The sequence below is a fragment of the Solea solea genome, chromosome 3, assembly GCF_958295425.1.
Source record: "Solea solea chromosome 3, fSolSol10.1, whole genome shotgun sequence".
Lineage (NCBI taxonomy): Eukaryota > Metazoa > Chordata > Actinopteri > Pleuronectiformes > Soleidae > Solea > Solea solea.
Genome location: NC_081136.1, coordinates 18888996 through 18961084, shown reverse-complemented (window position 1 = coordinate 18961084; position 72089 = coordinate 18888996). Strand labels below are relative to the sequence as shown.

Genomic DNA, 72089 nt, shown 5'->3' with positions numbered 1-72089 from the left:
GTTAAGTCCACTTACTTCCTCTCTTTAACACAAAGAGCTCTGAAGTTTTGGATTTTGAACTCATCTGCGTGAGTTTTAAAAAGTAAAATTTACTGTTATTAATTGTGTTGACTATTTGAAACTTTTATCAGATCAATATGTGTTGATTGAACTTGCGTTTCAAAGTTATCTGATGGGGGGGCGGGGCGCTGGGGAAAAAGCGGGAATGGGCCAATGGGAGCTACAAAATTAATATTTGTGAGGACTTTTGAGTTTAATTGTCTTCTTTAATTCATGGCAAGGCTGAAGCATGAACAGAATAATTTAAACACTGCAGATATATCGAGTTCCAATCGAAATACAGACACTTTGTAGTAAATGATCAAGGACTACTTCGACATGCGGAAAGAGACCTGACAACAGCCTGCAAACTGAGGCGGAGCAACACGACCGAAGTGACAAGTGGTGAACGTGTATGATTTTGTTGCATGTTTGAGCCACTACAGAATAGTTTATGCACGCTGAAATAATAAATCATAATTAAATACAGGTAGCTTTTTTGTTTACTCTTAATCTATTAGGCTGTAGCTTTGTGGCAGTTTTCTTTATTGTAATTCTGCACCATAAATGATAGTTTGACTATCATTATAATATATACAAGCTCTATATAGTACAACTATAAACTTTACAGGCTGTGTTCACAGACACCTGTCTTTCTGGGTTGTGTGTGCAATCATTAATAATATAAAATCAATCAATGAATATATATGTATACACAGAGAAGTGTGCGTGTGTGTGTGTGTGTGTGTGTGTGTGTGTGTGTGTCTGTGGTGACCATTGAGCCAAATAATTACACTAATTTCTTTTAACTATCAAATAGGGTTAGAATACACAACTAGAGGTATGGTGGTCTGCATGAGAAGGGTGGCCTGGAATGGCATCAAATTCACGGCCTGAATTTTTGTCCCAGTCCACCACTGCCTAAAGAGTCAAAATGACATGATCTTTATATGATGGTATTTATATAATTTGGGCACCCACGGGCAAAAATATAAATCGGCACCTATGGCTCCTGTAATAGACTGAATTATTTTAAAATAGACAAACTCCTCCAGAGAGGTACGAGGACCTTTTCAAACACCTGTTAAAAAGGTCCGGACCACACCCTCCCCTGTCAACCCGCTGCCCCTCCCATATGTTTTACACAAACAGATAAAGCTTGCAATTTGATGAATTAACTGAAAATGAACGTCATTTATAGATATAAATATAGTTTTTACTAACGTTAAGTTTCTGAGAACAGTTGAATTATTACTTTGGTTGACAGAGGAGCAGGCTGATGACAGAGGAGAGGATCTGTCATGGTACAAGGGTAGAGCAGATTGTAAAATATATTTATTTTAATGTTGAGTCAGAGAGGTAGGAAAGGAAGGATAGGACATTAAATGCTTAACTAATCATTATCAACAGGGGTTTAGAGCCTACTTAACTCATGTTAGCTAGTTGTTGGCACTACTGATGAATTGGATGATATTGATTTGTGTTTTTGTTTTATATTCAGTTTATAATGTAATATTCAACATCACAATTTACAGTCTTCAAAATTAACAGCAACACTACTTGAATATTTTAACCACCATAAAGGTTATTCTTGCAGGGTTGTTAATAATACTGCATAAGTGTTAGCTAAACGTAATCCAAATAACTGAAAATAACATGTGGAATATTGGTTTATAGTTGTTGTTTTTTTTGTTTTTTTTTTAATATAGTTAATAGATAACTGTTCTTAACCACTTGCTTGCTTAAATAAATGTTATGTTAATTTAATTTTACATTTTTCTGTTCACAGAATTCAAGCACGTCTAGTTCATGTGGAAATGTAAGTTTTGTGCCTTCTCCTCCAGTGGCCAAGGAAAAATAATACAGCATTATGAAGAGCATCATGGACATCACCGGAGGTGTTCAGGCCTTGTCTGTATTTATCAAGACAGTTTGAACACATTTCAAACCCAAACTGAACTCATTTCACTGCTCATTTCAAGATGGTGAATACGTCAAAGAAAACAAACTTTTTGCTGAAGTATTAGGCATAGCTCTTGGCTTATACATTGATGATTTTGAAATCTGTAATCCATTGGGAACTACAAAAAAAGAAACATAAGTTGTGTGGTATATATTGGGTGATAGCTAACTTACCCGTAAGACTTACAGCAAAGTTTTGGAGCCTCTGATTAGAGACCTTCAGCATTTAGAGATGACTGGTGTATTTGTAAATACACTTGGGTCTTGTGTCAAAGGTACTGTTTTGTATGTGTCGGCAGACAACTTAGGTGCACACTCCCTTGCTGGATACCAAGAGTATCCAACAAGGGAGGGGTGGAGTGGCTCAGTGACATCATAGTCGCAATTGTACTGATTGTACTGGCTGATTGTACTCATACCCATTGTAAGTCGCTTTGGATAAAAGTGTCTGCTAAATGACATGTTATGTAATGTAATGTAAAAGAGTCTTTAAACGTGGAGAAATTTAACTTTATCTAATCTTAAAGATATTCAGCATCATGATGTCAGAAGCGGGGCATTTACTTTGAGAACACCAGAATGGTTTGATGAAGCCGTTAATGTTCTTAACACAACTAATGCCTCATGTGTTCATGGTTTGAAGAGAGACTGTCCTTTAAGCAGACTTGCCCACTTTCATCCTGCAAAAGGTTTTCCACCTGAAATTCTGCCCGATGTAGTGGAGGGAATTGTACCTGTGGAACTATGCATATGTCTTTCAGATCTTATTGCTAAAAAGTATTTCACATTGAATGACCTTAATGATAGAATAGCATCATTTCCTTTTCAGTTTTCTGACAAAACTAACAGGCCTCAGACAATACAAACAAACTTTTCAAAAAAAGGAACAATTGGTGGCAACGGACACGAGAACTTGGCACTTCTGAGATTTCTTCCACTGTTGGAGGAGGTGTTATCAAGCTCCTCATTCACAACAGAATCCCTGTGCTACCTACAAGGTCTGGAAGGTCTGGACTCTGTTTCACTCACCTCCATTGTTTACTTGAATCGGACAAAATATTCTAAAGGCATGGTACTCTCAGTTGGACAGACGTGTGGACTGCCAGATTTTGGGAGAGTATTGGAGATCTGTGTAGTGGATGGTTATATATCATTCATTATGGAACTATTCACAGTGACCTTCCAGGAGCATCTCACTAGTTACCAGCTCGCCAGAAGGGATCCTGTAACAATTGTGGTCATTGATCCCGACCGTCTGAATGACTACATTCCTCTTGCTGCATACCCTTGAAGAAAAGCTGATCGTCACTCCAAGGACATTCATGTCACATTAAGGTAATATTTGATTGGGGTGGTTTGTCATAAATTTAAACAAACTCTTTATCTTTGGACCACATAACATGATATAAACTGCACTTTAAAGGTTATGACACTCAGCCCCAAAATGTATCAACAAACAATTATTTGCTTTATAAAGATGTAGTGTAGAAATGGCTACCTGATCTCTGAATTCACTCTCCCTATCTGTTGTAATCTCTCTGCTGTTTTACCTCCATTTACAGCTTCTTTAAGATTCATACTGTTTAATTAAGTGTTTTCGTTTTTGTTCACTGTGTTTCAGTTCTTGGCGAAAGTCATCGTCTCACCTCAGGAAATAAGACGTGTCACCCTACAGAATGTTCCCCCTTTAGTTGATGAGCTATGTGTAGTACTGCGCAACACTCTGGGCCTTCATGGGAAGTTCCTTTTACAGTTTAAAGATCCAGACTTTGGGAATGAGCTCTGCAATTTGACAGACATCAAGGACCGTCCAACTGAACGAGCCACACTAAAAGTTCTGTTCACGTTTTCTGAACCAGTTTCTGACTCGACATTAGATACTGCAAGCCTTAGATCCCAGAATAGTGCAAGCCCTGATCCCCCTAGTAGTGGTGATTCTTCAGAATGGCCTGATCCCTTTGTTATTCCAGATTTCTCCCATGACGTTAAGTTTCAGCTGAGGGTAGCAAATAATGCCTATGCCAAGGATGGAGCCATGATGGTCATCTCAAAGAGTGTGAAGAGTGAAATACTGGACAGACTGGCTGATAGCATAACCAAAATCACTTGCTATCTAAGTAAAGACAATTTAGAAGGCGTAGCCAAAGCTCTTGTTGCAAAGCACCCTTGTCTCAGGGAGCCGGGTTCAGGAGAGATCCACTACTTACCAGAGCCACCTGATGGACAAACTACTGTTAAATCAGAGAAGGATCGTGAGACCATGCTTTGGGAGCCAGATTTGCAACTCCTCGATGAATTGATGACTGCAACATTCTCCCAGCGAAGACAAGAGATCATTGGGGACGAGCCACTCATTTCTGCAGTCATGGACAGATGGCCTGCATTGTTTAGTGAGAGACAGGTAATCCTTTGCCAACCGAGTACAGCATAGAAATCCTGTATTTTGTTGTTTTAGGTAGTCAAACTATGCACTTAATGTTGCAATCATATTTGTGTTTTTTGTGTGTCTTGAAAATGTAATCTTAACCAATATGTAATAAAATATCCAGACTTATATTGTTTGTATAATATATATTGTTTAAATAATGCAATGCTAACTTATCACATTAGGCTACTTTTTAAAATAGCTTAGCATAGTATATCAATATATCAGTAAAGTAGCTACAGCCTAGATTATTTTTATTATTATTTACCACGTGTTACATGCTAGTTAAGAGGTGTGTCCCGAAGTTTCTGTCCATGTTCATGTAGCTGTTTTATGCATAGTCTATAATAATCATTATTTCATTTCAAATGCAATGTATATAACATTCTTATTCGTACTTAAAATCAGAATATACTACATTTTTGAGAAATAGAGAAAATTTCAATGCAGTACATTTCTCTCAGTGTAGCTCCACCTAGTGGCAAAAATAACTGTTGGTTTGTTTTATTATTTGGGCTTAACAATGAACATGCAGAAAGGCAATGACAACACTCACTAATAACTAACTAACTAACTAATTTCAAAGACATTTGTAGCCTTTATCTATTAGAATAGCAGTGATGTTTAAGTCAGTCAGTTAAGATGTGTGTTTTTGTCTTTATGTTTTCAGGCTCATGGTGAAACCCTTGACGTGATAATGAGAGGAATGCAAGTTAGACTGTTGATTGGACACAAAGGCCCTCTGCATGATGCATTTCCTTTAGATGCATCATAACATTCATATGAACATAATTAAAATAGCATTATTGTTTCACTGCAATTTATGTGAAATTCTCCATATTTTATCATTTGGCAGCCCTAGTAGTAATGTTAGAAACCTTTTTCAGATGTAAATTTACACCAGGATTGATGCGGTCACAAAAATCTGTCAGTTTTGGGGTATGGGAAAGGCTTCAAAAATGTGATTAATTTGGGGGAATAATAATAATAATAATAATAATAATAATAATAATAATCCTTCCAGTTTCAAGAGGGTTCTTGCAACCTTGTTGCTCGAACCCTAATAAATCAATAACAAACAGAAGAGGAGTTAGACATTCTAACTTAATAAAGATTAATACGAACAATAAAATAGAGTCAAATAATACCACTTTAAAATGTGGACTATTAAATATAAGGTCTCTCTCCTCAAAATCTGTTTTAATAAATGATCTAATTTCTGACAATTGTATTGATTTATTCTGTGTAACTGAAACTTGGTTACATGAAAAAGATTACGTTAGTCTAAATGAGTCAACTCCACCCACTCATGCTAATACCCATATTGCTCAGGCCGAGAAGGAGGTGTAGCAGCCATTTTTAATACTAGATTATTAATCAATCCCAAACCCAAACTAGAATATTCATCGTTTGAAAGCCTTATTCTTAATCTATCTCATCCTAGTTGGAAATCACAGAAACCAATTATGATAGTCACAGTTTATCGTCCACCTGCACCTTATTCAGAGTTCCTATCAGAGTTCTCTGAGTTCTTATCTGAGTTAGTGCTTAAGACAGATAAGATCATAATTGTAGGGGATTTCAACATCCATAGATGTTGACCGTGATAGTCTCGCTGTTGGAATCAATAGGTTTTATTCAACACGTTAATAAACCAACTCATTGCCTTAATCACACCCTCAACCTTGTTTTAACTTATGGTATTGATATTGATAACTTAAACATAGTTCCTCAAAACCCTCTCCTTACTGATCATTATTTACTCACATTTAATTGTACAATAATGAACTACAATAACATAAATAAGAAATACAGCTACAGCCGGTGCCTGTCTGATAATAATATTAATACATTCAAAGAGACAGTGCAACCTTTATTTAACTCGGTGCCATATGTCAGTACATCTCAAGGTACCTTTTGTGATTATACTCCCGCCCTCATAGATAACCTTGTTGATAGTACAGCAGCCTCACTGCGTACTACATTAGATTGTGTTGCCCCTCTGAAAAAGAAAGTGGTGAATCAGATGAGACGAGCACCATGGTTTAACTCCAATGCTCGTGCTCTTAAACAGACGTTACGTAGATTAGAAAGAAAATGGCGTTCCAATAACCTAGAGGAATTTCATATAGCCTGGAAAGATGGTTTTGTAGCTTACAAAAAAGCCCTACACAAAGCTAGAGCTGCCTATTATTCTTCTCTAATTGAAGAAAATAAGAATAATCATAGATTTCTTTTCAGCACTGTAGCCAGGCTGACACAGAGCCACAGCTCCACTGAACCATCTATTCCTTTAACACTGAGCAGTGATGACTTTATGAACTTTTTGTGAATAAAATCACATCAATTAGAAAACAAATTGATCATCTCCTCCCTCATATTGGGACTGACTCATCTTTTAGCACAAGAGCTTTAGAAGCACCAGGTGCACAGTTAGACAGTTTCTCCCCTATAGATCTCCCTGAGTTAACATCATTAGTTTTATCATCTAAGCCATCAACCTGTCAGTTAGATCCTATCCCCACCAAACTGTTTAAAGACGTGTTCTCTTTAATTAACAGCTCTATATTAACTCAAATTAATCTATTCTTATTAACTGGATATGTGCCCCAAACGTTTAAAATAGCAGTTATTAAACCCCCTCTCAAAAAAGCGACACTTGACCCAAATATTTTAGCTAACTACCGACCTATATCTAATCTTCCCTTTGTTTCTATATCTTAGAAAAGGCAGTTGCTAATCAATTATGTGAATATTTGCGCATTAATGGCCTGTTTGAAGATTTTCAGTCAGGTTTTAGATTAAACCATAGCACAGAAACAGCACTAGTTAAAGTTAGTAATTCAGATAATGGTCTAGTTTCTTTACTTGTCCTGTTAGATCTTAGTGCTGCATTTGACACCATTGATCATAATATTCTACTGCAGAGATTGGAGCAGACCCTTGGTATCACAGGTGCTGCCCTCTGCTGGTTTAAATCATACTTATCTGATAGATTCCAGTTTGTTCATGTTAATGATAAAGCCTCACTACAAACTAAAGTTAATTGTGGAGTTCCACAAGGCTCAGTGCTTGGGCCTATACTTTTTACCTTATATATGCTTCCTCTAGGGAACATTATTAGAAAGCACAACATACACTTTCATTGTTATGCAGATGACACACAGCTATATTTATCAATGAGGCCGGATGAAATAAATCAGGTTGTTCAACTCGAGGAATGTCTCAGAGACATTAAGTCCTGGATGACCTGTAACTTTCTACTTTTAAACTCAGTTTCATTATACAAAAGAAGTCATTATACTCGGCCCTTAACACCTCAGAGAAAAACTTTCTGATCACATTGTCACTTTAGATGACATCACCCTGGCTTCCAGTTCCACTGTGAGGAACCTTGGAGTTACTTTTGACCAGGAAATGTCATTTGATTCACACATAAAACTAATTTCCAGAACAGCCTTCTTCCACCTGCAGAACATTATGAAAATTAGAAACATTCTGTCTTTACAGGATGCTGAAAAACTAGTTCATGCTTTTATTACATCTAGATTAGATTACTGTAACTCCTTATTATCAGGATGTTCCAACAAGTCTGTTAGAACCCTTCAGTTAATTCAAAATGCTGCAGCACGAGTTCTGACAGGAACTAGAAAGAGAGACCATATAACTCCAGTGTTAGCTTCTCTACACTGGCTCCCCGTACAGTTTAGAATTAAATTTAAAATCCTCCTCCTCACGTACAAAGCACTTAATGGTCAGGCCCCTTCATTCCTTAAAGACCTAGTCTTACCCTAATCACCCTAATAGACCACTTAGGTCACAAAATACAGGTTTACTTGTGGTTCCCAGAGTCTGTAAGAGTAGAATGGGAGGCAGAGCCTTTAGTTACCAGGCTCCTCTGAGACTGTCCTCCAATAAAACGTACATATAGGTCGTATGCAGGAATTACGACCTATGTTTACATTTTCAAAACATGCGCCCCTAGCGGTTGTATCAGAGGTTGCGCTAGACTTTTTCGTTGTCTGTCATTTTGACTGACAGGGTCATAAAAATCCCGTCATAATCAATTTTTACCGGTCACTTTAAATGATAATAATGACATATTCAATTGCATTGTTCATATTGCAGTGGAATATGAACAGTTCACCTGTGGCCTAAACGCACAGTCTCACACCTTCCTCCTGGTCCACATGGACTTAAATCGCATGCCTGCTTGCGCGTAGTTGCGCGTGGTAGGAAATCCCGCAACATGCGCTCCTTCTGCACCAGTGGATCAGCTGCACCGGTCACAGACGCGCTCCAAAGCCTCCTGTCCATAGCTCTTTAACACGCTGTCAGCACGACAAGGATAGCGAGATGCATTGAGTACGGTGTCCAGGTCAGAAATTATGCTCAGATTCTCCGATGGGAATCTTTATTTTGTCGCACAACATTTTTCTATCCGCCCTCCTCAGCCAGAACTCCCGCTCCCACTGAACTCGCCTAACCTCCTTACTGCCGCTTCCTCGCTCCGCTGAGGCCAAGGGCTGAGTTTGTCCTTCATCTGCATCTGCATCTATTCCTCTTTTTTCACCTCTTTTATCAACATAGTTTTTGGGCTTTTTAAAGAAACTTCTGACACTCAACTGCCGTGACATTTTTCTTCTTTTCTACTTTCAACTTACTGTAATATGCTCTTCACCACCAAGTGGTCAGGGGTGTGAATTGCAATCTGTCAAAATGACGGATGGCTCTCAGATTTTTCCGTCACCGTTTTAAAAAAAACAGTCAATGACGGAAAATATTCGGTTAACGCGACCCCTGGGTTGTATACATAACAGCAACCACTTCCGCCTTAGACGCCGTATCTAGTGGCTTCGCCGATGTCGGCACCGGCAGTCGGCTCAGTAGCGAGAGCGCTGCACCGGAGCACGGTCGACAATGGTTCGGTCCCTAACTACACCACCTTTTTAATATTTTTTTTATTTTTACTACCTAACCCTGTCTTTTTGCCCTAACCCTACCCTCAGTAACATCTGTGCATATTCGAGTTGGAAAATACTACCTTTAAGTCGCATTCAGGGGTTTGAAAAAAAAACGACCCACAGTCACGTTTTCAGAAAACGACCTATATGTACGTTTTCAGGGGTTGAAAAAACGACCTATATGTACGTTTCAGTTGGAGGACAGGTTGCTCCTCTCCTGTGGAACCAGCTCCCAATGATAGTTAGGGAGGTGGACACTCTCTCTGTATTTAAAGTTAGACTTTCCTTTTGATAAAGCTTATAGTTAGAGCTGGTTCAGGGAAACATGGACCAGCTCTTAGTTATGCTGCTATAGACCTAGACTGCTGGGGGATTTTCCTGTGGTGCACGCACATTCACTCTCTCACACTCAGGGTATGAATATGACTTTTTATAAGTCATTAACCTTGTCTCTTTCTCTCCCTAGTTTGTGTCTTTCCTTCCTTCCCTCTCTCTCTCTCTGTATTCTCATCATGCAGGTTGCGGGACCAAGATCCAGTTTTCAAGGCTACCCATATCATCACCATTATTATTGTGCTAGAATTAAAAAGTCGATATCATTAACTGTATAAACTTGTAACCTGATACAGTTGTTGTGTATCTGCTCCTGGTCTCTCTCTCTCTTCTGTCTCTACCTCATCTCCCTCTTGTCCTTTCTCTCCCCCCTTTCTGTCCCCCACCTCTCCGCTGTCCCCCATTTTTCCTTTCACCCCAACCGGTCGAGGCAGATGACTGCACATCTCTGAGCCTGGTTCTGTCAGAGATTTCTTCCTGTTAAGAGGGAGTTTTTTCTCTCCACTGATGCCTAGTGCTTGCTCATTGTGTGAACTGTTGGGGTTCTCTGCTCTCCTTGATGTTGTCTATGTACAGTGCCTTGAGATAATGTATGTTATGATTTGGCGCTATACAAATAAAATTGAATTGAATTGAATGCAGGGGACAGCATATCAATCATCTATCTCCTATCAATCGGAGGCCCTAACCCTTGTTACATCAAAAGAATGATGATCTCTTTAAATTGCCTCTATGTATGAAATGTGCTATAGGGCAGACATGGTGTGTGTCCCTCACAGTTATGTCTCAACAGAAGCAATCTCAGTAGCCGGAGGAGGACTGGCCACCAGGTCAAAATCAAATATAAGAACATTCTTAGCAATGGTAATTGCTCCATAATGTAATGTGAAATGTATCAGTCAAAATAGATGCGCAGCTATGAATATATACCTATCTTGCAGCCACCAGAAAGCAGACTGCATCTATGGCTACTGGTGGAGGACCGCCTCAGGAGGAGCTTACACCAGCTGAGATCCTGGCCCTTGGGATAAATAAGGGGCCCAAGATAGTTGGGATCGAGGGGGGGAACTCCTCCAACCCTGTGGCCCCAGAGATCCGGGCCCCCATATGTTGAAGGTATTGTCAATCACTGCCCCTATGCTGGTGACAGCCCCTCATTAGGGATAACTAACTAGGCACCTGTGTGTCTGATAGTGACAGGGGATCAAATTATTCTCCTTGACCCACCACAATTACACATTGAGGATGCAGCAGGGACCCAAGTCGACCCAGTAGGTCCTAACCCATTGAAACATTGCACTACACGCAGTCAGCCCCCTCCCTCTCCCCCATTAACTGCTGTTTCTCTATTTGCAGGGAGAAGGCCCAAGCCAACAGCCACGTGATGATGATGATGATGATGATGATGACTATGACGATGATGAAACACTCACCGGTCGAGACTGCTCAGAGCTCCAAGATGTAGATGATCCAAGATGATATAATCATTAATGTACTGGTTGTGTTTAAAATGTTAAGATCGTACCTTAATAATGTACCACACACCCTCCTGCAGGAACCTAGGCCTTCCCCAGCTGGCAAGAGGACTACATCTGCTGGACGAAGTGAAGTGAGTAGCCGTTCCCTTTTACCCACCATAAACTGCATAGTTGGTTGCACTGACACATTAAGTCATAGGACATCCGTGCAAATTATAAGCGGTATCTCCTTCATGCAACGGAGTATAAGAGGCTACAGATTAAGAAGATAAAACTTGAGATCAGGAAGATGGAAAAGGATGTAAGTATGAATCCAAATGCACAGCAAAAGGTCATTGTTCTTACTGTATTTAATGTTCCACAGCCTGACCTGCGTGACCCACCAACATAGCATTCAAATGTTTCAACATGTCTACTATGTCCTGTCTCAATTATGTGGAAAAATATTAATGTCATTTAGTGACATTAACACTTGTGGCTCTATTTAGCACCCAACACACTTCCGTTCATGCCTAAATAGCAAATGCCAACCACCCACACCAACCAAATGCTGGTGTTGGTTTTGATTGATATCACCTGCAGTAAATTGTAGAAAAAAGAAAAATTCTAAAAATGGATTTAAGAATGTAGCTCTTCAAATTAACCAAAATGTGCATCCCTATAGAGGTCCCTCACGGCCCTCCCATCCATGTCCTCTGGCATGGGATTGGGGTCCTCCCATCTCTCCTCCAGTGTGAAGTCCAGGAGCCTCTCCCTGCGGACGGTTGCGATATTATGGAGGATGGCACAGGCCACCGTGATATCGCAGGCACGTTCTGGAGCAACCCTCAGGTATTTCAGACACTGGAACCTGTAGGTATTAGAGCAAAAAGACATTTGAAACTGTAGGGTTGTCTGGGCAGTATTGTAGTTTGAAGGCTATTATCTGAATATGAGGCTGAACCTGGACTTTAGTTGGCCAAAAACCATCTCAATTCGTGCCCTGGTGGAATTGAGGGCACCGTTAAGGAAGACAGGGATAGCCCCTGTCTCCAAGGAGGATACCTTCAAACTCCCCTGCAGGGTGAGAAAGGAATGGATGTCATGTACGTGACATGACACATTGAAAGATAATGAATGCTAATTTTGAGATATTCTCTTTGAGCAAGCCTCTGTGCCACTGAGCTTGCCCCGAAGATTCTGGCATCATGTACCCCCCCAGGTCATTTTACCTTGATGTTTGTGATTAAATAATTGGCATCACAGATCATCTGTCAGCATGTAGGGTAACAATCAGTTATGCTTGAAACTACTGTTGGGACCATCGTGGCTTCAGTAGTAGGCTACATACCTGTACATTCAGACTGTGGTGATTTCTCCAGTCCACATAATCTTTTTCCACTGGTCCGGATGGGGCCACAATTCTCACATGGCTGCAATCAATCAATGTGGAAAAATGAAGGTACAACATCATCAACCTGTGGGCCACTTTCCACTTTCCATCAAATGCATTTGAATGTCACAAACCTGCAATGGCATAGAATGTCTCCACAGAACCACAGTGCAATACAGACTGACTGCACAGTGATCAGAGACTGGCTGCGGCGAGTGACCCTCATAATGTGTGGTTCAAGCAAACTGCATAAATACACAATGCTTTGCCTGCTGAACCGGTACCTCTCCCACAGGTACACATCTGTGTGGGTCAACGGGTTGGTCCTTTTTAACATGAATTGGCAATTTAAAAAAAAATATATATCAGTCAGTCACTTTGTCTTAACTCAAGCAGGTACAGTAGGCACTGAAACTAATTTCAGTAATATATTTCAATATGTAGCTTATATTGTTTATGTGCAGTATATGGGATGCGATTTACATCAACATGAATAAACATAGAGTTAAAGTAAATTAAAAATAAATTAATGGGTAGAGCTGGGGGTAAAGTAACACCTTAAATCCAACCTAACCCTGACCTTAAACACATCATCTTAAAATCAAAACTGAAAGGACTGACATAAATGTATAGAATCCCTGGATGTCCCACCAAACACACACACAGACACTTACCCCCCCCAGATTAAATTACTTTAATTATATCCATTTCTACATCTATAGCCACCCCCCACGCACGCACACACACACACACCCCTCAGCCATCTATCTCTCCCTCTCGTACAGTGTCTGTCTCAGCAAAATTGCAAAGTTGCTCTAAGAGAATTAAGGACTCACTGCACCAACACTGGCTGTATATTACATAATCAATAATGGTTTGTCCTAAAAGAGCAGACACTATTCCCTGTCAACCACACTGCTGCACACACTGCATCTATCTATCTACCTATCTACCTATCTATCTATCTATCTATCTATCCATCCATCGGCCCTGTCAGGCTTGGATGACAAGCCTGACAAGCCTTCTATTTGACAAGCCAGAAAACACAGTGAATGTAGCTAAATGTTTAGATAGCCTTTCGTCTTTCCCAGCAAAAGCATATAATAGCTCAACATAGTTTCCATGGTTAGCAGTGCCTGCGCTCTCCTCATTGCCACGAAATGCTAGCTGTTGCTTAGTGAGGAAACAGCTAGAAAGTAGGTCTTTTAAAATTTGTCTGTTCTCTTTGCGTTGTGTAGGCTAACGTTGAGTCTCCGCTCCATTTGAAAAGAACGGGTAATGTTCTTTCCTGTAATCTGAAGCAAACCTTTCAGCTCCGGTGTTGGTCTTCCTTCGGTTATTACCTCTTGCTTTGATTGAAAATCCAGATTTGCGAATCTTTTCAGCTTGGAAATGTAATCGTCCAGTCGATTTAGCGGATTAATATGAATAAAAGATATCCACGTTCAAGAACGAAGAAGATAGCACAAGAATCTACAGGCTCACAGCGCCCTCTGCCTTAAGTTAGGCATACTGTTTGCCTCACCGTGTGACTTTTTACTGCTGTTTTAAAACTAACCTGCGAGCCTAAACATGTGAGAGAAATATATCTCATACATAATCCATATTTTGGATATACAGAGGGACAGCGACACATTATTTGCATCACATACAGGCACTGTTTGTGAGGTATGACCATAGGACAGTGGTCGTCAACCCGTCGATCGCGATCGACTGGTAGATCTTTGAAACATTCCCTGTAGATCCCGAATATAATAGAAAAATAATTACACAAATACATTATGACTGATTAATGTTCAGTTTTGCAAGCGCCTCTTTCTCTCTGTCTTACAAAGGCGAGAACGGACATGGATTTTTTTTATGCGTCTTGATTTCAACCTACAATAGCTGCAACGAACGGCTTCCAGGTAAACAAACTAACGTAAAGTGTGACTTACCGGTAGGCTACGGAAGCCGTTCGTGACAGCGCTTGTAGGTTGAAATCAAGACGAACACATTATTTATTAATTCGTTACGACGAGCAAACGATCTTTGATATATTGAGATAAAGAGATAATAAGTCGTTATCACGATATAACAGTGCATAAAAAAGAACAGGCGGCATTAATTTGACCAGTAACTCCTGGGACATTAATTCTCGCAAAATGACAATATACGGCACTAGCAGGTGACGGCAATGTTGTCAGCTGGCATGGCGGAGGCTCCGAGAAAGAAGTCAAAAACGTATCTTTCCATGAGGAATGGGAGGAGGAATTTATTTTCACCATGGTGAAAGACAAGTGTGTTTGTATGCTGTGCCACCAAACTCTAGCGCTGTCTAAAAGAGGAAATCTTGAGCGGCACCACAACACCAACCACGACAAATTCAAAGACAGTTTCCCCACTAAGAGCGCAATCCGCGCTAGGAAAATTGCTGAGCTGAAAGCAGGGTTGAAGGCGCAGCAGTCGCTTTTCACAAAACCTGCTGCTCAAAATAAGGCTGCGACTGAAGCTTCATTCCGTATTAGTCACCTTTTGGCTAAACACAAGAAGCCTTTTACAGATGGCGATTTATTCAAGGAGGCAATGGCTATCACTGCAGAGACGGTTTTCAACGGCTTCAAAAACAAAGACGACATCAAAACCGCGCTCCGCAGTGTCCAGCTTGGCCCCAATACAGTGGCGAGGAGGGTCGAGGAAATGTCAGGGGACTTGGATCGACAAGTGCTAAAAGACTTGTCACGCTGTGAATATTTTTCACTACAGTTCGATGAATCCCTGGATGTAATGGACACAGCTCAGCTTGTTGTATTTGTCAGGATGGCGTTCCCGGACTCTACAACAAAAGAGGATCTCCTCTTTTGCACTTAAAGGAGAGGACGAGAGGTGAGGATATTTACATTTAAATGTTTAAAAAATATGTCCGCGATAAGGACATCCAGATTCAGAAACTGGTGGCAATTACCACTGATGGGGCCCCAGCGATGCGTGGTGTGCGCGCTGGATTTATTGCACTGTGCCGTAATGACCATGATTTTCCTGACTTCGTGAATTGCCACTGTGTCATTCACCAAGCAGGCCTTGGCGGGGAAGGTCGTGAACTTTTCTCATGTTATGACTGGTGGTCAAACTGATCAACTCGATTAGAGCAAAAGCGCTTCAGCACCGCTTATTCAAGGCGTTATTGGATGAGCTCGATGGGAGGCTGACACACTTTCCCAACTTGGAGAAAATGTCACAGGCCATCGGTGACAAGGACGCTTTTCACCCTGAACAGTACTGTGTTCACCTGGACAAGGAGGCAGCAGAGTTTAGTCGGCGTTTTGGTGAATTAGACATCATGGAAGACGTTGCTGCATTCATCTTAAACCCATTCCTGACCATTGATGTGGAACAAGTAGCAGCCAAATTTCAGCAGGTATTTGCTCTGCCTAGTGGGGTTGACATGGAGATGGTTGATATGCAAAATGACATTGAGCTGAAAGTAAGATCAGGGGACAGTAACTTCTGGGGAATTGTCAGCAGGGAGAAGTTTCCCCTCCTCACCTCATGTGCACTAAGAGTGAGTGCCTACTTTGGATCCACTTACCTCTGTGAAAAGGCGTTTTCACAGATGAAAATAATGAAATCAAAGTACAGGAGCCGCCTTACTGACAAACACCTCACAGACTGTCTCAGACTAGCTGTCAGTAGCTATGAGCCAAACTACAAAGCACTCACACACAGTATGCAGTCACAGCCATCTCACTAACCTGGGTGAGTAACATGCCAGTTTTGACACCTGGCAATGTGAAAAGTATAAAGATGATGCATAAGATGGTACATAACTGCACTGAGCTTATTTACACTGACTGAGAATTTTGTTAAAACACAATTACAGTTCTATTTTAATACATTTTATTTGTATGTATTTTCTAAAATGCTGATGTTATGTAACTTGCATGAAGCCTGAGTGGATAAGCATAGCACTGCATGTGATCTGCTCACTGCTAGTGTGTTTTGTGTGTATGTGCCTTCTATGAACAAAATAATTACCTCATACAAAACGAAACAGGCCACACCTTAATTTTTTGTGTTCGACATAAAGCTGTACTTGGCCTAACTGCATTGATAATTTTGTTAGCATTACAGTTCTATTTTCTAAAATGCAATGATTGAAGCTTCAGTGGATAAGCATAACACTTGATATGATCTGCTTGTGTACCATAAACAAATACTGTACTCATATCAGTGGAAAATTCCACACATTCCACATTACTTTTCTTATTGTGTTGAAATTAAATTGAAATTGAATTAACATAGAACTGAAGTTGATGTGAAGCTTTGGCCAGTTTGATAGGCTAGTTACAGTGTTTTCTTTGTTGCATTAATTTGAACATTGGACCAAAGCATTTTATGTAATTCAAATACAATTAGCTTGAATAAAAGGCGTAGAGTTGGAAGTACAATCTGGGCTGTCTTTTTCTTTCAACGCTTCAATAGGTAGATCTTGCCTCTCACCAAGGTGGAGGTCAGGGATCTTGGGCTTAAAAAGGTTGGAGACCACTGCCATAGGATAACACTATTCACCGAATGGCACAGCAAGGTGCTGCCTCACGACGCGTCTCCTCCCTGTATTTGAACGGGACAGAAATTTTGACATTCTTAATTGAAAATATTTTTTTATTACTGGATTCTTACAGAAAAGGGATTTGTAATACATACCAGGCGACAAATATTAATCTTTTCAAGGTTGACAGGTGAGGCTCTGCCTCCCTGAATGCACGTCATTGCTTGAGAATGGATACTTGTTACTGAGAGAGGTTTTGTCATGGATGTATTATAAGCACTGGATACATTCATTCCTATGGAGTTGCTCACACAGCGCATATGTCAAAAAAAGTTGTGCAGACTCATGATCATATTGCTGAGCTTGCCAGACCATGTGACCAACACGCAATGCATTCTGGGGGGTAAAGGATAAATCCTGGTAGTCCAGTTGTTTACTTCTTTGTTTAGCTGCTGGAACAATAACAACGTGTTAAAAGTAGATTTATAACTCCAGATTATCTCACTCTTATTCATATTTTCATCACATTTATCAGTAACTTTATGAACAGTGAGTGCAGGTCTCACACCGTCATCTGCCCCGTCTTCACGACGTCAGACGGACAGACAGACATCGGGGAAATTAAAGCTCCAACATCCACACACAGCACTGTTAAAGTTAGAGTCACACTTTACAGGAGACCGGAAAGAGAAACACCCCAGGTACCAAACACCATAAAATATGATATAAGATATAAATGAACTATGCTATATATATATATATATATACGTTGGGAGGAGCAACCTGTTACTGAGGCTTCTGTGGCTCCTCTGGCTGCTGATGACAGTGTGCAGAGGGTGGCTGGCATTGTCCTGGATGCTCAGCAGTTTGTTTTTCTCTCTGCCACTGTCACCAGAGGGTCCAGCCTCATTCCGACCACTGAGCCGGCCCGTCTGATGAGTTTTTCCAGTCTGTGGAAGTCTGCCTTAGTTGTGCTCCCGCCCCAGCACTCCACAGCCTAGGAGAGAACACTGGCGACCACAAACTGGTAGAACATCCACAGGAGCTTCTTGCAGATGTTAAACGATCGTAGCCTCCTCAGAACGGCTCTGAGCCTTCTTGTACAGTTGCCTTGTGTTGCTTGTCCAGTCCAGCTTGTTGTCCAGCCACAGCCCAAGATATTTGTAGGTCTGCACAACCTCCACCTCCTCTGCTCCTATTAGAACTGGTCTCGGACCGGGTCTGTCCCTCCTGAAGTTGATGACCAGGTCCTTGGCTGTGTCGTCTGCGAACTTCTGGATGTGACACGTTTCAGAGTTGTAGCAGAAGTCTGCAGTGTACAGAGTGAAGAGGATGGGAGACAACACAGTCTCCTGAGGAGCTCCGATGTTGCTGACCACAGTGTCAGACGTAATGTCCTTCAGCCTGACATACTGTGGTCTGCCTGTGAGGTAGCTGGAAATCCAAGCAACCAGGGGTCCACAGGCATTCTGGTGAGTTTTTCACTGGATGGTGTTGAAGACACTCGAAAAGTCCAAAAAGAGGATCCTGACTGTGCCACTTCCCTTGTCCAGATGCAAGTGGGCTCGGTGTAGGAGGTAGAGAATGGCATCCTCCACACCGACCTCTGCCCGAAACTGTAGGGTGTCCTCAGCGTGCTGTACCTGAGGCCTGAGGAGGTTTAGGAAGAGCCGTCTTCTAGAGGGTGGGCACTCTCCCGAGTTGTAGGCTCAGGTTGAAGACCCGTTGGAGTGGCTCCCCGAGTTCAGCAGCACAGGTCTTGAGGAGCCATGGACACACCTGGTCTGGTCCTGCTGCCTTCCGGGGCCGGAGCTTCCTCAGTTCTCCCCTCACCTGATCAGCTGTGAAGCAGGGAGGTGGCTGAGTGGAGGGGAGGGGGCGAGGATGTCTGGTGTGAGAAAGAGGTGGGGGTGGGAGGGCAGGTTGGGGAAAGGCTGTGGTCGCAGGAGGGGAGGAGGAGGAGAGGAGGGTTCTGCTGTGCTGCCAGGGTGGGGATGTGCTGGAAGGGGGAGGGGAGCAGGCTTCAGTGAGGGCCACAGTGAGGGTGGGAGATGGGATGGAGTGGCTGAATCTATTGAAGAAGGTATTCAGATTGTTTGCCCTCTCCACTCCTCCCCCCTCTGTGCTGGATCTGGCTTTGTGGCCTGTGATGGTTTTGACACCTTCCCAGACCTCCCTCATGTTGTTATCCCTCAGTTTTTGCTCCACTTTCCCCCTGTAGGAATCCTTTGCCTCCCTCAGGCAGAGTTTCACCTCATGCTGTGCTGCTTTCATCTCCTCTCTGTCATTAGTCCTGAATGCCTTCTTCTTGTTGAGGACAGCCTTGACTTCCTGTGTTACCCATAGTTTGTTGTTAGGATAACACCGAACAGTCTTGGTGGGGGCGACCACGTCTGCACAGAAGTTGAGATAGTCTGTGAAACAGTGAGTCATCCCCTCAATGTCCTCAACATGCTCACCCAGCAGCACATCCCAGTCCGTGGTATCGAAACAGTCTCTCAGGGCCTCCTCAGCTTCAGGAGTCCATCTCCTGATGGAGCGAGTGGTGACAGCCTGCCTTTTGACCAGGGGGGTGTACTGGGGCTGTATGTACACCAGGTTGTGGTCTGACTTTCCCAGTGGGGGGAGGGCGGTGACTCTGTATGCTTCCTTAACGTTGGTATACAGTAAGTCCATCATCCTGTTCTTCCTGGTGGGGCAGTTGACAACCTGGTGAAAAGCAGCCAGGGTAGAGTCCAGGGTGACATTATTGAAGTCTCCAGACATAATTATGAAGGCTTCAGGATGTTGCAGTCGTGCTGTAAGAATCTCCTCTCAAGCAGCGTCTGCTTTAGCCTGCGCCTTGACCTCCGGTGGAATGTAAACACACAGAGCGATCACGTGACTGAACTCCCTCGGCAGATAGTATGGCCGCAGGCTAACGACAAACAGCTCCAGATTCGGGTCACACAAAGCCACCTTCACGGTGACATGGCAGGGGTTACACCAACAGTTGTTGACATAAATGATGAGCCCTCCATCTCTGCATTTGCCGCATGCCTCTGTGTCTCTGTCGGCTCTCACCGCAGTAAATCCCCGCAGGTCCATGTTAGCATCCAGTATGCTATCGGTTAGCCATGTCTCCATCGGGATGAACAAACTGCACTCACGGTAGATCCGCTGGTTCTCCAAAGCGGCCAGCTCTTCCATCTTATTCGGCAGCGAGTTGACATTCCCCATAATCACGGAGATGATGGTGATGGTTTGAAGCGCCTCCAGTTCTCCGCTAGCCTAGCCTTTAGCTTGGCCCCAGCCTTACAGCCCCGGGAGCTCCTCCACAGCTCCGCTGGGATGTTGTGCCTCAGTCCGTGTCTTGTCCTCCTGAGAGCTAGTAACTTCTCTCGAAAATAAGTGAGAGAGCTGGCTTCTATGTGTGTTTTAAAGTTCAGTGTATCCATGGGATATATGTTAAATCCTTCACAAAGATGTAAAAAAATATTTAAGAAAGTAGAAAAGAGGAAAAAGGGTAGAAACGAAGAAAGTGCTGCGGAGCGACTGGAAATGCTGCCGTCTCCTACAGCGCAACTATCTACTATGTCAGTATGAATCCACACAGTAGCTCGTTAATACATCGATAATAAGTTTGAAAATAAATCCTCATGAGCGACGAATAAATAACTAAAACCTGTTTAGTCATTTAGAATTCAAAAATGTGGTTTGTGTATTCAGTGTATTTTGTGTATTTATAGTTTGGCAGTGACGTTGTTGGCGGTGATAAGCGGACACTCAGTGCTTACACTGAGCAGCGTTACCTCAACCTGCCCTGATGAAATGATCCGCTGGCTCAGTCATCTCTGTCATTAGATACTTGGTGGGATCGATAGATTTGTTGTTGACACGTTATTTTGTTTTTAATGTAAACGTTTGAAAGTTTGTACTTGCTTGTGACCTACACGAACTATGACGCAAACTGGAAACATCCTCAGTGATGTTACCTGGAGTCCTTGAGTGTTTAGAGTCTTTAAAACAACATACACTCCTAAGCACCTAATGGCGCTTGCATTCATAAATTCCACTGCAGCTGGTGTTCGCTATAGCCCTCAAGACTTGGTCATAAGGCCAGCAGTAGGGCCCGTCACCCAGGGCTTTTAGACAGCAGGACAAAATGTGCTCCAGGGTCCCTCTCTTCAGGCTGGTGAGTCCACCTTCCCCCAGCAGAACAAGTTGGATGGGCTTGGTACAACATCATAGATAGCCTAGATTAAGAAATGAATACTATGGGGTTCGGCCTTCCACAACTCAATCCATGAGTATTTCTGCTCTACGGCTTGCTCCCATCTCATCCAGTCTCCCTGCTGCCGCTTCCCAACCATTCTGCTGGATCGCTCCTCCTTCACTGATGCTCGCACCTCTTCCTGAACCAGTGCTCTCTTGTCCTTCCCCTTCGCTTTTTCATAGCGAGGTGTCATGCTGCTACCTAGGCCCACCCTGCCCCGAGTAACTCCCCATCTTTATGGACCCAGCAGACGGTGGTATGATGGAAGCCATCACCCTGCGGCAGGAGGAGCACGTCGCCCAGAACGGCGCTCATCTGGAGGGCATGGGTCGCAAAATAGAGCAGATGGCAGTCCACCTCAGCGTCACCATGTTGCGCTCGCTGAACGAACAGCTCTACGCTGTGGGAAATAACCAGTTTTCTTTTTGTTTTCTGTAGTGGTTTAAGATTAAAATTAACCAACAGTCCAGCTGTGAACAAATCCTCCATGCATGCAGTAAAGACATGATTTACTCAACACTGATGACTAGAATTTCTATCATACCGCCATCGGTGCACAGCACGCCGCTATGGGCTCTCCGCCATGCGCTAGACCTTCTGTTCTTGCTCCACCGCCTCCTGTCATCACCGCCTCCGCCACGTCAATGCTACAGCTCACTCACCCCTTCACAGGTGGCTTTTCTGACCAAATGCCAGTTACAATATGAACTTAACCCTGCTGCATTTCCATCTGACTGGGCTAGAGCAGCCTACGTCATATCTCATCTCAAGGACAGAGCAGAAGCATGAGCCATAGCGGAGTGGGACAGAAAAACCACTCAGTTAACAACTTCATGGACACATCACGTAAAATTTTCAACCACTTGGCACCAGGCAGAGAGGCGAACAGATCATTAGTCCACCATTTAGTTCCGGACCCTGGCGGTGGATTTGGGCTGGAACAAGCCCACTCTCATTGCCGGCTTCCTGCATGCCCTCAGTCCACGCCTACGGGATCGGCTTATTTCCCTGGACATTCCTGAGGATCTCGATTCCCTCGTCGCTCTGGTCAGCAAGTTAGACATACGCCTCCGTGAGCAGGACAGCGATCGCCGTACAGGCACCCTTGCTCCTCCTCCGTGGCAACACTTCGACTGCAGCCGCCGTTATAAGAATCTTCATGCAGTGCCCTCCGAACGCACTACGCCTGGGGTTTCCTCCACCTCTAAGGAACCTATGCGGGTTGGTCCGACACATCTCAGCCCATCTGAACGTAATCGCTTCCTTTTGTTGTATATTGTTAAGGACCGGACCAATGGGCTGAATTTCTTTATAAAAAAGCAGAAAATTGTATTGTGTTGGTGTAAATTGGGTAGCATACAAACACACAATAAACAACATTAAGGAAAATGCAGATTTTATTCAATTACAACTAACTCTATTGAAAATATCAAATTACTACACTATATAATGAATACTATAATTCTATACTACAGTGGTGTAGTGCAGTGAATATATTGTCTGACACAACCATGACCCCCACACAAAGCACACACCAATGCGGCAATCTCACCGGACGCATTTATATATGAGTGACGTTGCTTCGCTGGCTAGATGATGAGATAATAAACAGGGAGGGAGATAACGATACAATATAAAAAAAGATTAGTTGAGTCAACTTAACTGAGTCAACTCATCATGTTGCTTTTTTTAAAACTGTGAATTAAGTTGGCTCAACATGGAATACATAAGGTTCAAGGTTTTTATTTGCCATTTGTGCTAATTATTTGCCAACAGACAGTCCAGGCACATTGGAAATCTTGTGCGGGTTCTACGAGTCAGTTGTAGGAGACAGAAACACAAACTTAAGTATAAATATAAATATAAAAGTAGACCTCAAATTAAAATCTATACAGAGTATAAAAAATAATAAAAAATGTAGAAGATGTGGAAAAAAATAAAAAATATACAGATATACAGCAGATTATGTAGTATTGCACTGGGGTGTATTGCACATTTATCAGGGAGAGGAATATTGCACATAATATTACACATGGTTAAGGTGAGGTAGTGTCTGGTTATTTTACAGAGAGTTCAGTGGTTTTGATTTGCCATCAGTCTGACTGTGGCCGGGAAAAAGCTGTTAAAAAAGCGAGTTCTGTGTGTTATGATGCTGTCCGCTCTGCTGTGCCTCAGGTTGTACTTGCAGCGCTTGTGTTTGAGCAGAGAGTGAGCGGGGTGGAGTGAGTCTCTGATGATTCCCTCTGCTCTGTTTCTACAACACTGCGTATACATGGAGTCCATGGTAGGAAGTTTTGTCCCAATGATCCTCTCTGCAGTCTTTATGACTCTCTGCAGGGCCTTCCTCTCTGCCTGTGTGGTGTTTCCGTACCAGACAGTGATGCCTGCGGTGAGGATGCTCTCTATCAGTCCTCTGTAGGCCAGGGTGAGAGGGCGGTGGTTGAGTCCAACTTTCCTGAGCAGCCTGATGAAGTACATTCTTTGCTGGGCTTTTTTCACTGTGGCTGTGGTGTTACAAGCCCAGCTCAGGTCAGATGTTACCTGCAGTCCCAGGAATCTGTAGCTGTCTGTCCTCTCCACCTCGGTCCCACTAATGAATAGAGGCTGTAGAGGGGGGGGTTTCTTCCTGAAGTCCAGGATTAATTCCTTGGTCTTGTCTGTGTTGAGGAGGAGGTCGTTCTCCTCTCCATAGACAATGATGTTGTTGACCAGGGCCCTGTATCCTGACTCGTCTCCCCCCTTGATGAGCCCCAGGATGGTGGTGTCATCAGTGTATTTAATGATGATGGAGCTGTCCTGGGTGGAGACACAGTCATGTGTGTACAGGGTGAAGAGTTTGGGGCTGAGGCAGCAGCCCTGTGGTGATCCGGTGCTGACTCTGATTTCAGCAGACACCCGTCCTCCCATCTTCACCGCCTGGGGCCTTTTGGTCAGGAAGTCCAGGATCCAGTTGCAGGTGGGAGTAGGGACTCCAAGGTCTGCCAGCTTCATGTCTGCCTGGATGAATGGTGTTAAATGCAGAGCTGTTGTCCAGGAAGAGCATCCTGGCATACGCTCTGCTGCTCTCCAGGTGTTGCAGGGTGTGGTGAAGAGCTAATGCTACCGCGTTGTCCACTGATCGGTTGGGGCGGTAGGCGAACTGGAGGGGGTCCACAGTGTCTGGAACCATGTTGTTGATGAGGACTAATTTTTCCAGGCACTTCATGGCGACTGGTGTGAGTGCCACTGGCCTGAAGTCATTTTGGGTGTGTCTGGTCTTTTAGGGACTGGTATGATGGTGGAGGTTTTGAAGATACGGGTCCCCCGTACCTCACAGCCTGAGATAGTGATGTGTTGAAGATATCGGTATACACACCGGCCAGTTGTTCTCCACAGGCCTTCAGTACTCTGGGAGGCACTCCGTCGGGTCCCACCGCTTTGTGGGGGTTCACCTTCTTCAGAGCCTTCAGGACCTGTGTGTGTCACCTGGGGTGTCCGTGGGGTCACAGGGGGTTTTTGAGGGTGAGTCTGTGTTCAGCCTGTCGAACCTCGCATAAAAGTTGTTCAGGCTGTCTGGGAGCGTGACGTCCCGGGGGTCTGTGGTTGTTGTGGTCCTCCTGTAGTTTGTGACAGACTGGAGAACATACGCACAGTCCTGGGGGGTGCGCAGATGGTCGTGCACCAGCTGATGTAGTCACTAGTCACTAACAGTCGCTGTGTATTCATGGATGTCGTCAGTGGCCTTTTTGAAAATGCTCCAGTCTGTGGCCTCTAAGCAGCCCTGCAGGCTAGCTTGTGCACTATCAGTCCAGGTGTTAATGGTTCTGACTGTGACTGGGCTTGACTTGAGCCTTTTGTTATAAACCGGTTTGAGTCGGATCGCCAGGTGATCAGACTTTCCATAGTGGGGTTGTGGTTCAGCTGAAAAGGCATGTTTGATGTTGCTGTAGCAGTGATCCAGTATTTTGTTTTCCCTGGTGGGAAAGTTCACAAACTGATGCAGTTTAGGCATAGTTTTCCGGAGATTACAGTGGTTGAAATCTCCCAAGATAATAACAGCAGCATCAGGATATGTGTCTTCATGCCCACTGATCATGTCATGTAGCTCCTTCAGTGCAGCCTCCTCTTTGGCAGAGGGGGGGATATACACGACACTCACAATAATGCATTGCAGTTCTCTGGGCAAATAAAATGGTCTTAGTCTCAAAGTGAGATATTCCACATTTTCAGAGCAGGATCTCGAGATGATCTTACTGTCAGTACACCAGGATTGTTTGACGAGGGCAGCCGTACCTCCTCCGCGAATCTTGCCGCTCTCTGCAGCGCTGCGGTCCTCTCTGAAGACCGTGTAGCCGTCTGGTGTTACTGCCTCGTCTGGTGTCCTCTCCCCCCAGCCATGTTTTGCAGAAACACAGTATGGAGCAATCCTGTGTGTCCTTCTCGGTGGAGATCCTGGCATGAAGTTCGTCAATTTTATTTGCCAGCGACTGGGCGTTAGCAAACAGTATGATCGGGAGGGTTAGCCTGCCGTTGCTAACCAAGCGCCGTAGCTTCCGGTCCGTTCCTCTGTACATAACTGATACAACTTGCAATTTGTTGACTCTGCTTTCTAGGGGTGCAACGGATCAAAAAACTCACGGATCGGATCGTTCCGCGGATCAGAGTCACGGATCGGATCGTTCCGCGGATCAGCAAAAAAAGTCTGGCACAATATTTTCGCTGAAGTGGGTGCGCGACGGCGCACCGTCGTAACGTGGCTCAAGCACTTTCAGCATGTATTAAGCCCTCGTTTTGCACAAGCGAATATGGCCTCATGTCTGCACCTATAAACACACGATAGCATTTGTGATGGCTTTAGCCCGGTCTGATTTTGCTACAAGGGGCTGCTTAAATGCCGCGATGATAAGCTGTTGTTGAGCAGCCTTCGTTTTCACTCCTGTCAGTGAAACACCGGGGTGATGTCGCTTCAACTGCGTGTCCATGCTTGATGTGTTTCCACTGTCATGTGGCTTTCTTGTGCCACAGTGCCGACACGCCGTCACGGTTTTATCCTCTAACCTCTTTCCTTCGTCATTATATTTGACAGGGAAGTCAAAATGCTCCCATACAGGGGATTTAAATGACGCGGGGCGTTCAAGCTCCTCCGTTCCTCCGCTCGCCATGACCATGCTGTGTGTGCGCACAACTTTTTTTTTTTCATAAATCAATCCGCGGATCACGTGTGTGCCGAACCGAAGATATTGATCCGAACGGATCACGGATCAATGATGATCCGTTGCACCACTACTGCTTTCTGTACCAAGTAATGTGGACTGGAAAACATTACTTAAGAGAACTAAAAAAGATGTTGGTTGAACTTATTTTATCAAGTTAGGGCAACATTACTATTTTTTTATCATGCTTTATTGCCAAGTTACTTAGTTAGTTTACAGAAATTCCTAGATTTCAAAAATTTAAGCAAACTAATATCTACAAAGAATCTACATCAGAATTAGCCAGTCAAACTTAAATATTAACACATGAAAAAATAGCTGAAAAGACAGTTCAATAAGGACCTTTATTAAAACCCCAACAAGTCCAACTTCAACCAGCATTGCTTCAAAATAAGTGTCAATGGATGTGCAGACGTCAAAAAAGACTTTCCATGGGACCCTCTAACACACTTTTGCTTGGGGCTGCTCACAAACTGAAATTGCACTGTCCCACAAATAAATAATAATATAATACATAAAAAGAAGAGCACCCTCCCTTTGTTGAAAAACAATAACTCTCCGAGTTCAACTGAGTCCATTCTGAGTGAATGTTCAGAGTTGCTGCAGTAAATTGCAGAAAGAGATTCGTAAAAAAAAAATCTCTGAGAAACTTGTTCAAAATGTTGAAAATGAAAACATTCAAACATTACTGAAATGTCCACTCTCTTGACAATTTATCTGTAACATCACATGGATTAGTGTTCCTCTAAACAGAGTAATAGAAATAAGTCTGAACATGAAAACAAGGTGGTGTGACCCACAGAGGTTCTTACTCTTCTTACCCTCAAGTCTCCTCTTACTAAATAGTGCAAAAAATTTGAATCTTCCTCTGGTCCATGCAGACAAAAAAAGCCCAATTAAACATCCATGCTCTTCCAACTCTTTCAGGGCTGGTCAAAAACTGAAATTACACTGTCCCGCTTGTAAAAAAAAAAAAAAAAAATCATCCTTCCTTTGAGGGGACAAAAAAAAGCTCTCTAAATGACTTGATCAACATCTACATCTTGATCCATTCTAAGTGAGTGTTCAGCATTGTTGCAGTAAAATGCAGCAAGATACGTATACATACAAATTTGTATCTCTCTGAGAAACTTGCTCAAATGTCAGCCAGAAAATTAACATTACACATTACTGAAATCTCCACTCTGTTCATGTTTGCTCTACAACATAAAATACAAATTAGTGTCGGCAAGAGACATTTCCTCCACTGAGAGCAATTGAGATCTGTTAGAACATGAAAACATAAAAAACGTTGTGACCCACAGAACAGATTTACATTTCAGTTTTGCTATATAGTGTATCCACACAGAGGATGCCTGAAATGATATGTGTAACCCTGCCCATTGTGAACTAGTTTTTGTATCATTGAACAACATTTTGCTGCTTACCTCACATCGCTTCATCAATGTAGAAGGATTTTCCTTCATGTACTATGGCAGTCCCTGCAAAACTGCTGCTCTCTTCCTTTGGTTTGATGCCTGCAAAACACGATACGTGAATTCAGTTGATATCAGAATTTTTGTCAACCCTCAAATGACGGAAACTGAGCTTTCAGTTCAAGAGAGGTAACATAAACTCTGACCTCCTCACTGGCAGGTTTTATTCAACAAACCCAGAGTTTCTCTCCATCTCCTCCATCTCCTCCATCTTACAGAGCCAGCTATGTTGTTTAATTTTCTTATTCATTCAGTCTGTATCAAAGTGCCTATCCAACCACATTAATAAGTGGAGGTTTACTGTCTCTCATATTCTGCATCCTGGTCCCTCTCCTCAGTGGGGTTGCACAATTAATGTGGACTACAACAAATATGCACTTACATCCTTGTCGAGACTCTCCATTAAGGATGTCATTTCTTGAAATTCCTCGAAGCGATTCAACAGGAATAACTGAATAAGTTTATGCAGATGGCTGTCCAGACACTAATAGAACTTATTGTCCATTGACATGAGCCTGGTGAATTCCTTGACGATTTATGTGGAGAAGTAACATTACAGTTTTAGTTCAAGTTAAAAGTCACCTTAATTTAAGTTAACAAAATTTTTGTTAAATAGAAATATGTAATTCATATCAGTTCAAGCATTATTTAATATCATAATATAGTGGCCTACAGGAAAGATTAAAAAAGATGTTTAATGTTTAGTCATAATAAAGAGCAAGTTATTGCTTGAGCCTGTTCATTAAAAAAGATGAAATATTTCCATGTTTGTATATTCTGGGTCAGAAGTCATCAAATAACAGCTATAAGGTGAATTGCTGAGGGTGTTTTTACTGTAATGTCTTACTTAAACAATTTTTAATTTTACACCCAAATATTTCACTTTACGAGCACATGTGCTCCATGGGAGGAATGTTAGCATAGAGACTTGCAATATACACAATACAAAATTACTACTTTGCTATGACTAAGAAAAAATGTACACATTTTACCTGTCTTTCAGTAAAAAGGGCAGGCCATCTGACTCTCAGTTTGGCCACAGGTGGCTCCTCTTCAACGATCTCATGTCTTCTCAGTGCATATGTTTAAAATAGCAGTTATTAAACCCCTTCTCAAAAAAATACTCACAAGCCGCTGTGTTGGAGTTTACCCCGGTGGACGAGAGGGTCGCCTCCCTGCGCCTTAGGGTTGCGGGGGGGAAAGCCCTGACTGCTGTTTGTGCTTATGCACCGAACAGCAGCTCGGAGTATCCGGCCTTCTTGGAGGCCCTAGATGGAGTCCTGCAAGGGGCTCCGTCGGGGGACTCCATAGTTCTGCTGGGAGATTTCAAAGCGCACGTGGGCAGCGATGGGGAAACCTGGAGAGGCGTGATTGGGAAGAACGGCCTACCTGATCTAAATCAGAGTGGTCGTTTGTTGTTGGATTTCTGTGCAAGTCATGGACTATCCATAACAAACACCATGTTCGAGCATAAGGATGCTCATAAGTGTACTTGGTACCAGAGTGTCCTTGGCCGAAGGTCGATGATCGATTTTGTGATCGTTTCATCTGATCTGAGGCCGCATGTTCTGGACACTCGGGTGAAGAGAGGGGCAGAGCTGTCAACTGATCACCATCTGGTGTTGAGTTGGGTCAGAGGATGGGGGAGGACTCTGGATAGACCTGGTAAACCCAAACGTGTAGTGTGGATGAACTGGGAACGTCTGGAGGATGCCCTTGTCCGAGAGGCCTTCAACTCTCACCTCCGGTGGAGCTTTTCCTGTATCCCTGTGGAGGCTGGGGACATTGAACCTGAATGGGCAGTGTTCAAAGACTCTATTGTGAAAGCTGTAGTGGAGAGCTGTGGCTCCAGGGCTTTAGGTGCCTCAAGGGGTGGTAACCCTCGAACATCGTGGTGGACACCGGTGGTCAGGGAAGCTGTCCGACTGAAGAAGGAGTGTTTCCGGGATATGTTATCCCGGAGGACTCCTGAGGCAGTTGCAAGGTATCGACGGGCCCGAAGGGCGGCAGCCTCTGCTGTGGCAGACGCAAAGCAGCGGGTATGGGAGAAGTTCGGAGAGGACATGGAGAAGGACTATCGGTCGGCACCAAGGTGTTTCTGGAAAACCATTCGGGGCCTCAGGAGGGGAAAGCGGGGGACCATCCAAGCTGTGTACAGTAAGGATGGGACACTGTTGACCTTGACTGAGGAGGTAACCGGACGGTGGAAGGAACACTTTGAAGAACTCCTGAATCCGACATCTGCACCCTCTGTGGTGGAGGCAGAGAGGGAAGCTGATGGGGGATCATCGTCAATCTCCCTGAGGGAGGTCACTGAGGTGGTTAAACAACTCCGCAGTGGCAAGGCCCCAGGGGTTGATGAGATCCGCCCAGAAATGCTGAAGGCTCTGTGTGTGGAGGGGCTGTCTTGGATGACACGTCTCTTCAACATTGCATGGAGGTCGGGGTCAGTGCCGAAGGAGTGGCAAACTGGGGTGGTGGCCCCCCTTGTCAAAAAGGGGAACCTGAGAGTGTGTGTCAATTACCGGGGCATCACACTTCTCAGCCTCCCTGGTAAGGTTTACTCCAAGGTACTGGAAAGGAGGGTTCGACCGGTAGTCGAACCTCGGATTCAAGAGGAACAATGCGGATTACGTCCTGGTCGTGGGACAACGGACCAGCTCTTTACTCTTGCAGGGATCCTGGAGGGGGCCTGGGAGTACGCCCATTAGGTCTACATGTGTTTTGTGGACCTGGAGAAGGCGTATGATCGGGTTCCCAGGGAGATACTGTGGGAGGTGCTGCGGGAGTATGGGGTGAGGGGGGCACTACTTAGGGCCATCCAATCCCTATACGCCCAAAGTATGAGCTGTGTCAGGGTTCTCGGCACTAAATCAGGCCTGTTTCCTGTGGGTGTTGGCCTTCGCCAGGGCTGTGCTTTATCACCAATCCTGTTTGTGATTTTCATGGATAGGATATCGAGGCGTAGTCGTGGGGGAGGAGGGTTGTGGTTTGGCGGGCTTGAGATCACGTCGCTGCTTTTTGCAGATGATGTGGTCCTCATGGCTTCGTCGGCCTGCGACCTTCAGCGCTCACTGGATCGGTTCGTGGCCGAGTGTGAAGCGGTCGGGATGAGGATCAGCACCTCTAAGTCTGAGGCCATGGCTCTTAGCAGGAAACCGGTGGATTGCCTTCTCCGGGTAGGGAATGACTCCTTGCCCCAGGTGAAGGAGTTCAAGTATCTCGGGGTCTTGTTCACGAGTGAGGGGACGAGGGAGCGGGAGATGGGCCGGAAGGCAAAGCTCTCGATCTACCGGTCAATCTTTGTTCCTATCCTCCCCTATGGTCATGAAGGTTGGGTCATGACCGAAAGAACGAGATCGTGGGTACAAGCGGCCGAAATGGGATTCCTCAGGAGAGTGGCTGGCTTTTCCCTTAGAGATAGGGTGAGAAGCTCGGTCATCCGGGGGGAGCTCTGAGTAGAACCGCTGCTCCTTCACGTTGAAAGGAGCCAGTTGAGGTGGTTCAGGCATCTGGTGAGGATGCCTCCTGGGCGCCTCCCAAGGGAGGTGTATCAGGCACGTCAGGCTGGGAGGAGGCCTCGGGGTAGACCTAGGACAAGGTGGCGAGATTACATCTCCACTCTGGCCTGAGAACGCCTCGGGATCCCTCAGCCGGAGCTGGTCAATGCGGCTCAGGAAAAGGAAGTTTGGGGTCCCTTGCTGAAACTGCTGCCCCCGCGACCCGGCCCCGGATAAGCGGAGGATGATGATGATGATGATGACCGCTATACAAATAAATATAATTGAATATGCGGCGTTCATTGCATCATCGATGTAGGCCAGGTTTGGGGTTGTTTTAATCATCTCCTGGACCATCTTTTCTCTAGCTTCTTCAAGACTTCTGCTGTCTCTTCCCTGTGGGAGATCTGGAAGAAAATTTGTTTCAGATCATCCAAGGTTTCTTTACTTTGTTTCTCTTCCCTCGCGTGTCCCCAGCACCTCTTTAATCAGAATTAACCTCCAGTACTCGGCAGCCCACACCTTTCAATTTCAGTCTGTATTTGCCCATCTTGAACTTTATGCTGTGTTTCCATCCATACCATCCAGATGGGGAGCCAGGTTCTGTAAGGCAAGGGTGTTTTTCAACAAGTGCCTTGGGTCCAAGCGGAGCTTTCTGATGTCCTGTGGTGAAATGATCACACCCAACAGCATCTTCATGTGACTGAGAAACTCTCAGGACTTCTCTGGAGATGGAGAAAAAAATAATGTAATAAAGACAAAATGAACAATAAAGAAACATTAATAAACATGAACATTCATGTACATTTTATTCTTTATTCTTGTTTTTACATTTATGGACATACTGCATATGTTTTTCAGAGGAAGGAGAGGAACACACCATTTAAAGTAAAATAACAGCTCAAATACACCTTAATGAAGAAAAAAAAACTTTTGGTGTCACCATCAGTTTGCCTGCTTTTGTGTATGGATACAGGGGTTGATATCCATTTAGCTCGTGTAATTACACAATCACCAGTTCAGAAGACTGTTTTTTCATCAACTCATAACTCCGCAGGTGCTCCATGTACCATGCATGATATGGTTCTATGATGAAAGACACTTTGCTGGACACAACTACAATTTCAACCAGCTTCCCAAAGTCAGGAAGGCCACTGGTGTGCCCCACAGACAGAAACATACCCTCTGAATACTTGATGCCATAAAGGCAGGCATGGGTTGCAAGAGACACAAGACTTATGTTTCCATATTTCAGCTCTACAGCCTGCCTCATGGAGTGCTCGAGTGCATCAGGTGAAACAACTGCAGTGTGTCCAACTTCCAGATCAGGTCTGAAAAGACTTGGCAAGTCTAGGTGGTAAGCTAAAGTAAGCTGAGCCGTTTCTCAATACCCAAGTTGGGAAGTATATACTTGAGAAATACGCTGGGAGTATATACTTGAAAAGTACGGGAGTACACAAGTATGTGGTTGTTTCTCAGTACTCAAGTATGCAAGTATGTATGTATTGTGTGCTGCAGCCTCATTACCGCCACCTACGGTGTTGATAAATGAACATATAAAATACTTTTAATAAATGCATATATATTGTTATTATTTTCACATTTTAAATATTTAACTTCATTTACTAATTTATTTCTATGATTATATACAGTACAAATAATACAATGTGGAACATAGATATATTACAGCAATGTAGAGTAGTATATATATATATATGACTTGTACAAATATATACTACTCTACATATCTAATATTTACATATTATTTTTAAATACAGATACAATGACCGTGCCACTTTAATATAAATCAAACATTCAAAGTTAAAATAAAAAAACCATTAATAATATACAAACTTTTTTGTTTGTATATTATTATAATATTGAGAACCGTCCTCATTGTTCGCTTACTTGAGAATTGGGAGTACGCAAGTACGCACAAGTACGCACAAGTATGGATATTGAGAAACGGCCCTGGTGTTTTGTTGATAGAGTGAGCAAGATGTTTCTAAAATTGTGAGAATCATGCACCACCCTTTTAAAGAAGCTGTGCTTAGCTTAAAATCTAATGGTCCAGAAATCAACCAGGGGACCAAATCTCCGAATCAGTTCGGGATAATGTTCCAAGAAGTGGTGCTTGGGCAGGAGGTGGAAATCAGGAAACACCTCTTTTAATAGGCACCTGTAATCTGAGATCCGAGAACACAGTCACTCTTTACTCCATTCACGGAAACTAACTGATTACTGTTTAATTCCAGAAGATCCTGTTTGTGAGATTCCAACCTGTCCTCCAACTGAAACGTACATATAGGTCGTTTTCTGAAAACGTGACTGTGGTCGTTTTTTCAAACCCCTGAATGCGACGTAAAGGTAGTATTTTCCAACTCGAATATGCACAGATGTTACTGAGGGTAGGGTTAGGGCAAAAAGACAGGGTTAGGTAGTAAAAAAAAAAAAAAAATTAAAAAGGTGGTATAGTTAGGGACCGAACCATTGTCGACCGTGTTCCGGCGCAGCGCTCTCGCTACTGAGCCGACTGCCGGTGCTGACATCGGCGAAGCCAATAGATACGGCGTCTAAGGCGGAAGTGGTTGCTGTTATGTATACAACCGCTAGGGGCGCATTTTTTGAAAACGTAAACATAGGTCGTAATTCCTGCATACGACCTATATGCACGTTTTATTGGAGGACAGTCTCTGAGATTCAACTGTCCAGAGTGGAAATACTCTCTCCTTTACCTCTTGAATGTCAATATCTTGCTGACTAGCTAAACAAAACCGGCAAAATTTGTCGACATTAAAACTCTCATGAAACCCAGCAAGTGAGTGGGCCCCTAAGTTGTCTGCAGACACATACAGCCCAGTACCTCTAACAGTTGTTCCCAATTTCTGAACATACAATCCTTGCTGCTCAAGTACTTCACATCATTGCTAAGATCTTCTGACGAGAGCAAAATATTGTCTTTGTAATATAGACCGTACTGTCCTGTCCTGTGTCCAAGACTTTATCTAACACTTCAATACGATTTAACAGCTCTGTCAGGACTTTAAAAACTGGAATATAAACAAATTTCCATCTTCAAGATGCATCTAAAACATATTCAATTGGCTCAATCACTTTAAAGTTTTTCTTGTAAAAAGTTGCTCTTTTGTATTCAGAGGTAAAAGGCCCGTCTTTCGACGAGAAACTTAGGGGGTTTAATTTTTTAACTATTTCTGTTATGGCAGCAGTGACTGCACTGTTTACTGTACAATTATGCTTGATCAGTACACTTTCAATTATTTTGGTGTGCACTCTTCTACAACTGAGCTAATACTACAAAGCTCATTTATTATTTCCTGAGTTGTTGTTTTAGACACATGCAAATTTGTTTGCATACGCAGTAAGAGTGATGCAACTTTGTGTTGAATTATATCATGCAAGATAACATGAAACATACCATGGACGTCGTTCTTAACGTTGTCTTTGATATAGGCTGCCTCTGACTCTTTTGCACGCTCTTCATCAGATAAGTTCTTGTATTTTTCTTCGTGTTTGGTCACGTAGTGGTGATTCAGATTGTTATCCTTAATCACAGCAACTTGTGTACCACAAACTAAGCACATGGCTTTACCTCTGACTTCTGTAAAGAAATATTTAGCAATCCATGTCTTGTTGAAAATGCGACATTTGTGAGCCGACATTTTTAGGGGGCCAGGGGTAATTGGTTACCGTCACCTGTTGCTGTGCAGACAGACGCATATACGTGTGTCCATATGTCAGGCTTTTCAAAATAAAAGCAACACAGTTGTATTGCCTGTGCAGCATAAATACTTGTACATACATCTGTGTTTATGACTGACATACCGCGGGCCGGACAGAGATGCCCAAAGGGCTGTATGTGGCCCACGGGCCATAAAATGCCCAGGTCTGATCTATAGGTTTATAATGTACTGGTGTACAGATAAAAGCCATGATCAGGAAAAAAAACAGATCTACATCAAGCAGTCAGTAAAATAGCTTTCTCAGGCTAATCTCTAATGGTGTTGAGCTGACTGCGTACTGCTGATCTAGGCCTATTATCTAATTGCTACTGCAGCAACAGACTGGACATAATACATCAATCTCTCCATGCCTCTTCTGTCTCTTTCCCTCCCATATCTATTGTGTAATTAGTTTTTTCCTCTATCCATCGCTCACTGATCACTCAGATAATATTTATATGCACATGCAGTATGAGCTTTTTCTCCCCTTCATTTATTTTATATATCTGTCTTTTTTGAACCAGACCTTCTCAATCTGCTATGCCTTTAGGATTTGCATGCACATTATACTTTTACTGCAACATGCAAGAATGTATCATAACACATATTAGTAACACCACCACCAGCCATGATTCTGTATGCACTGCATATTTTTTCATGATTTTTATCAACAGTCTATCTCGAAAATAAAGTAGTAAGCACTGGCAGATCATGCATTTTTTGTGGCTGCTCTCTGGTCACATGACAAAGGCAGCAATACTTGGTTTCAAAGTTGTCATGCAAACATTACTGGTGATTGATTGATCAAGAAGACTTGATTTAAAATTTTTGCGTGTGAGTGATGACACATATCAGTGTCCTTGGAAAAAAAGCAGCAAAACGTAGTGAATTTAAGTTCAGACTTTAGTTGGAATGAAAAAACAGCTGCGAGACCAGCTCAGTGTGTGAGAGAGAAAGCGGGCGTCGCTTGGCCCTGTCATGTTGTACAACTACTGTTTTATTTGGTAGCATTCGCGTGTGTGTGTTACTACAGTGGATGTCGATATGGCTGTGCTCACTCACATGAAGAGAAAAGTCAATGGTGGAGGGAGAAAATAACTTTTATGTTGCGTGTGTGAGGCTGTGGAAGTGGGGGTAGGGAGGACAGGGCAGGCCAGAGGCGGTCCTGGCTAGATTTACGCCCTGGGTGAAACATCCATTGCCCAGCGCCCACTCCATTAACTTGACATTGAAATAAGCGGTAGTCTAGAAAACTGGCAAGTTTTTTTTGTTTTCTTTTTGAAGGCGCTCATGCGATTAGGTCTGTAACAGTTTATTTGATTATTGCTCAGTTACCAAATTATCACAGATTATTCTGATAATTACTAATGGGTGTGTGTATATATAAAAAAAAAGATAACCTATGCAGCAATAAAAAGAATATAAATGTGATATTAGAATAAAGTAAAGTAATGGAAAACAACAGCCTGATACCAAACTAGAGTAGAGCAGAGTAGTGCTAGAACTGTATCATGGAAAAGTGCCTTAAGTGGCTGCCCTCAATAGTGTGTGGAGGAAAAAAAACATGTTTAAAGATATAAAAGAAATCTAGGTATATTTACATATGTAAAAAAGTATTTATCTTAAGTTATTTGGTTTAATTTTGGAGTTGAAAATTGCTCATTTAGTGCACATTTATTTAAACCACAGTCATTAAACTGGCTTACTTGTTTAATAGAACTTCATTATCACTGCACTCAGTGCCTCACTTTGAATATGAAAGTGCAAATGGATATTTGGCCACTTTTGTGATTTTACTGCCCTCTAATGTAAAAAACAAAACAACAAAAGTGACACTGGTTTGGTTTAAATAACAGAACTGTAATTTATATCAATTGTACTCAAGCAGAGTAACACTTAAACAATACATGAGTGATTATCGTCTTTGTCATGCTTAGCGCCCCTGTCATCCAGCCGACAAAGAATACACCTTCTTCTCACCTGTACACAACTTCTATTCCCAAATTGACTTATTTCGGACCAACAGCTAATTTCTATCAGACATCTCAGACACTCAGATTCACCCTATCACCATTAGTGACCATGCACTAGTTTCACTAAATATAACTAATAAGGCCATCCCACCACCAATCAGAAATTACAGATTCAATACATCATTACTAGATGATCCAAATTTCATCAAATACTTTGAAAAATTGTGAAAAATAATAACTAATGAGCTGCAAGGAAGATCACAAGGTGTCCTCTGGGAGACCACAAAAGCAGTAATGAGGGGAAGAATAATCTCCTTTTCCTCATTTAAAACGAGGAAAGATAATTTACTGGAATCAGAACTAGAACTTAAATTAAAAACATTAGAGACTGCTAATCCTGCATCCCAAGGTGAGTTTCAACTGGAGAGATTACGCTTGGAACATTTTGAACATAGCAATAAATCTAGTAGATACCTAGCTAACCAACTTAAATTAAATAAAGAAAAATGAACTATTCACTCCGTTAAAGACTACATTAGCCCATGCACCTGAAGAAATAAATAACATTTTTAGGAAAGGGGCATTCTTCCCCCACACATAAACACAGCACATATCTGTCTCCACCTCAAACCTGAGAAAGACCCCACACTCCAATCAAGCCCAATCTCACTCAGAAACACAGATCTCAAAATCCTCTGCAAAGCAATAGCAAGGAGATTGAAAAAAATAAACCCCTTCATAATTCACCCAGACCAGACAGGATTCATTAAGGATCGACATTCAACTAATAATACACGCAGATTAGTAAAAATAATAGACTACTGTGCAATCAATTAACTTAAAGCAGCAGTGGTTTCACTAGATGCTGAAAAAGCATTTGATGGAGTAAACTGGAGATTCCTTCTTGATACAATGCAAACAATTGGAAAACTTCATTTCCTGGATCAAAATTTTATACAGTTCACCCAGTGCCTCTGATAGGACAAATGATCAAACTTCTCCAAGTTTCACCCTCACGTCAGAAAAGGTTGGCCACTCTATCCGTCACTGTTTGCCATCTTTATTGAACCACTTGCAGCTGCAATTCGTGCAAACAAAAATATTAAAGGTATTCAAACTGCATCACTATATTAGCCCCTTTGCTGATGACATATTACTTTTCCATCAAAACTTACAAAGCTCTCTTTCTAAACCTATTACACTTATTAATACATTTTCAGCAATATCAGATTACTCAATAAATTGGACAAAATTGATTATCCTACCAATCAACTATGACTTCAAATCATCACCATCCAGTCCTCTCAAATCAGGAAACATTAGATATCTGGAAATAAATGTTTCCTCCAGGCTGTCAGATCTAGCTAAATTAAACCATACTCCACTACTCAAATCAATAGAGGATGACCTCCTTCGATGGAACTCTTTACCTATATCCATTATGCGAAGAGTTGCCAATATAAAAATGATGATCTTACCAAAAATCAATTACTTTTTTTTCAATAATCCCCACCCAACCTTGACCAACCTGGTTTAAGTCATTAGACTCTTTTTTCTTCTTTAGATTTCTTGCAGGGGGGGGGGGGGGGCATCCCGTCCCTGTGCGTTGAGCCAACCAGGTAAACAAGCTGTTTCCAGCGCTGTCGGTCTTGAGCCAGCTGCTCTTGCGTGGCTTGCCTTGTGGTCATCTCCAGCCTGCAGCCCTCGGGTCAAATTGGAAAATGGCTCTCGTCGGATGGTCAAGGGGAAGAACATGACCGAGCCAGCATGACCGAGCCAGCATGACCGAGCCAGCGGCCACGCAGCAGACAAGATGCTCTGGGCTGGCGCGTGCGGGCTCTAAGCGCTTCGTTGGAAACCAGCTGGGGCCACCTGATGTTCTCGATGGTTCTGAGAGCCCTGCTATCAAAACCATCTAGTCTTGTGGCCAGAGACTTGTGTAAGGGCCATGTTTCCGAGCCGTATAGCAGGATAGAGAGTATCACTGAGTTGTAGATCGTTCTGATGTTAACCAACATGGCGGCGCATGGACATGCAGCGGCTCCTCTCTCTCCCGTCAGATCGGTGTTTTTATGTTTTTTGTGTTGTGCACCTACGTGCATATGTTTGTCTCCGTTACGTCCAGCTAACCCAAGGCGCACATACTCCCGTGAGTTTCTGCTCGCCATCAGCAGAACCACATTCACGGACATAAATCCAGCAGACGCGGAAGAGCTACTCGGCTGCGGTCTGCTGCAGAGGCCTGCTCAGCCACCGACCCCCACTACTGCAACCAGCCCACAGTGGAAGAGCCACAAGCGGTGTATGAGGAAGCAGAAGAGGGGAAAGCGCGGAGGTATCCGGGCTAGGCTAGCGGCTAGCCCTCATCGGCCAGCTCTCCCGACCATCACACTGGCGAATGTACGCTCGCTGGAAAACAAACTGCCGGCCTGCCGGCCCTGATTACACACACCTGCTGACAATTAAGCCATGTGGACTTTAAAAACTCCCTGTTCCCCTGTTTCAGTGCCAGTGTGTTTTCACCCATGCCTGATCACCCGAGCTCCTCGTCACAGCCACAGAATCCTCAAGTTTTTGATCCTCTTTGTGAGCGACGCTTTAGTTTGTAGGTTTTCTTATCATAGCCTGTTGTAGCTGATACCTTAGTTAAGATTTATAGCCCCTTTTGTTTTCCTCCTTGGGAGAGATTTTTTGTTTGTTAATTTTCACAACCTTTTAGGAACTCCAATCACTAGCATTGTGACTTACCTTTTATTAATTAGATCCAATCATTTAGATTGCGTTTTGTTTTTGATATCATTCTTAGTTAAGGATCGCCAATCATTAGGATTGTGCTTTTGAGTTAGCTTTCGTTTTGAAGAGTTTAGAGCCGTGTTTTCCTCCGTTTGGAGAGTTTTCTGTTTAAGTTTTACCTGATAACCTTCGTCTGAGTTTGTTTCCTCTTCGGAGTGATTTTTTGTTCCGCGTTTATAGTTCCGAAATGTTTCTCTTGTAGAGCGTTGCGCTCGCCATTTGTTATAGGTTTTCATAGCCACGCTTTTGTTTTTCCTCAGTAAAGAGGACCTGCCTTGAGAATTGTTTACGAGTGCCAATAAAGACAATTAAAAGGCCTCTGCGTCTGAGTCCTCTCTGATCCGTCTTGTCACACGTTTTTTGAATACCTACAAATTAAATCTGTAATCCAGGCGAGGTTTGAAACTAGTAAATTGGATCTAGAACTACCTCCAATGATCAAACAATTTCTAAAACCTCACACGCTTGGGATGTACTTTTTTTGACTGAGACCTGGGTAAATGTGGGTGAGTCAGCCGCCTTCACAGAGCGTCTGCCTCCTGATTGTACTTTTATTAATTCACGAGGAGATCTGGTTGTGGAGGAGGAATAGTGACTGTTCTTAAAAACTGCCTTTTTTGCAAGCCTTTACCGCTTATGTCGTTTTCCTCCTTTGAACTGAGCCTGTTTGAACTGGGTCGGCCGGACCCAGTACTATGTGCATTTTTTTACCGGCCACCTAAATATAGAGACTTCATGCTAGACTTCTCTGAATTTTTGGCTGGTGTTGTGATTAACTATGACAAGATTTTATGTGTTGGTGATTTTAACGTGCAGGTCTGCTGCCATTCTAAGCCTATGTCAGAAGTCTTGACTATGTTGCGTGTTAGCACTGTGACTCTCTGGGTATTGGTTGATGAGCTGATTTGGAATTTTGCTATCATTTTTGCCAACCTTTGACTTTATGCAGAATTTTGATTTATTTTTGTTCCTTTTTACTTTTATTGATTTATTTGAATTTTGCCCATGGACACTTAATGCTTTTCTCCCTCAAGCCTGAATAAATCTTTTTGTCCATATTTTCACTCTACTTATTAACTGATTTTTCCTGGCCAAACCCACTCCCACTCTATAGCGTACCCTCGGCTACCTTCACAATGGCTTGAAACGTGAACTGCAAAGAGCTTACCAGCTAGCTGGTCAGACGGCAGATAAGACCAACCTACGCAACAAAAGTTACCATATAATGGCTTTGGTGGATTATAAATAACAATTAAAATATTGTTAAACTTTGGAGAGCTGTGCTGTATTTTTCTTTCTCAATATTAGACAGAAAACCAGTGCAGCATTTGTGTTGAGTGAATCCAATCCAATATATTTCCAAGGCTTTACTTAGAAATGATTTGCAGCACTGCAAAGTGCCCAGCATCATACTGTAGTAGAGCTGACATTTATTTGAGTGCAGGCCAACTTATTTATTGGCATTTTTAAAGGCAAACCCAATGTAAAAATGTTGGCACAATAGCAGCTCTGCAGCAAACGCACACACATACACACACACAAAAAGATGTGTGTGAGATGCAGCAGAATAGCTTTTGCTTAGGTGCTTTAATACAGTATACACACATCGAGTGTGGCTCTAAGTGTCCACCAATCTTGAATTAGTCTCAGTTGTCAGTCATAACTCATCTTCTTTCCAATAAGTGATATTTTTTAAATAGTTTTTATTGCATGCAACATGTGACACATACCACCACCAACAGTGGTGAGTACAAACATGTTATGTCCCTTGTTGCACACTTGAGAGATGCTGCCAAGACTGAGGATTTTGGTGATGGTATCCTTCGGGTAATCAATTGGGAGCCCTCCTTTCTACAAAGGGTTCAGCTGTGAGTCCTGGCTCACTCCCTAGACAACATCAACTCACTTGAAGGCCCAGATGGAGTCCTTCCTCTTTATCCACAGCCACCAACTTGCCTTCTGCGTAGCCCTGGAGATTTCTTAGACAGTGGGCCTTGCTTCGTACTTCCATCTACCGGAGTTTTCAAACAGCCCACCTCCACTAGTTGGACCCTTGCTGTGCATCTGCTACCAGCTCGGCATACTTCAGTTTCTTCCTGTCCTAAGCCTCCACTACTGCAGCCTTACAGGGCACAGTGAGCTATATGATGTAAATGAGGCAAAGTGATGTTAACAACAGCAAAAGGTCTGGTCTGATACTAGTTGCTGCAATCTCCGCTGGAAAGCAGTGCCTCCCGTCCAAGTCTGCCACCAACTTCCAGTCACGTGCTCTGGAAGTTGGTGGCAGACTTCCAGTCACATGCTCTGCAAGGCATAGCCTCCCGTCCAACTTCCAGACCTGGCTCTGGTTAGATGCCCTGTGTCTGGCGTCATAGCCTTCTCGAACAAACACAGTTGTCAGCCACTGGACACTGGAGGGTGGGAGATTGTTGACCGCCATCAGCTGATTTTCCAGCACCACTGCAAGACATTGTGGGACCTGGTGATACTGTTAGGTGGAACAGCCTTTTGCGAGGCTAGTCTTGCAGCCCACCAGGATGTGCTTGACTGTTGCTGACCCTCGAGTTGGACAGAGGGAGCATGTTGGGTTTTTGCCATACCACTGGCTCAGATTCTTGGGAGTGGGCAGAACATCATATGTGGCCCTGATGGCAAAGCTTAATGTCTCCATTTCCCACAGATCCTTCCAGGAGATCTTCCTCTTCTCCACCCCCTCCTATGTCATCCACTATCCTTGCCTTGCCTATGCAACAGCTTTGGCACACCTTGTGGCCTCTTCTTGCTGTCACACTTCTTGCACAACCAGCTTTTCCACCTTTGAGATCGGAACTTCATACATGGTAAGTGGCCACATGAGCCGTGGGAGGAGTACCACACTGAAGGCATCAGAGCTTCAACTTCCCAGGGAGCAAAGTTGTGTGAATTCTTTCCAGGCCATGGAGTACATCCTTCCTGAGCTGTTGCTCTGTGTCCTTGAGTGAGGCATTGTAGCATCAGCCTAGGCTCTTGACAGGCTTCTAAGAGACTGTTGGAATCCTAAAGTGGAAGGTTTGGTAGGAGAGTTTCTCCTTGATGATGATTGTGAAGTCATTAGTTGACAGACTTTATTTTTCTGGTAAATTTTGACTAGCACAGAAGGGCAGTATCAGGGGGTAGGTGTGGCAACTCAGTGTGGCATGCAAGTAGAGAGAGACAGGCTAATGAGGAGAGTCAGAGCACCTGAGGAAGTTTTGATTAGGAGGATATCTTGGGCAGGTGAAGCTCTTTTGTCTGCCAGAGTCAAGCTGGAGAGATCTGTGTATCAATGCTGGAGTGGCAACTAAGATGCCATTGGTATGTACATTATATTTAGTTTAATAACATTTGTGATGCAGGTCTGTGCTGTTAAATTTGGTGGCATCCTGTCAGTCTGGTGATGATAGTTTATTTAATTTGGCCTTTTATCTGAATTATGTCTGTGAATTGAAAGGATCATTAACCTGATCCTACCGGCAGCCCCCGGTGGCAAAAAAAACTCACTGCGACACACACTTATCAAAAACACGTTTGCCTTTGATCAATATTGACATGCTGCATAACCACAGAAAGCTCAGAAACTCGGCTAAAAGTTCATAAAAACCATTTGTAACCCACATAAAAAACTGATCCAAATAAATAGTCTGTTTAAAATGCATAAATAGTCCATTAAAATTGTTTAAAATACATAAATAGACTGTTATAATTAATAAATATGTTTAAATAGTTAGACTGTGTGTACAGTGGTCCCTCACTATAACGCGGTTCACCTTTCGCGGCCTCGCCATTTTGCATGCTTTTTTTACAGTGTACTCAAGCGCATTGTGTTCTGCATCCTGAAAAAGACGCACCAAGCGGCGCGAGGACGAAGAGGCCGCGTCATTGTCAGAGGAACTGTGAAATACGCGTCACTATAATAATTTCTTATGTGTCCTCGTAGGTTGATCATTAAAATTAAATTTGTTATTTCTAATAGCTAGGAAAACGTTTATTTTTTTTTGTAAAAAATAAAGCTGACTACTGGTTATTTTTAGAACGTAACCCCCACGATAACTGTAACTGTATTTCATTGTTTGAGAGTCACATAAAAAGTGTTTTAATATCCCTTTATTGATAGCAATTAAAAGTCTGCCTAAAAAAAAATAGTAGTGATGCTTCCCCTTTGTTGCTGTAGCCAAACTCAGACTACGGAGCCGACAGAAAGAGGAAAAGTAGTAGAGAAGCAGAGGAATTAATTAGTTAATATACTTAAATGAGTTGGTTTGAAACCTGCAAAACAATACTTAACTAGTCAGTGATTCAAGAGGACCTTATTTTACTGAACCACAACGGTTTTTGGTGAGTTTTAATTGTTTACGATGTGTGTTTGCACTTGAGTTAATGAATGCTAACGAAGAGCTAATATAACTGTGTAGAGGGTCACAAACACTACAAACTGTTTAGCTGTTAATATTTTCGGTTTATTAAGGAGATTATACATGAATGTACAGTGTGTTAAGTAGATAAATGCTGAGTTTTGTTACATGTAGGAGACCGAGTGAGAGTAATGTCGCTGCTTTGGTGCCATGTTTGGCCTACGTAAGGAACATAGCAGCAACGTTACGCCGCCATATTGGGCCAGATTGAATAACTGGTCTGATTTAAAATAGAACAAAATCTCATTTAAAATATAAAAGAGAGTCTTTTGGAAAAAAAAAACCGTACCTTTAGATACCTGCGGGTTAATAATCTTTTTAAATACCTGTTATATATTGTGTGTTCTTTGCCTCTGTTCAGTAAATGCTGTTGCATATAACATATCTGGTCTATTTTTATGCTGTCACTCCCACTTCAATCAAACCTAGAACTAGTCCAGTAGCTGAATTATTGTATTGGTCCATACACGTGCTACACATTCTTATGTTCACCAAACACAGACTAAACGGCAAGTTATCTAACCAACACAAGCCGAAAACACCATAACAGCGTAAACATTTAAAAGCGGCACTGGAGAACCAGTGTTGTCATGTTGAAGAAAAACATGTCTGCCTGATAGTTGTAGCTGCTCCCAAAGCTTTTCTTCTGTTTATGTTTGACTGAGTTTTTATTGTCTTCATTTTAGACTGCTCCAAACACCGTGAAAAACTGAAATAACATAAAATATAATTACATTTTAACATAAATATGGTTTCTCTTGAAAGTATTTGTTTTGCCAACATCAATTTTATCACACATATAAAATAAATGTAAAATGCACAAAAAGGAACATATTCTCATACCGTGTTCACCTTCTAACCGGAAAATCCAGAGCTGCTAAGGCTTTATGGTCGAACTCTGCTCATATCTTGCTCCATTAGCACCATAGCTCCAAAAGACAGACTGAACGCACATTTTCCCACCATTCATTGCGTTAATCACATGACCGCATCCTACTATTCAGTGCAGCCCACCTATACAACCAGTATTGGTCATCATAACCACAACTCAAATCCAGATAAAATAAGTACAATATACATTAACTACATAAATGAAAAATATCCATATACAAAATTATCAAAACAATAAAAGAAATAAGCAATACTCTCAGCGACAGCTACAATAGTATAGATTTTACAGATTACAACGGTACCATTTATATCACTCTACAACCAAAACTCACGAATCCAGCCGCAAAATAAGAGCAAAACAACAACTCACTTTCAAGAAATACAACCAGAAATCTTACCTTTGTTGCTGAGCAAATCAAGCTGTTTTCCCCGGAAACAAAACCATTTCTAACAGAGAACTAGACTTCCCAGCATGCTTTGGGGCCTCTACCTGGTCTGATTGGTCATTCCAGACAGCCATTAGCTTGTTTTGATTGGGGAAGGGCTAATGTCCGTCTAACTACTTCATACGCATTTGTGTCCTTCTGACGTGCGAACGGAGGGAGCTACGTGCATTCGGAGACCGCAATCACCCAGATTGGCCAATCACAGCTGGAGCTATGGCCCTGAACAGGCTGAGGCTCAGAGTTGTCTCTGACGCTCCAGAGAAAAATGCCCCAACTATATTGATTTTTAAATCTTTTTTTTTTAATTCAAAACAAGTTTTTATTAGACCAATAGTGACATGTTAGTAAAATTAAAAGGCTTTAATCATTTTTTACCCATAGTAATCTTAAATGGCATAGATAGTGCCAAACTAGAGTCGCCTAGACATCTCTTCACTGAAACCTCTGTAATTTCACTCTGCTTCACTTCAGCATCATAAGACTTTGTCCACAGCTAATGTCCACATGTTGTTACATGACTTCCATGAGTCGTTAAGCTCCTAATGCAAATTTTGAAAGGTGATATTTATTTTAAAATGCAATATTTCTTTGGGCGAGGGGAAAAATCCTTTATTTATTGTGGGTCCCATCTGCATTTACTCTGGCACAGTGATATCTACAGTGAAACTTACACTTCTGGTGGAATCTCACAAGTGGTATCTTTATTTTGAGACCAAAATAATTCACATAGAGCTTGCAATTGCAGAGATATACTCTTTATATATAGATATACTCGATTTTCGAACAGGGACCCCAAAAAGAGGGTCAGGCAAAAAGAGCTACTGAAATTATGGTTTAGACTGGATTGGCAATGTGATGAGTTTGTGGAGAATTATTTATTTTAGTTGTGATGGTTGATATTACTATTAATAATTATTATAAACTTTATTTGAGCCTGATTTAATTAATTTGCTTTGTTTGTAAATAGAAGCGAGGGAGGTACTATCATTTAATGCACTAGATTTACTAAAGATTCAAAGGTTTTTATTGTCATTTCTCTTAAAAATAAATCGGTTTAAAAATAGATCCTAAAGAGACTAGTTTAGATCATTTAAAAGTATTATTAAATGGTGTAAATTTATTTTCACTCTTTAGATTTACAGTATGAATTAACTTAAGTAATGATCATAGATTTTAATGTGATTATGCATTTATTTGATTAACTAACTAACCTAATTTTGTTTCATTTTGTTTCTAGATTATCAATCTGCACATACTGTATTCAATGATGTCAAAAAATGGATCAAAATTGTACGGAGTTGGTCAGCATCCTCTGTTGCTCTCTATGCCTGGTCGAGTGTAGGCAGGCATTGGTGTGAAGACCAGAAGAAACTCGACAATGATGATGCTCCTGCACTTGATGTTCTGCAGACTGTGGGTTTCGTCCTGCTGCTGAAATTCAGATGACTGACTTGCTTCCCAAAAAGTTTCTGTCAATGCGCGGTTCCTGTTGACCCTTCTTCAGGCACCCTTTCTTGCCCTGATGTATTTTCAGGACTTGAGCATTGACAACCCTAGCCCAGCTGCATATGCACCTCTGGAGCCCAGCTTCAGCTGCTGCATCAAGTGTGCTGTTCATCCATCTTGTTGTCTGTTCTGTTCTGTCTGTTCCCCCACTCTCGCTTAGAGAGAAGTTTCCATAGCAAGGGGATGGGTGGGACCCATAGATCTATGTTGGGTCCCACTGCGATACTGGTAGCCAGCCCATAAGCAGCCACATTGGGATCTATTACCTCCTGCCAGTTGTCTTTCCATGTCGTCAATCGGTCTTTCCTTAGCTCTTTCGCAGATGATCAAATTTGATAAATAGGACTAGGTGTCCCTTGTTGCACAATTGAGACATGTTGCCAGGACTGTGTGGGATGGTAAAGCAAGTGATGGTATCCTTCGGGTTATCAAGTGGGCACCCTCCTTCCTTGGTAAGGTTGCCCAGACACAACCCTCTTCCTGTTAAGCTTTTGAACTGTTAACCCTTTGGAAAATGAACTGTGCCCATTCTCACCCCTGGTCTATAGACTGTGCCATTTAGAACCCCGAACTGGTCAAGTTTTAGCAATGAGCCAGCAATGAGCTGGAGAAAATGCTGGCCTATCCACTGATTGACTTGTTGGATATACTCACTCAGTGACTGTAATGGACTGTAGTCATGTGGTGACACTGCAATATAGAGTTGTGTCAGCATACGAGTGGTAGGAGATATTATATGATCAGTTATGATGCTCCATGATCTGGGCCAGTGGGAGCATATAGATATTGAACAAAAGTGGCCCAAGAATGGAGCCTTGAGGGACCCCACATGTCATCTTTGTCCACTCAGATTCACAATTACCCAGTGAGACAAAGAAGTCATGATCTTCTAAGTAAGATTTGAGCCAATTTAGCACCGTACCAGAAATTCCGACCTACTTCTCCAGTCTTTCAGGCAACAAGTTGTGATCAACTGTGTCAAATACAGTAGAGATACACTGAGATCCAGTAGTACCAACACTGAAGTTTTTGATGCATCAGTATTAAGACGTATGTCATTTAACACCTTAAAGACATAGAATGCTTGTATCACACATATATGTTAGTTATGGAGGTCTACTTACATATATTAACTTGTTTTCATGGTTAAAATCCTCCTAATCGCTGCAAACGAGCCGATCAAAATATCTCCTCACTGACGCTCTCGTCAGCCGCGCTGTTTCAGACCAAAACCACACCCCCAGAACGTGGACTGTGTTGTGATTGGCCAGCCAACGAGAGCTTTCCTACTGTCCTGTGATTGGCCAGGTACCTGGAAGTGATGTAATAGATAGGCCAGCTCTCAGATACACAGCTCCCCCTCTGGCACGGTGGATGCTCTGCATCTCAGCAGCTACAACAAGAGTAGTTCTTCTTCTTCTTCTGCGGTTGAATGTACGCAACAGGATGTGTCCGGACTAGTGCCTGCACCAGTAGGCGTTACGGTGGTGAGAGGAGTGGTGAGGATTTCTGATGACGACATCAAACTACGGAAGTGCCGATCCGCTTCGCAGAGCCCAGGAAAACAATACAACACTATTTTCTCAGCAGTGGCTGAACTGTTGTTCTGAAACTTTAGTGTTTCATAAACGAGGTAATGACACAGATACACACACACAAACGCAGCGTTAATTGGAGCTTCCGGTCTATGTGGCCTTTAATAAGTGCAGTTTCAGTGCTGTGGTCTGGTCGAAAACCTAAAGCACTGAAGAGATTGTTTTGGGTCATAAAAGAGTGAATTTGTTGATAAATCACTCTCTCAATGATCTTCAACAAAAACACAAGGTTTGATTCCCTTTTCAATTATTGGTTATAGATGGGAAGACTATCTTTATAAATGGCATAATGTACCTCGAGTTTGGTTTTTCGCCTTCTGCGTTTAGCCTGCGTATACTCTCTTTCTTGAGCTTTTACTGAGTGACATTCCTCCATGGTGACTATTTTCTTCCAAATATATCTTTGGTCTTAATTGGAGCAATATCATCCATGAAACTATTCACAAGGTCATTTTACAATGAACACAGTAATGATCATAAAGAGCAACATCAGTCACCACAACATCAGAAATGTTTAGACCTTTGGAAATAATTAGATCCAATGTATGGCCCTTGTTAAGTGATCTGTTACATGCTGTGAAAGTCCAAAGATATCCAAAATATTTAAGAGTTCTTTTGCACATCCATCATTCACATTATCAACATGAATGTTAAAATCACCCACTAGAACCACACAGTCAAACTCAATCCACTCAATAGACAGTAGTTTGGAAAATCATCAAAAATCAAAAAACAGTGCATTATATTTTGGGGGCATATAAATGGTTAAAAACATTGCACAACAAGAGGCCCTCGACTGAACAGCAACATATTCAAAGGAGTTGAAATCTCCATAAAACATTTTCTTGCATTGGAAAATTTCAAAATGGTGACTCCACCTCCCTTCTTATCCACTCTAGCTTCACTAATAAAACTGAAGTTAGGAGGCGTTGATTCGATAAAAACACATTTCTTCCGACTCTACCTCGACTAAGACGATAACGACGACGACAAAAAAAATAAAAAATATATCTATATATGTATATATATATATATATATATATATATCGCACTTATGACTAGCACTTCATAGTTTGATTTACTTGAAGCTCTTACTTACTTCTAGCTCTTATTTGTACCCAAATGTTTAAATGCACTTATTGTAAGTCGCTTTGGATAAAAGCGTCTGCTAAATGACATGTAATGTAATGTAATGTAATGTAATGATAAGAACTGCTGCACTATTTTCTTGGCCTAACCAAGTTTCAGTTATGAATATAAAATCTTGGTGGTGCTGTACAATGTAATCATTAATTAAAAATGATATGCCTGCTAACAACCTGACATTTAATACTGCTAGATTTGATGTGCTAGAAGCATATCTATACAAGTGTGGACTGACTGCAGCTGACATGGAATAAATGTTAAATTTAACATTACCCTGTTTCTTGGCAATTTAAACATTATTTTTCTATTACCAATCATGACATGAACTAAAGAAGCTTCCAGTACACTGGGCCCCGACTTTCGCTGGGAATAGTCCAGAGTGACATCTTTAAGAACCTGGACCCAGAACACATCAGCAGTCAGAGAAAGAAAAAAGTGTGCTGAGCTCTTATCAGCTTGGGGAGGGCAAGTCTGATGCCCGTGTGGGAGGGGTGGGGGTGGTGCACGTCTTAACTTTACCGAAGGCCAAGGGTGTTGCAAGGGCATGAGGGGAGAGAAAATTGCAGTAGAGTGGGGGGTAAGTTGTATCCCAGCTTTGACCAGCTTGTTAATTTGGTCAGTGAATTCCAAGAGGGGGGACAAGGGCGACATCATGCTCACAGTGGATGGTGAACTGGGTGGGGTTTGGGTGGGTGTAGAAAGTGGATCCTCACAGGCACTTTTTGGTGTTGACGGTAGAGAATCCTCTCTCTATTCTGTTCCCTGACGTCTCTTATGATTGGAGCTCACCTCAGCTGTGCTCGGTATCCTTCATGATGACGTTTATCTTCTGTCTGTTTTGGCTCATCTCGTCCTTGGTGGAGGGAGCAGATTGGTGACGCAGGCAGAAAAATATGCTGGACAAGTTTGACTCCTGACCTGTTTAGGAAGAGTCCATCTTGCTTAAAAAGATGTCTGCGGTCCCAAAAGAAATTGACATCACATATATACCAGGGATTCTTGCTGCCATGTCAGGAACCATATCCTTTGGAAAACTGAGAACCTTTGTGTTTTCACTGCACATGGACCCCCACAATCAGAGTTTGGGGCCCAGTCGTTATGTTTGCCTGCGGCCTGTTAACGTCTGATTTACGTTCCGACCTTACCCTTCTCAGTGGTGATGAGGAGTTTCCCAGGTCATCAGATGGAGATGCAGAATCCTGCAGTAGTGGAGCAAATCTGTTGTAGATTTTTACAGTGTGTTGTACGGGATGTTTGCTGTTGGCCTTTCCTTTAGCAGCTGTCCACGGCTGTGTCCTGCTATGCACTGGGGTAGAGGAGGAGGAGGAGGATGGTAATAATGGCCAGCTGGTACCATCAGAGATCTCTGGGTGGACAGTTCTGCATGTTATTCGTCCACCCATGTCCCACGGAACAGATTTCTTCTTTGGCTTTGCCCCAAGAGTGTTCCAGGGAGGGCCTCCATTTAAAGATTTACTGCAACGATCACAGCCCTCCTGTTTCTTTGCAGTCTTATCAGTGCTAATTACCTGTGTGTTAGCATTCTCTTGTGCGGTTGTTTGTGTGAAAGGAAAAGTGGTGTCATTTCCACACAGTCCATTAATCTCCACATTTATTTCTAACTCATGGATTTTGGTTTCCAACAAAGTGATCTTCTGTACACATTTGTGGAAATCGTCAGTGGAGAAGGGTGGCATCCTGTTGCTACTTAGCATCGGCAATTAGGTAAATTGGACACTCTAAATTGACCGTAGGTTTGGGTGTGAGTGTGAGAGTAGTTTGTTGTTTGCTTTCATATGTGGCCCTGCGGTGGACGAGTGATCTGTCCAGGGTGTCCCCGCCTATTGCCCTATGTCACCCCCCCATGACTATCATGTGACGGGATAAAGTGGTAGAATATGGATGGATGGATGGATTAACAGGACTGAAAGCTCCCTGTAATCCTTATTGCCCTTGTATTTGGTATTTCTAAGCATGTTGCCACCATCATTTCTGGATGTATTGTATATTTGGCTGTTGCTGCTTCTATTTTGAGTCAAAGCTCATGTTTTCTATATTTAGAGTGTGCACTAGTAACTGTAAATAACCAATGGGCTGTACTGATTGGTGCGCAGTGTTGCTTAATATACATTACATTACATTTAGCAGACGCTTTTATCCAAAGCGACTTACAAGTGAATTGAGTACAATCAGCCAGGGGTGGAGTTGAACTTGTGACCATGATGTATTTTGCACACAGGGTACCGGTCTTAACCACTGAGCAACTCCACCCCCTGTTATATATTGCTTATGTTGCAGCACTACCTTGTGGACTATATGGTACTGCAGGTAACTCTTTGTATGACATTCTCTGTATCAAAATGTTGATGTGAGTTTGTGTATGCTGTATATAGTGTACTGATATTATTAGTTAATATTATTTCCCTTATAATTCAAAGACTTAAATACTGCTGCTCATGCTTGGTGGTGGTACACACACTGATGTATTCAGTCCCTGGATTTACTTTAATGTGCAATATCCTACTATTTTGTATTTGAATTATTAATTTCATTTTGCATATCATTATGGTAATATTCTTGTGGGATTAAGCCCAGACTCTATTCTTAAATCAATATAATCATGTTGTACAATCATCCTCTTTCACTGTTCACTGTTGCAAAGATTAAGATTTTTTATCAGACATTAATGCCTGACAAAACCTGCATGGGAGTTGGTTTACCTTTTCCATTGCCTATTAATAAACAGAGCAAATGATCAGCACGACAGCTGCGTACTTCATTTGACCTCATAAGCTATTTTTAAAGGGTCAAACTTGAAATAACATGAATACCACATCATGGTGAGCAGAATGCACTCAGCAATAAAGACAGGGTTTAGAGTTAGGGTTAGATATAATGGGATAATTGTTTTAACAATAAAAAATGACATATAATGTTCATTCACATTTCATCTGTAATCAGTATTGTAATGAACCTCTGAACATCTCAGTTTTCAAAACCAAATAATTAATTTACTTATTTTTTGCTGGTTATTTTTATGACAACGGATATGTTTCACCTTTTACCTATCTTTCAAAAAATGCAATTTATTAAAACAACAGATTACTTAGGTATCAAAGTATAAATAACATGGGTTAGGGTTAGGGTTATCAATACTTTTAATATACTTGTAATTTACTTTCCATTTTAAGAGACTCTTTTTCACATTTATTTAAAAAAATTCTCTTTTACATTTTATGAAAGTGCACTATGGTATTTTTGGTTGTTGGTTTATGTAATAGATAGACTAGACTAGACTAGACTTCCTTTTATTGTCATTGCACAGAGAACACAGCAGTGAAAACTGGCAACGAAATTACGTTGCTTGGCAAGCAGATAAAAAAACCAACACATAGCATTGACGAGGTAGATTATTGTGTACTGTGAATAGTAAAGAAATAAATAAATGTTTTTGTATTATAAATATATATAAAGTGCAAAAATACAACAAAAACAGGAATGAAACCTGTGAGCAGCAAAACAGATAGCAGGTAAATATTGCACAGATCGTGGAACAAATTCCAAATTCCTTATTTGGAATTTAGTAGTCTGATGGCCATCGGAATGTAACTATTTTTGAGTCTGTTTGTTCTGCAGCGGATGCTGCGGAACCTCCTGCCAGACGCCAACAGGGAGAACAGTCCATGGTGGGGGTGGGTGTGGTCGGTGAGGATCTGGTGAGCCCTTGTAAGGCAGCGCTTGTGTGCAATGTCCTGGATGGGTGGGAGTGGAGTCCCAATGATCCTCTCCGCTGATCTCACCACCCTCTGCAGAGACTTCCAGTCGGAGGCCTTGCAGCTCCCAGACCAGACGGAGATGCCACTGGTCAGCAGGCTCTCGATGGTCCCTCTGTAGAAGGTGGAGAGGATGGGAGGGGGGAGAGACACCCTTCTCATCTGTCGCAGGAAGTGTAGGCGCTGCTGGGCTTTCTTCACCAGGGACGTGGTGTGAAGTGACCAGCTGAGGTTGTCTGTGATGTGAACTCCCAGGAACTTGGTACTGCTGACGACCTCCACCGCTGTGCCATTGATGAGAAGTGGTGTGTGGCTGGGACGGGATCTCCTGAAGTCGACGATGATTTCTTTTGTCTTGTCAACATTCAGGAGCAGGTTGTTCACCCTGCACCAGTCCACCAGATGTCGCACTTCCTCTCTGTAGGCCAGTTCGTTGTTGTCCTGAATGAGGCCCACAACTGTTGTGTCGTCCGCATATTTTAGGATGTGGTTGGTGTTGTACCTGGGACGACAGTCGTGGGTCATCAGGGTGAACAACAGGGGACTCAGGACGCAGCCCTGTGGGGAACCGGTGCTCAGGGAGATGACATTTGAGGTATTGTTACCCACACGGACAGACTGGGTTCTGTCTGTGAGGAAGTCCAGCAGCCAGTTGCACGGGGGGGTGTTGAGGCCCAGCGGGCCCAGTTTGTGTACCAGGTCCTGGGGGATAATCGTGTTGAATGCTGAGCTGAAGTCCAGAAACAGCATCCGCACGTGGGTGTTCTTATCCTCCAGGTGCTCCAGGCTCAGATGGAGAGCAGTGGAGATGGCGTCCTCAGTGGAGCGGTTAGGTTGGTACGCAAACTGGAGCGGGTCGTATGATGGAGGCAGTATGGAAATGATGTGGTCCTTAACCACCCGCTCGAAGCACTTCATGATGGTCGTTGTTAGTGCAACAGGGCGAAAGTCATTAAGGCATGTGATGGTCGGTTTCTTGGGCACTGGGATGATCGTGGCAGACTTAAAGCACGGGGGGACAACGGCCTGGATCAGTAACGTGTTGAAGAAGAGCTGCTGAGATGCAGAGCATCCACCGTGCCAGAGGGGGAGCTGTGTATCTGTGTATCTGATCGGCTCGTTTGCAGCGATTAGGAGGATTTTGACCATGAAAACAAGTTAATATATGTAAGTAGACCTCCATAACTAACATATGTGTGATACAAGCATTCGATGTCGCCTTTAAATGAAATAGTAGGACAAACACAGGATTCACCAGTAACATTAATTTAGGTTCCACTCCAGTATTAACAGAGCTGTGTTATTGTTCAAGTGTAAGGGTAGATCACGCTAAATACTTGACACGTGTTAGGATGTTTTTTTTTTCTTTTTTCTGAATTTTTAATTTTTTTTTAAAAAACTACAAAAACTGCATACATATTTTCTGGATGTGTTCAGTAAAGTGAAATAGAAATAATTATCCTCTATTGTCGTTATAGCATTGCTAAAACAACAAATCTAGTGGTGGCCTAAGACTTCTGCACTGTACTGTATGTATACATGCATGTATCTATATGTGTATATATATAAACATTTAAACATATACAGTATATCTACATATACATATATAGTTACATGTATACATATGTGTATGTATACATGTATGATACATACATACAGTATATGTTTACATGTGTGTATACATAGAAACATATATGTATGTGTGTACATGTGTATATATAATGTATATATATTATCAGTTTTACAAGTGTATTCATTCATGTATTACTTCATATTTATAACACTGAATAGAGCACTTACAGAATGTATTGTATGAGTGCTTTCTTACACGTACGCAGTCCTGTTCAATGTTATGAAGCAGCTGTTGAATCCCTTCTCCCTGACAACCACTCTTAACTTCGAGGCTGAGAACAGCTGACACAAAACAGGCAGTAGTAAGACACTGAGTTACAGCTCATTTCTTTAGTCTCTTATTGTCTATTGGTCCCTGGTTTCTCAGGACTGACTAGCTCTTTATTATGACTGTCTTTCTGTCTTTAAAATATGTAGTTTAACATTTAGAGGAGAATGTGTGAGCGATGAGTTTTTACATAGTACACAGTAAAATCAGCATACCCAAATTAACACTGTAAGAGTTGATCTTAACACTTTTAAAGTGTCTATATGGGTCCACACCTGAGAGTGTTAATTTAAAACTTTTTTGAGTGTTGGTACCTTTACACTAGGTTAGTGTAAATTTGACACTTTTTGGAGTTACAATTTAACACTGCCTAACACAAACCAGAGTTAGTTTTTTTTTTACCACTTCTATGTAGTGTTAGCGATTAACTCGCTCAGAGGGCTATTTCTTAACTACACAAGTGTTACCTCTATAACACTTAAAAGGTGTCAATATAATTCTTATATATATACATAAACATATATATGTATATGTTAATGTATAATAATCTATGAATATATGAATATATATAATATATATATATATATATATTTTTTTTTTTCCTAAAAAAAATACTTGGAAAATAAACTTTGCTAAAATAAAAAGGTAGTCATGTTTGGCAGTTTAAAAACATTTATTTTCAAACTTGCACCACAAATACTAGAACATGTGTAGGGGAGGAAATGTCTACCACCAAGTAACAATCTCTCCCCAAGAAGTATTCTGTCTTTCCGGCGTTAGCAAGAGGTTTTCCAAAGTATAGTAAATATTTATTTAATCTGACTCCATTTAAACAACAATTAACTTTACTTTTAAATATTGTGGGAATTAAAGTTAACCAATCATTTAAAATGTAAACCTTTTAAGAATTCAATCCTATTGTCAAGAAATCTGACACTGGTCTAGTTCAGGGATGGTTTATATTATAAAAACCACTCAGTGACCCTTTTCCACATAGAAGATTAGCCCTAATGCCTAGGTTGAAGTATTCAGAGGTCAGAAATGTAACTCAACAGTTTACAGGACATGATACTCAATCTTTTCTATTCAACTCAGAGGTGGAGGGTATGAGTGTTAAATCTCACCATATAACTAGACTAAATAAATCTTCAATAACAGATTCTTAACTATTTAGAACAAAAGTCTCAACAAGGCAATATTAGAAATGAAGGGTTAACAGACCAGTTTATTGAAATGTCCAGTGGTAGAAAATACAGCCAGGAAGTTGTGTGACACACAGTTGATGTGTGGGAGCTTCTGTTAAGCAGTCCAACTCAACGGTGAATGGGAGCTCTGTCCCTTATATCCAAGATATCCCACCAGAATACAGACACTTTACATTTACATATCCATTGTGATTTACTCAGGAATGCTATTTCCGTCTGAGGACCTTTTAATCACCATGGGGTCTTTTCACATGACAGTTGAGCCACCTTGACTTGTCTACTTCCTGCACTGAGAACATCAGACCTACACACTTCAGAGGTGGGACTGTCCCCAACTGATGAAGTTTGAACCAAGTTGATTAATTCATTTACAGATAATCATAGAGCAGAATATACAGAGTGATGACGTTTCGTCTATTGTCTCCAGGGTGTGGTCTCACTGTCTCACCCATGCAACAGTAAGGCACACTGTATGTCCTCTCACTCTCATTAGAGTATTGCTTATCAAACGGTCTAAAATACGTCAGCTGGTCAATGAAAATCACAATAGGTTCATTATTTTTCTCTTTTATACAGTATGCATGAAAATGTTCATCGAAGTACAGTGTTTCAACAGCGCAGCCTATTATGAAAGCACGTTGTTTATGTATTATGATATTACATATTTTCTTAAATACAGGTAGGTCATCATGGGATGTTTCAGTGCATATTGCATAGTGATTATTGTCCCTTTCAACAACATCACCAAAAATAAGTGGGGTATTGCGTAGAATACACCATGACTGAATTGCATTTAAACCTAAGTGCTTGCTGTTGTCCTCAATTTTTAAGTGACTCGTTTTTACGTTACATGTGTCCATAATTAAAACTCTGTATCCTATCTGACAACGTGTTCATAGAGATGTAACCAATTTTTAAGCAGGTACTGGAAAAACAGCTTAAGCTCATACTGTACGACACCCTCCAACAAATCATGCATTATATCAACTGCAAAATTATCAGTACACTGGAAGTACTGTAATGAATCAAGCACACAAGGTTTTTTAACATCATAAACAGTAATTAGAGCAGGATCTTCACTTGGTGCATTACAATGTTCAATATAAAGCTCTCTGGAGCGCAGAGTAAGTTCTGGGTTACCCTCAGAAAAAACAGACTGAATTTCTTCCTTATTTGTCAGACAGAACCTACAAAAGTATGTCGCTCTGAAAGATTCAACAAAGCCATTATCATCATCATCATCATCCTCCGCTTATCCGGGGCCGGGTCACGGGGGCAGCAGTTTCAGCAAGGGACCCCAAACCCCAAAAGACTCCATCTAGGGCCTCCAAGAAGGCCGGATACTCCGAGCTGCTGTTCGGCGCATAGGCACAAACAGCAGTCAGGGCTTTTCCCCCCCCCCAACCCTAAGGCGCAGGGAGGTGACCCTCTCGTACACTGGGGTAAACTCCAACGCAGTGGCGCTCAGCCGAGGGCTCATGATTATCCCCACACCAGCCCGGCGCCTTACACCCTGGGCAACTCCGGAGAAGAAAAACTTCCATCCCCTATGCAGGAGTGTTGTTCCAGAGCCAAGGCTGTGCATGGAGGTAAGCCCCACCAGATCTAACTGGTAGCGCTCCATCTCCCATCTCCATCTCAAGCACCAGGCCCCGTAGTAGACCTGGCCACCAGGCACTAGTTCACGGGCCCTCCGTCTGGGCCTGGCTCCAGGCGGGGGCCCCAGGCTTCCTCCGGGCAGGGTAACTCTCTTCCTCTGTCGTTGTTTCATGGGGTCTTTGAACCATTTCTTCGTCAGGCCCCCTCCCCTAAGCAAGACAGTCTAGCTGCAGACCTGCACTGTAAGGACCGGAAGTTGATTCGAAGCCTTTCAAAATAAAAGCGAGCATACCGGAAGCACGTATGTTTCGTTCCCAATGTTTCTTGGATCTTTATTTTATGTTTACAATGTAAATATGTTTATGTGTATCCATGTGTTTAATGAAAGAGATTTAAAAAAAACCTGTATATCTTTCCAGTTCAACTGTATAAGGTGAAAAAAACTCAGGAAAATGTCAAGATAAAAAACAAACAAAATATTATATATATAAAAAAAAGAAAATACACAACGTTATGACCACTTCTAGGGTTATTCTACAGATAATCAGTGCAAACTAGATGTACAGCTATTGTTATGATCCCCTATAAACATTATTAGCCTACTCAAAACATGCATTATTTTACGCCAGTATTTTAATTTAATATAATTCACAAAAAGGACAGCTGTTAGTTTAGTCTGCACTACAAATTCATATTTAAACAATAAATCTCTGTAAATACACCTTAATGTGTGATGGCATAATGCATCTACACTCCAACCTATTGCTGACTGTTCTTTGCTTCTATACCATTATTTATCATTGAAAATGTAGCCCCCTGCACTGCTGGATCCATTTACATATTGATTTACTTATTTTTTTTTATATAGGCATATCTTATGTTTGTTTGCAATTATAACACCTCATAATTCATTTAATAATTGCTTAATATTGTTTGTGCTATGTTCTTACCTTGTGCTGTTGGACCACATGGAGGGTGTGAGGGTTGATGATTTAAAATGAACTTAGCTTTGTGTATTCAAAGTGAATTACTGAATACCTAGTTACATGACCCAGATAACCAATATCTCCTAAGCAGTTTTTTTAATGATTTTAATTATTAGTGTTTTAACAACAACTTTTTCCACAATTTTAACTTTTTTTTTTTTTCTTTCTACTCTTTGTACTCACAGTACGCCAAGTACCCTCGTTTGTCCATAATCTCTTCACAGAAGAGCCACATATCTTCAATCTGGTAAAAAATAAATTTAAAAGGCTCAAGAATTAATTCTTTCTCTTCCTCATTCAGATCCATGGTGTCAAACAGCTTTCCCATTTCCTGCACAGCCTCCTCAGTTTGGGTGCTGTTCATGTTCAAAATCTGAGGCATCTCCACTCTGGCTGCAAACAAGTGTTGATTCGCCTGCACCCATTCCACTGCTTTTTTACAGTGATCCACCACTTTGACCACCGCACTGGTCTAAAGAAAAAAAAATGTGTCAGCTTTTTTGTCAGAGCATGAAAGGTCATCTCACAAAATTCAACAACATGGAACTGGAGATCTCTGCAGTTCAACCCACATCTGCAGATAATTTTATATAGAATAAAACCATGCAAAAAAAACAACGTCTTAGTTAGGGACCAATGACAAATAAGTAAGTACACACTATAAATACTGTTTATACTCTCTTTCTGGGTGCAAGTGCAAACACACACACACACACACACACACACACACACACACACACAATATCAGCAACATTCTAAAGTTTTCAACTTTTCACTTAACTTTTCATTTTCTGCTATTGATTTGGCTCACATAACACATACATTTTGACTTGCAGAGCAGAGAATCTGATTCCAAACTTTTCATTTTTGAAAGTGACTGTCTAAAACTGTACCTCATTAACATAATTTCAGAATAGTAAGACACACAGAAAAGTGAGGTGTACAAACACACAGACAAATACATTGTGCTTACCTTTAAATAAAATGCCACCTTTAGTGTGTGCCTCTAAGTGGCTCTGCAGCTTGGACAACTTTGTAGGTTTCACTTTTAGGAACAGGGGGCAGTGAAATTGCTTGCAGCATGACGTGCAGCGTTCAACTTTGGGCGTAGTGCCGGTAGTTAAGATCGAAATATGCATCTGTAAGAGACAAATAATGTCGTAATAGGTAAAACAAAATTATATAAAAATGATATGATATAACTCAGTTTTCTTGGTCTTTGAGTAGGAAAATGGCACATTTAAGTGAGCACTATCATATGATAACAACGCTGAAAACTACCCAAAAGTCCAAAACCCGATTCTTTCAAATTAATATAACTTTACAGGACAATATAAAGTGTGCAACATAACGTTCTAGTGAATAAAGACTGTTTCTGTTTCTTCGTATGACGCAAACTTGTTGTCACTTGACTGTTACTCACCTCGTCGTCTTCACACTTCACATGGGGAACGAAAAATACGTGCTTCAAGTATGCTCGCTTTTATTTTGAATATATGCTTCCGGTATGGTCGCTTTTATTTTGAAAGGCTTCGAATCAACTTCCGGTCCTGACAGTGCAGGAGACCTGACAGTGCAGGAGACCTGACAGTGCAGGAGACCTGACAGTGCAGGAGACCTGACAGTGCAGGAGACCTGACAGTGCAGGAGACCTGACAGTGCAGGAGACCTGACAGTGCAGGAGACCTGACAGTGCAGGTCTGCAGCTAGACCCCTCTCCCCCTAAGACCAATTTGCCTTGGGAGACCATACCAGGAGCACTAGGCTCCAGACAACACAGCTCTCAGGATTACAGGGACACTCAAACCTCTCCACCACGATAAGGTGATGGTTCCCGGAGAGGATTCAACAAAGCCGAGCAAACTATTTAAAGCAAGATTATCTCCCGTGACTTGAATTACAGAGCCAAACACTGGTTCATCAATAAATGGAAGTTGGATTCCTTCAGTTCAAATCATCAATTAGAGGCTTTAACATTTCTTCAAAACCGTACGTCTTTAAATCTTGGGTGTAGAAAAGAGCTGCAAGATGTATGTTTATTAGCACAGAGTTCACCTTGGGTGGGAATTTTTTTTTTAAAGTAAAATAAACACAGGATCCCCTTCTTAGAACCCAACGGATTAGCCGTTTCAAAATAGTCACAATAAAGTAAAATTTGTAGAGCATGTCTCCGTTGTGAAAATAGAGGATGGTTTTGGAAATAAAACCCATCATTAATGTCTTTGTATGACCCCTTTTTACAGTGTTTCTCTTGCAAGAAGCACTCTCTTATCTCACTGTCTTTGAAAATGGATTTCAGTGTACCTAAAATGGGTACATACATGTACTTTGTTGTACTCTGTTACAGGAATCTGACTATATACACCTGTAGTTCTATTTCTACGTGTATCCATTCTCACACCAAGGACAAATTCTTTAGGCTCAACTATTTCCCATTTTTCATCATAATATTTTTGTCTTGTCATCTGTGTTAAATTTTGAAAAGGGATTGTCTAATTGATTTAAACAATGATCTACTTTCTTATACATTTCTGACTCAGTTTCAGAGGAAAATGTTCAGAGAACTGCTTCTTGTGCTCGACCTTTAACATCACTAATAACTTCCTCCATCGAACAAACTATTGTTTGGATAGGTGCTTTGAGAACAACCAGAGGTTTGTAAGTGTGAAACAACTGAACCGCACATTATTTCAAGTGAGTTCTGTGTAATTACAGGGGGAACCTGTAACATGGATGCAGCAGAAGTTGTTGGCTGTTCACTTAAAGATTCAAACTCAAAATGTCTTTGTGTGGCCACTTCCTGGTTAGTATCGTACCATTGTATGTACAAAAAGATGAAGGACATCCTTGCTCTCCACATTTCAAACGTAAGTTTTTAGCTGGATATAGTCCACAACATCCCAGCGGAGCTGCGGAGGAGCTACCGGGGCTGTAAGGCTGGGACCAAGCTAAAGGCTAGGCTAGCGGAGAACCGGAGGCGCTTCAAACCATCGCTTCCCTCCGTGATTATGGGGAACCAGTGGATCTATCGGGAGTGCAGCTTGTTCATCCTGACGGAGACATGGCTAACCAACAGCATACCGGATGCTAATGTGGACCTGCGGGGATTTACTGCGGTGAGAGCTGACAGGAACGCAGAGGCCTGCGGCAAATGCAGAGGTGGGGGGCTCATCATTTATGTCAACAACCGTTAGTGTAACCCCCGCCATGTCACCACGAAGGCGGCTTTGTGTGACACGAAGCTGAATGTGATGGAACATATATTTCTAAATTTGCAATAGAAGACAATTCATAATACATGCGACTTTAATTCAACTGAATTCAATATTTTTAGGACATACCCGTGTTGCCACGCGGTGGAACTCTTGGCGAAAGAGCTCCTGCAGATCCAGGTCCACGTTATAACAAATCTTCTGCAACAGCCTATAAAAGCACATCCATTAATTCATTATGATGGAACACATATGTAAATATTAAAATAATCTTGCCTTCGGCCACCGAGACAAGGCACTGATGAGGAGCTGCTCGAAGTCCACTGCAGCTTCGTCCAAAGTCCTACTGGCAGTCAGGTCGTTGCTGGGGGCTAGAACACAGACAAGGTCAGGTGTCCTGGGGAGGACTGCACTCACCAACTCAATCGTCAGCTCCCTGGCGCAGGCCCCCAGCGTCGACATGGCACCAAAGGAAAGGAACTCGTCCGGAAACTCCACGATGCCATCAACGATGCCGCGCAGGTGGGAATCCCCGACAAGAAAAACAAACTGGAACAATGGAAAATATTTTTTTGGAGAATTTTAATCACTTTGTCTCACATCAAATCACTGTGTTTGTGAATTTTGAAACAACAATACCTTCTTGTCAGGTGACTCGGCCGGGATGACCACTTTGTGACTCCTGCCAGTCAGGGTTGAAACTGGCCAGGTGCTCACACGGTGGCGACGACCAGTGCCTCGACCTTGTTAAAATGAGAAAGAACATTAAAATAGAAGTACACATCTTCCAATTACATTGTACACATGTAAAGAGAAAAAACAAACTTAAAGAAAACACTTGAAGGTGACATAGACCGGAAGCTCCAATTAACGCTGCGTTTTTGTGTGTATCTGCGTCATTACCTCGTTTATGAAACCCTAAAGTTTCAGAACAAACAGTTCAGCCACTGCTGAGAAAATAGTGTTGTATTGTTTTCCTGGGCTCTGCGAAGCGGATCGACACTTCCTTAATTTGATGTCGTCATCAGAAATCCTCACCACCGTAGCGCCTCCCGGTGCGGGCACTAGTCCGGGCACATCCGGTTGCGTACATTCAACCGCAGAAGAAGAAGAAGAACTCGTCTCGTTGTAGCTGCTGAGATGCAGAGCATCCACCGAGGGGGAGCTGTGTATCTGAGCGCTGACCTATCTATTACGTCACTTCCAGGTACCTGGCCAATCACAGGACAGTAGGAAAGCTCTCGTTGGCTGGCCAATCACAGCAACTGTTTGGTCTGAAACAGCGCAGCTGACGAGAGCGTCAGCGAGGAGATATTTTGATCGGCTCGTTTGCAGCGATTAGGAGGTTTTTAATCATGAAAACAAGTTAATATATGTAAGTAGACCTCCATAACTAACATATATGTGTGATACAAGCATTCTATGTTGCCTTTAATGACGAAACAGGTGACTACATACGTGAGGGACCGGGAGCCAGTGGCACAAAGCTGGTGGAGCCCCGGGGCGCAGACTCCACCACCGCAGCCAGGTGCTTCTCCATCCTCTTCTTGGCCACACTGGAGCAGTTGTGGCATTTGAGACGAGGCATCTCACACACAAAAAAATTAACTATTATATTACAGAAAACAGTTGTATTAAATGATCTAATTAATGAAAATAATTTAAATCAATTCGTGTTCCTCTGTATTGCTTGGTGATGTCACTGGTGATTCAATCCACTGGAGAGAACAAAAAAATTGTAAAAACTTAAATTAAGTCAAATTAAACCAAAGCTAGAACAAACTGCACCAGTTCTAACTCTCTTTGTCACATAAACACACTCTCTTTCAAGTTACACCAAGCTAAGCAATTTCCAACTGTCACTACACACTCATGAGTCACACAGTGTCACACACACACACACACACAGACATACAGTCTCAACACAAATGAAAATGGAAAAAAGTCACAGTTTCTCACACAAACAATCAAACACACAGTGTCAGACAGTCACACACAGTGTCACAGACACAGTCAAAAACAGTGTCACACACTTGCACAGTCATATGAATACACACTTACAGGGACAGCCACACACAGTGTCAAACACATCACACAAAACAAAATTATACAAAATTGAAAAAATAAGATCATTTTCACACAGCAATTTTCAACTCTCACCACACACTCAGAGGGTATTTTTATCACACTGTACAATGAAAATGTTAGAGTAAAATACATAATACAAACTGGATTTATTTTCAGAGTTTGAAGAGTAAAGCTGCGAAAATTAGCTCAAACAAAACAAAAAACACTGTAGTAGAGGAATATGTCAATATAAAGGGAACTCAGCATTTTCTTACAAAGTACAATGAAAATGTCAAAACTTAAATACATAATACTGAATGTATATTAAAGGAAACACTGTTTAATTAAAATATGAAAACTAAATTAAAATAAAAAAATGTAATACACATTTGACCTTTTTATATTCAACTTTCTGAAGAATTACTATTAATCCCTTTACACACACACGCACACACACACAGACATACCGTCTCAACACAAATGAAAATGAAAAAAGTCACAGTTTCTCACACACACAAACACACACAAACAATCAAACACACAGTGTCAGACAGTCACAGACAGTCTTACACACAGACAGTAACACACAGTGTCACAAGCACAGTCAAAAACAATGTCACAAGCAGAGATGGTAACACAGTCACACAACACAAAATTTAAAATGATAAACAATTCCACAGGCTTACAACACATTTTGAAATGGAAGAAAATGTAAAGTTAATGGTAGAAAATTAAAAAAATGCCCATTCATCAAAAACATTAAGAAAAACACCAAAACTGAGAAAATGTAAAATTGCCTTCTGTTTTTTTTCAAAGTTACAAATGCAAAATAATCATAAATGAAATGATTGAAATACCGCACAACAAAAGCCAATTAACAAAACGCATCATTTAAAGTTGAAGAAAAAACGACTACAAAAAAAATACATATTTACATATTTATAGGATCTGTAGCTGTGTTATAAAATGAAGATGCAATTTAAATCACTCTTATCTGTGTTTTACATGGAATAAATGAAGCTCCATGGAGCTTAGGCCTGCGTCATGATGCACCACGAAAAAAAAAAATTTAATTAATTCAAACTACATAAATAAATACAAACAGAAAAACACGCATACTAGAAGCTGTAGTTGTGTTTAAAAATATTAGTCTTATTTAAGTTACTCTAATCTGCCTTTAACCGTGATAATTGGAGCTAATATGTACAGATATTAAGCCCTGCATTAGCAGACAGGAGGTTCATGCACACTATAACGAAAAACAGGTGATTTAAACTACATTAAACTAAATACAACTGAAGCACAATATGTACAGAAGATGTGGCAACATTACTTTAAATGATTCGTTCAATTACATTGTTCTATCTGCTCTTTTCACCGTGTAAACAAAGAGCTACGTCACGCTAGTATTTAGCCACCTGTAGCCAAGCCCTTACCTTCGATCCTCCGCTGGTTCCACTGGTTCTGCTGCTCTGCTGCTGCTTTAGTCCGGTCCACACGATGAAGAAGGTCTTTAAAACCGTTGATAGTCGCTGGTAGAGATGAAATTCGCTGATAATAGCTGCTCAAATGCCAATGCCAAAGTCTAGTCCAACTCCGTGAACAGTAGACTGACGGAGGCGGAGCAAACAGGGGGTATTTATAGATTACCTGCCTTCTAGATCGTTCTAATAGCGAAATTTACAATAACAATAATTATAACATTAAAAAAAAGCAGTGGGGTATTTTATCACAGTGTAAAATGAAAATGTTAAAATAAAATACGCAATACAAATTGTATTTATTTTAAGAGTTTCAATAGTAAATCCACGAAAATTAGCTAAAACTAAACAGGAAAAGCCGTGTAATAGCGGAACATGTCAAAATAAAAACTTTTGGCGCCACCTACGTTTAACGGAGGAAAATACTCTTCCATTAAGGACGATAATCATACGCTTGCTGATGGAAAAAAAATGCATTTATTTTCAAAGTTTCAAGTGAAGTAAAATAAAACTATGAAAATGAAAAAAAACAAAAACCGGAAACACTGCGTAATAGCGGAACATGTCATCCTACAATTAACGGAGGTAAATACTCTTCCATTAAGAACGATAATTATACGTTTTCTGGTGGAAAAATACTCTTATTTTCTGGTGGAACAATGGTATATTTTATATTTTCCCCTCACTTCTGTGAGACCGATCACACTTCTGTCATGCCAAAGTGCAGACATAAAGTCTACAGGTGGGAATCACCTATCTGCGAAGGGATATGGAACGGTCCTACTGGCGGATTGAGCCAATCACTGTGACATATATCACAATTAACGAAGATTTAGACGACAACGGACGTAAGTACAAAGTAGTTAAGCACGATCAAATTAATATCCAACGTCAAATTATTATCTACAAATATAACAATTGTATAGAATTGATATGTGTTTATAACTTCTTTGTGCATGTGTTTTTAAGATGACATCCCCAACCAAGATCCCACCCATGTCGCAAGACCATGAAGGCCTGCAGCTCAAACTGTCACTACTGGCGGTAAGGACATCATCAAACCTTCTCACCAGAAAATGTGTTTTCAACTCAGTTGCAAATAACTACTTATTGAAACAAAAAATAATAAAGTATACATTAAAAAGTATTAAGCTGCTAATAACTATTCTGATACTCAACTAATAATCTATTATGAATATGTTGGTGAACTAATAACATAATACATCACAAAACAACTCACTGACTGTCTTTAGCTACAAGAGTTTATATTTATCCTGGAGTTGTTTTGGGCATTTGATAACTAACAATGTAAACGATAAAAATGATTACCTTACCAAAGATAAATAAAATTGCATCAATATTTTTCAAACAAATGAATTTCCTTAATAAAAAAATTTAATAATTAACCTAACTATAACATTTCCAAACTCACATTAAAATGACCATGAACATCACATAAAAATACTAGATAGATAGATACTTTATTGATCGCGAAGGAAATTCAAGAGTCCATGAGTCCATGTGTTTTTCCTAATATACCAAATACCAACAAAAAATGCTAAATATCCAAAACCATGACAATAAACCTATCAAGACTATCAATATGCTTTTCCAGTTACATGTAAAATATGTGCATCATTTCTTCTGTCTCAACAGTACTCATCCATGGACCCTGCAGTGCCAAGGCACATATTGGCAGCCAGGGTCCTGGATGTCTCCACCATAGTGGCAAATAAAATTAATACCCTCGAGAGAAGGCTGATGGCAGAGAAAAAAAAAACGAGTTTCTTGAAAATAAATTAAAAGAGGCCCAGAAGTGGATTGCAGATGAGGAGGAGGCAATGGCTGGTTAGTACTAAAAACATAAAATATGCAATAATAAATGTATTTGACAACTCTCAAAACCTATTGATGAAAGAAAACACATTTTGCAGGAGCCAGTGTTGAAGAATCGGAAGGCAGTAAGTTTTGTGTCAAACACAAACAAAAAGAATCATAAATGTGTCATTACAAATGCTTATTAATATAAATGTGTCTCTCATATTCACAGTGAAAATGTCTTCAGAAGAGGAAAAAAAAGAAGGTGAGACAAGCACAGAACTCAGTCCTGACAGAAATAAGCAATATAATGCAACAAAACTTAAAACAATTTAGTCTGAGGAAAAACACATGGACTCATGAGTAAAACTCTCTTTTTTTGCAGTGTCCCATGAATAAAAAAGTAAGTATTACAGTGTGCAAATCAATCCAAACAGAAAAACATGGACCTGACATATTTCTGATGCTAATTCTTTGTTTCTTTTCTCCCTTTATAATACACTGACAACTCCTGAAAAGTAATTTTGAGTGTTTGAAAAAAAAATAAAAATAAAAATAATGAACATGTGTTTTTATTGCAATAACTTAGAGTATTGAAAATTTTGTAACAACTATTTCTGATGTGTTATATCATCTATTACAACTATCTGAACCACTTAAGGTGATAAAACACCACACATATGAAATGTGAAATACATTTTCACCATTCACCATTTTCACATAATGCTGTTTTCACAAAGTCTAATCTATAAAATGAAACACAAGCTTACAAAAGCTGCAACACCAGAATAATATTAAAAACAGATCAATATCACATAATGTGATAAGTTTATTTTTTGAAAAATAAACAATTGAAGTTATACAATATTGTTCTTACAAATATTGTTAGAGAAATGTGCTATTACAACCATTCAATCCTGTGTGATCATATGCAAAATATAATAAATATAATATAATTATGTTTTTTCACTCCAAATGTGTAAGAAAGGCCGATATTTTCAATTTCTTAACTCCTGCGTGGCTTACATTTGGATACATTGCTATTCAACAATGATATTTGTGACAATAAGAATTTAATTATTATAAAACAGTGCAATTGTATGGAATTTTTACTGTTAAATAAGGTCACAATTGACTGGTATATGAAAGTATCTCATTTCAAAAACAGCTCCCCATGGTGTAGGAATACAATATGCCATTTCCAGTTTTTCCTGCTGCTCTAAAGGGGATTGTTATATCCACCTAAAACTCAAGATGTGACACCACAGACCCGCCCTGAACATGTCTACAAAAGATGACCTCCCAACAGGAAGTGGAACATCGAAAACAGAAAGTAAACTGTAACTTTGCAGTACATTGCCCAGACTGCTCCAAACTTCAAACAGGAGACCCCCACCCGCTCTGATGAGGTTGTTGCACACGTCCCGGTGGCTCAACAGCCCGACATGCGCAGAGACGCTGCTGAAAATAACTAGTACCGCGCGCGGTGAATGAACGGGTTTGAGCTCGAGGCTGAACCCGTTCAGAACCACGCACGGTACTAGTTGTTGGTATTAATCTTTATTAAGTTAGAATGTCTAACTCCTCTTCTGTTTGTTATTGATTTATTTACTTTATTTACTTTAGTTTTTACTTTAGTAGGTCGAGGGGCAGACACAGTCTCTATGGGGTTTTTAATTGGTGACTGCTCGAAAAGAAGCACAGAGAAGCATGAAAGACTGCAACTCTGTGTCCTGGTCTCAACTCTGGATTGTCATGGGTTCCTAATAAAATGTCCTAAGCTGCTAGATAAGAGAGCTGCTCCATCCAAAGTGGGATGGACGCCTTCTCTCCTCATGAGACCAGGTTTCCCCCAGAAGTTTTGCCAGTTATCTAAAAACCCAATGTTGTTTTCTGGACACCACCTCGACAGCCAGCGATTGAATGACGACATGCGGCTATACATGTCATCACTGGTTACATTGGGCAAAGGACCAGAGAAGATTACGTTGTCCGACATAGATTGTGCGTACCTACACACAGACTTAACATTAACTTTTGTGACCTCCGATTGGCGTAATCGTTGTCATTACTGCCGACATGAATAATAACTTTACTGAATTTACGATTATCTGTAGCCAGCAGTTTCAGAAAAGATTCTATGTCGCCCACTCTGGCCCCGGGAAAACACCAGACTGTGGTCACTGGCGTCGCTATTTTCACGTTACTCAGGATGGAGTCACCAATTACCAGAGTTGGTTTCTCAGTCTGTGTGGTGCTAAGAGGGGAAAACTTGTTTGAGGTGTGAACAGGTTGGTGGTGGACAGGACTCTTAGGCTTAACACTACGCCTCTTACGGACAGTCACCCAGCTGCCCTGTTTGTCTCCCGGCTGCACGGGAGCTGCTGAGGGAGCTAATGCTATGTGGTCCGCACCGACTACAGGGGACTGGCTAACTGATTTAGCTTCTATGGTGCAGAGCCGAGTTTCTACCTCACTAAGCCTCGCCTCCACCCTAGTCAGTAAGCTACACTTTTTACAAGTACTTTTATCGCTAAAGGAGGCAGAGGAGTAGCTAAACATGTGGCACACACAGGAGAGAGCAGGAGGAGACAGAGAAGCCATCGCTGCTAAGCTAACTTTACGCTAGCAAAGAAAGAAACACCGTACGTGATCTATGTAAACGATAGAGTTTAAGCAAAAGCAGCGGGTGAAAGTATTAGTTTTAGTACTAGTATTAGTAATAAAACGAGTGTTTGTTCAGTTAATCGATCGTTCCAGTAGATAGCAAACCGCAGAGAGCGCAGGAGACACACAGCGTAACACCAGTGGAAGCACAGGAAGTGACACAATACGTTACCGCCCCCGTCAGACAGCTCTCTACAGTATGAGAATATGTACATATTGATTTTCTTTCTTTTGTTTTTTTTTTTACACAGAAAAGGTAGATCAAATGTTTGAGGGGAGGAGGAGGAGGAAGAGGAGGAGGAAGTGATACTGACATTGCACTTGTCTCCATCTACGACGAGCATATATGTCCTCCTTTTGGAAAACACCTGGTGGCATTGAGGGCTTGGATTTCATAAGTAAAAGATGGTTTGGAGTCAGTGCTTCCAAGTTATTTGGGTCAGTGCTTGCCTTCGTTATAGGCCTGCTATTAATAACAGCCTCAGCCTCACAAAGAACAGTATGAAGCCCTTCATCATCAAGGTTTTGCGTTCTCAGAATGGAATTCAACACTTTACGCACTGACCTTATCAAACGCTCCCAAACTCCACCATGATGGGACCCAGAAGGAGGATTGAAAATTCACTTAATACCCTTCTGTAAGAGTGCATCACTGATAGTATTGTGGTTCCACTTTCCTATTGTTTTTCTCAGAACACGTTCAGCACCAACAAAGTTTGTGCCATTGTCTGAGCGCATTTCCAACACTTGGCATCGTCTTGCCACAAAATGTCTTAGGGCATGAAGAAAGAGTCTGTATCTAGACAGAAAGTTATAAACCCATATCACTGTGCTTCGTCCTTGTTTAAAGGTGACATCGAATGCTTGTATCACACATATATGTTAGTTATGGAGGTCTACTTACATATATTAACTTGTTTTCATGGTTAAAAACCTCCTAATCGCTGCAAACGAGCCAATCAAAATATCTCCTCACTGACGCTCTCGTCAGCCGCGCTGTTTCAGACCAAAATCACACCCCCAGAACGTGGACTGTGTTGTGATTGGCCAGCCAACGAGAGCTTTCCCACTGTCCTGTGATTGGCCAGGTACCTGGAAGTTACGTAATTGGTAGGCCAGCTCTCAGATACACAGCTCCCCCTCTGGCACGATGGATGCTCTGCATCTCAGCAGCTACAACGAGAGTAGTTCTTCTTCTTCTGCGGTTGAATGTACGCAACCGGATGTGCCCGGACCAGTGCTGCACCAGGAGGCGCTACGGTGGTGAGAGGAGTGGTGAGTTTTTCTGGTGACGACATCAAATTACGGAAGTGCCGATCCGCTTAGCAGAGCCCAGGA

The 72089-nt window shown here is 41.7% G+C and overlaps 1 protein-coding gene across 1 annotated transcript; it reads right to left on the bottom strand.

Moving 5' to 3' along the window:
- Positions 1 to 56557: 56557 nt before the first annotated feature.
- Positions 56558 to 66343, bottom strand: LOC131455885 (uncharacterized). The gene is made up of 8 exons (XM_058623741.1): positions 66222 to 66343; positions 64177 to 64306; positions 63358 to 63461; positions 63136 to 63267; positions 62995 to 63047; positions 62848 to 62929; positions 60480 to 60645; positions 56558 to 59978 (listed from the first exon to the last, which is right to left on the bottom strand). Exons 2-8 carry the CDS (start codon positions 64304 to 64306, stop codon positions 59944 to 59946), a joined length of 702 nt encoding a protein of 233 aa, XP_058479724.1. The 5' UTR covers positions 66222 to 66343; the 3' UTR covers positions 56558 to 59943.
- Positions 66344 to 72089: the final 5746 nt, after the last annotated feature.

Bases quoted from the DNA above. Each gene is read 5' to 3' on its own strand.
- LOC131455885 (XM_058623741.1), bottom strand. From the start codon at position 64,306: ATGCCTCGTCTCAAATGCCACAACTGCTCCAGTGTGGCCAAGAAGAGG. The intron at 62,930-62,994 runs GCAAGATTATTT...GTGCTTTTATAG, and splicing joins CCTTGTCTCGGTGGCCGAAG to GCTGTTGCAGAAGATTTGTT. The intron at 59,979-60,479 runs GTAAGCACAATG...TTTTTTCTTTAG, and splicing joins AGGTGGCATTTTATTTAAAG to ACCAGTGCGGTGGTCAAAGT.